At 37.3% G+C, this 72,089-nt stretch overlaps 1 protein-coding gene across 1 annotated transcript; it reads right to left on the minus strand.

The window, feature by feature from the left end:
• Window positions 1-10,563: 10,563 nt before the first annotated feature.
• LOC131837257 (keratin, type I cytoskeletal 18-like) lies at window positions 10,564-40,061 on the minus strand. The gene is made up of 2 exons (XM_059183435.1): window positions 39,756-40,061; window positions 10,564-11,297 (listed from the first exon to the last, which is right to left on the minus strand). The coding sequence occupies exons 1-2, from the start codon at window positions 40,059-40,061 to the stop codon at window positions 10,566-10,568; spliced, it is 1,038 nt and encodes a 345-aa protein (XP_059039418.1). The 3' UTR covers window positions 10,564-10,565.
• Window positions 40,062-72,089: the final 32,028 nt, after the last annotated feature.

A 72,089-nucleotide genomic window follows, 5' to 3' on the forward strand; every position in this document is an offset into this window, starting at 1 on the left:
AGATAGACATTTGAGAACCAAGAAAGTTAATTACTTACTGAAAGAAACAAACAAAACCAGCAACTCCCAGAACAAATAGAATTAAGAGTCACTGCAATGAATTATCTAGTGTCTGGCTTTCAACCAAAAATTACTGGACATGCAAATAAACCAATAAACATGACTCATAAGCAAAAGGGGAAAAAAGGAATCCACATTCTGGATACAATAGACAAAAACTTCAGAGAAATTATTATAAATTAAGTATGCTCCAAATTTAAAGGAAAATTTGTCCAAGGAATTAAAGGAAAATGTGCTAATAATAAGTGAGCACTTAGATATTTCAAGAGAAAATAAGAGAATTTCTTTAAAAACAAGTAGGAATTCTAAAACTGAAAATATAATAACGAAAGGTAAAAATTCACTAGATCAGTTAAACAATAGGACTGAGATGACAGAAAAAAAAGTATATCTGAACTTGAAGATATATCAAAAATTATCCAATTTGATGTATAGAGGGAAAAAATTAGAAAAAAAAAAAAAAAGAACAGTCATCTAAAACAGAAGCTACTTCTTTCATAGGATCCCTCAAAGTGAAAATCTTTAGCTAGAATCAATATTTATTTAGCTAAATGTTTACCCAGAGGAAGAAGAAATGAGTGAAATATTCATTACCAATATTAGGAACCTAAAAGGGGACATCAATACACAGCCTATGGTTATTAAGAAGAGAAGGGAATATTACAAATACTTCAGGCCAAAAAATCCTTTACTTTATATGAAAACAACAAAATCTTTGAAGGACAAAAATTATGAATATTAACTCAACAAAAATGGATAATTTGAATATTACTATATTAGTTAAATAAATAAAATTAGTTATTTAAAATCCTCCCTAAAAAATATAGGTTCAGATAGCTTCACTAGTGAATTCTGTCATTTAGAGAAGAAATTATGCCAATATTGATCAAACTTTCACAAAAATAAGGAAGAAATATTTCTGAATGTTATGGAGATATTACATTGACATATAATATATATAATAGTGTTATAATATTACATACATTACATTGGTAGCCAGTCATACAAAGACATCATATGAAAACTACAGAATGATATACTTTATGAGCATAGATATGAAAATCCTTAACAAAATATTAGCCAATCAAATTCAGCAATATATACAAAAGAGAATGCATCAGGTTAAAGAGATGTTTATCCCAGGATGCCAGTTTGTTTCAAATTCTAAAATTGATCAATGTAATCCATCATATCAGAAGATACTCACCCAAGAATTACTTTCTCTCTCATACTTCAACTCATTTTATTTTCAATTTTCTATGTAATTGTACTTCTTTTATAAGAGGGATCAGAGATCAAGAGGGATTCGGTAATTGACCAAATGTCACATATCATATAAAAGGGAATAAGAATTTTAGCTCAGTGCTGCCAAACCCTTTCTTTTCACTGTGGACTCTATCTCCTGCTGCTGACCTGTAATAATATAAAAAATATACATGGACAGATGAGAAGGTCTTGAGAGTCCCTTTAATAAATTGTTAGTGCTGTCTCCATTAGTACCTTTGCCAACATCCTTTATATTCTGGGAAATAAACACTTAATCCAAAGTAGTATCTTCCATACTGCTGGAACCATAATAACTGCTTTGTTTCCCTCACAAAGCACCAGATGCCCAGACACCAGTCTCGATAATAGTTTTGTAACCTGTGAATATGAAACATTAAATACACAAAAGTTTTCTGTGTTCCATTTGGTTAAGAAAAAACTGTCACCCCATCTGAGGTACAAGGAAAAATGCATAGGCAAAGGGTTTGAGTCCTGCCTCAGACGATGATTTCTTTTTTTCCACAAGTAAAAGCAGCATGGCAGCTCCAATGAGTTTGTACCTGTAATTGAAACCTGTAACATGAGATAATAAAATGTCTCCTGTATATTAATATCCATACATGGTCTTGCATTGAACCTACAAGATCTTTTGAAGCACTTAACTAAATATGTCATGAAGCAAAAAAAAAAAAAAATCCTGTGTGAGAGCATTTGAGACCTGATAGTAAATTCTATGGGAATTCAGATAAAGTTCATTCTTTAGAAATGCTTTTAAAAGACCTTTTTAAAAGGTATTCACATTGAAATGCACAAATTCTTCTTTAATATTTAAAAAAAGTTGTTAACACAGGGCTTTCAGATATAGACATCCAGACTCTAAATAACATCACCCCATTCTCTGGAACGCATTTCAAGTCTATTCTCAATTTTTTTCCTGGATTCCACATGGACCTTCAAACTTTCTTCCAGCAATATCATTATGTAGTTAATATCAAGAAAAATAAGCCACTATAACTATCAAGTCTGTTTATAAGATCAGATACATTCAATTGAATAATAAAATACACACACACACACAGAATGTGTATGTGTGTGTGTGTGTGTGTGTGTGTGTGTGTGTTTCCTTTACTGGAACTTCCTACTGCTGGATTTTTGTGTCCCTGTGCTTTCATATTAGAATCTTTTTCTTCCTCCTTAACGACTAGTGTATTGTTATGCTTAGAAAGGATGCCCATGTATAGATCTAACAGTGATGAAGTTCAACACAGTGGGATAAGACATAAAGGAAGACCTTGTATGGGTAAAGTTGTCTCAAGTCTGAGAACTGATACCTAAATTAGTTGATTAGAAATATAGTTGGATGCTTAAAGAACCATCTGGATTTCTTGTTTAAAAATGTGGGTTCTTGCTTCTGTGCACAAATGAATTCTATATTTTTTAGAAGAACCTATATTTTTAAGAAATATTCCCTATGGGGTGCCTGGGTGGCTCAGAGGGTTAAAGCCTCTGCTTTCAGCTCAGGTCATGATCTCAGGGTCCTGGGATCGAGCCTGCATTGGGCTCTCTGCTCAGCAGGGCGCCTGCTTCTTCCTCTCTCTCCGCCTGTCTCTCTGTCTACTTGTGATCTCTGTCAAATAAATAAATAAAATCTAAAAAAAAAAAAAAAAGAAAGAAATATTCCCGATGATTTGGATACATATAGTCTGATGATCTTTGGCACCAGACTATAACTTGGAGAAGGGTTCAGCCTTTTAGAATGGTTAGACTTTCCTAGGGTGTTCTTAGAAAGACTATAATTGCTGGCCACAAGGCAGCAACTAATTAAAAGATATGGTCCTGTGGATAGTACATGTCAGGATACAGAACCTTCTAGAAACAAATCTTAGGAGGACAGTTTAGTATTACTCAGGCTATGAATTACCAAAGGAACCACAACTATTAGGTACTCTGTCCTCATCTCCAAACAAGGCCTTCTTAAAAACAAAAACTAAAATAAAAAAAAAAACCTACCCTTTCCTGTTTACACAACTCTCCATTCTTAACTGATTATACTCTGCAAGTCTTTTACTCTCAGAAAACTTCTCCAAAAGCCCAATACAATCACATACTGTAATTCTTTAAAAACCAGCTCAAGAATTATCTATTATAACCTTCTTTAAACATAGTATGGCAGTTGATTAGGATGTATTCAGGTGTCTTAAACTGAAAGTTACAGAAACCCAAACTCGACAAGCTCAAACAACGAAGATAGGAAAGATGCCAAGCAAACCAGAACAAAAGACTGGGAGTTAAAAAAAAAAAAAAAAGAAGATACTGATCTGGCTTCCTTCAGCTTGGATATTCTATCACCACCAAATAGGGAAAGGGAGGACATTTCTGAGGAAAAATTTTTTTTTAATTTTTTGTGCTTATAATAAATTCATAAAGATATGAAGTAGAATGTCCTTATCTATATCAGTCTCTATCATTTATTTTTTTAAAGATTTATTTATTTATTTGAAAGAGAGAGACAGAAAGAGCATGGGAAGAAGAGGCAGAGAGAGAGGGAGAGAAAATCCCAAGGGGGCTCCACACTCAGTGCAGAGTACAAGGCAGGGCTTAATCTTATGACCCTGAAATCTCCTGAGATAACAACCTGAGCCAAAACCAAGAGTTGGATGCTTAACTACATCACCCAGGCACATACAAGCTCTATCATTTCTTCCCATAGTTATCATAATCTTTGTTACACTAATCTCATCTCATAACACTGATTCCTTCATTCATTTTTTTTCTAGTTTGTGTTAATGTGTGGCTTGAGATAAAAAAAAAAAAAACAGGTTCTGTGTGTACCACATAGCCCCAGATCTGTAATGAATGAAGAGAGTATGTGGGGTCAGACTGGCTCATCTCAAGTGCAACATTTTCCCATTCAGTTAATGGTGAGGTTGAGTCTAGTACTTACCAGCTCCTCAGATGCCACATCACATCAGTGCAGAAAGCCTCCATCTGGTCTGAGCTGTGCTGTCATATTTCATGTAAGACATTCCATTCTATTCTGCAAATATTCCAATAAAGGTGTCAGACTCAGTTAGGGAAATCAAGTATAAGCATAGATCATCAATGCAAATATAAAATCAAATCAGTGTTAGATCTTCAATACATTAAACTCCTGTCAAGTCTAATTACAGCTCCCTCCAATATCCTTTCATTGGAGAACACTTGGTATTATGGGAAAGGTAACAAGAATCTTGGTGCAGACGTTGCAATTCCCAAGGACAAATGGTTAAGACTTTTATCAGTGCTTATATGAAATGGTAGCATCTGCTTCCTAAGCAAATCCACTAACTTATTTAAGACCTTCTTTAATATTTAGAAGTGTTTTGTTTTTCAAAACTATCAGAGTATACATTTTAATGTGAGCTAAGCAAAATATTAGAAATGACTATCCAAGGGACTACTAGTGTGGTTCTATTCTTCTATTCTTCAAACATATCAAACCAAGAACTATATTTTAGTTTTATCATTTTTTAAAAACTTCCTGGTACAGTAGTTTTATCTTTGATCACTAGTAGTCTTAAACTTTTTCTAGTCAGTTTGACTATTTCCAATCTTGGCATGAGAGATGTTTAGCTTTTTTCTTCTTTCTCTTCTTTTATTTAAGCCAACTTACTGATACAGAACCTTATTAGTGATGTATCAACACTAGAAAATCTTAGCTTATACGAGCAAGTTGTTAAATACTTAATAATTCTTTTAAGACAGTTTTAAAACCATAGGTAGCTAAAATTGGCTATGGTCAGAGTATTTACACAAGGGAAATTGACAAGGACAATAAATCAAAACTCTTTTTCCCCCCTAGACAGCTGGTTTATAAGCAAATTAATGGCTATAGTAGAAAATTATAATATCAACCACAACCACATTATCTTCTCATCTTTAGGAAGCTGTCCCATTAATAGCTTCTATTGAGAGAAGTCTCTGTAGGTACTTCTCTAAGCCCTGGAGGGCAAGTTCTGTTTTATATAATATTACCTCCTCCTCTCCAAAGCTTCAGACACTTGCACCACCATAGCTGGTACCAAAGTTAAGTACAATCAATATTTCAACAGCACAATAACTTATATGGTGGTATAATATGAAAAGATTCTTAGACTCTGTGATCGTAAATAAGTAGATGAACCAAATTCTCTTTTGTTTTGTCATAGGCAAAAAAAATTTACATAGTAGAAGGAAAAGAATTGGACTTAAGCCATACAGACAAATGGAGAATAAAGAAATGATATAATGATGAATCATAGCTTTACAGAGCCAAAGAAAAGAAAAAGAAAAAGAAGAGAAGGGAAGGGAAGCAAAGCAAAGAGAAGAAAAAAGACAAGAGAAGAAAAAGTTTCACATCTAAAGAGAGACCTGTGCTCACCTACCTTGGATTCAGAACCAATTTCTAACACATGACATTATGAGACCTGCTGCCATTTCTGAGATTCCAAACTCCCTTAATGCCATCTGTATCCTTACTAATAGCCCTCAGGATGTTCATTCACTTTTATGGGTATTTCTCCCTTGCAACCTCCAATTAACAAAAAACCTACTCATAATCTATACTACTTACTGGGTAATAGATTACAGATTACCCAATAAGGATAATAGATTAGAGATTTTTTATTTATAGCTCTAGAAACTGGGCCTTAAGCTTATAGTTCTCCCAACTCTACCACCAGTGGCTGGATATCCTGCCTAGTAACCCAATTCCCTGAAATTTGGGTGCCCCAGTCCTATACCTTTCAATGATAAAAATGGGATTTGCCCAGGATGGTGGAGGAGTGGGGGACCCCCTTTCAACCAGTCCCCTGAATTTATGTAGAAATCTACCAAGCCACTCTGAAAAATCCACAAAATCAGTCTGAGGTGTAAGATTGTATACCCCTGGATCTCTATGGGGGCAGAGGATCATCAGTCAAGAGGTACAACATAGGGAGTTGTGATTGCACAATAGATATCTGAGAATAAACAGAAGGGGGAAGGAGCCACCAGAAGCTAGCGATTGGAAAGTAACAGCGTCCTGCGCCTGAGGACCAGCAATAGCTTGGAGATGAGAGGCAGTGGGATGGGAAGGGACTATTAACAGTACTCAAACAGAACACAGGGGCTTAAGGGGTAAATGCTGAAACTGGGTGTCCACAGATGGACCTGAGCCTGCGGTCCTGGGACCAGTCACAGCAGCCACCAGCTTCTGAGAGGACCTAGAGCAAACTTGAGCCTGTGGTCCTGGGGTTGGTGGTGGTCGCTGCCTCTGCCAATGGCCATTCCTGAAAGGACCTGGCTTGGACTTGTGTCTACAGGCACAGGAATAGCAGCCACAGTGATGGGGCTTGCCCCGACTGGGATTGCCTGTGGTTTTGATGGCACAGGCATGCAGAGACATGTAGAGTCCAGGGTCCAGAGCTGAGAGGATTGCTGGGGGCATGTACCACCTGTGGGAGGCAGTGTTTTTCAGTGGTACTTACAGAAGGGGAGACCTGTGTGTTCAGGAGGATTCAGAGAGGAGCAGACTGTGGCTTCTCTCTAAGGTGGAGGTCTGGGTGCAGACAGTTTACTCTGCTCTGACCCTCCAAAAAGGCTCAAAAATCTGCCAGAGATCAAAAGCCTCCAGAGAACAAAAACCAAAACACTGATTTCCATGGAGCCCAGCCCCTGGATAGGGGACAGGACAAATCCGCCCAAGCAAGATTGACCACAAAACAATGTGGCAGGTCCCTCCCCCAGAAGACAAGCTGAAAGAACAAGAGGACAACAACTGCAGGTCCTCATAAAACTGTAAAAACCCAGCACCAGGGGAAAACAGTTTATTAAGCTCCTGGTGTTGCTGCAGGGCCTGTGTATTTCTTAGATACAACTTTTCTCTCTTTCTCTCTCTTTTTAAAATTCTTTCTCATTTTTCTTCTGTTTTTTTGGTTTACCTAGTTATCATTTCAACTAGATGTTTAATATAACATATTTCATAGTAAATTTTTAACCCAAATCTTTCACACATGTACTTTATATAGATAGATAGATAGATAGATAGATAGATATAGATATAACCTTCAATGTAATGCAAAACTCCCTTAATTTCCCTGTATATCTGGGAAGTAGAGTTCTCTAACAAAAAGAACAAGAAGGAAGAACTGAAATAACTTTCCTCACCCATATCAAGGGATTATAGCCACCTTCCCATACGCCCCCCTCCTTTTTATTTAGGATTCCTTTTTGTTTGTTTCCAGGAAGAACTGAAATACCCTTCCTCGTCCACATCAAGGTATTATAGCCACCTTCCCATAAGCCCCCCCCTTTTTATTTTGGATTACTTTTTATTTGTTTTTGTGGGTTTTTTGGGTCAGTCTTTTTTTTGTTTGTGTTTGTACTTTATAAATCTTACTCTTAGGTTGCATTTAGCTGTTTTTTGTTTTTGTTTTGTTTGGGTTTTTTTTTTAGTTTGTTTGTTTGTTTGTTTGTTTGTTTTTGGTGGTGACTTCCAATTGCTCTCAATCTTCCCAGGGTGCACCTTGCCTGAATTGTGGTTGATAGTTTTGGCTGTACAACCCCTCAAGCACAACTCGACAGACTGACTAGGAAGAGGAAATCTCAACCAAAAAAAGACCCAGAGACAGAGGCCTCTCCCACAGATCTAATAGATATGGATATAAGCAAGATGTCAGAAGTAGGCTTCAGGGTAGTAGGTATGAAGACTGTAGTCAGGCTGGAGAAAATTATTAATGGCAACACGGATTCCCTAAGGGCAGATATGAGAGCTGATCTGGCAGAACTCAAAAATGCTATCAGTGAGATCCAATCTAATCCAGATACTCTAACAGCTAGGGTAAACAGGCAGAAGAATGAATTAATGATCTAAAAGACAAACTGATAGAAAAGAAGGAACAGGAGGAAGCCTTTAACAAAAACTTAAAATCCGTGAAAACAGAATTAGAGAAATAAATGATGCTATGAAACTTTCCAATGTCAGCATTATTGGGAACCCTGAGAGGGTGGAGAGAGGGAGAGAGGACTAGAAGATATATTTGAGCAAATTGTAGCCAAGAACTTCCTTAATCTGGGGGAAGGAAACAAGCATCCCTATCCTATAGGCAGAGAGGACCCCTCCCAAGATCAAGGAGACCAGACCAATGCCCTGGCATGTTTATAGTAAAACTTGCAAATCTTAGAAACAAGAAAACCATTTTAAGGACAATTAGGTGGAAGAAATTCCTTATGTACAGAGGAAGGAACATCAGAATGAGGTCAAATCTATCCATAGGGACCTGACAAGCCAGGAAGGTCTGGCAAGACATATTCAGTGTACTAAATAAGAAAACCATGCAGCCAAGAATTCTTTATCTGGCAAGGCTGTCATTCAGAAATGATGGAGTGATAAAGAGCTTCCAGGACTGGCAGAGACTAAAAGAATATGTGACCACTAAGCCAGCCCTGAGAGAAATATTGGAGGGGGGGAATTCTATAAAAGGAGAAAGACCCCAGAGTGATATAGAAAAGAAATATACAATATATAGACAATATATAGAAACAAGAACTTCATAAGCAACATGGTGAAAATAAAATCTTATCTTTCAATAATCACTCTCAAGGTGAATGGCCTAAATGCTCCAATAAAATGGCACAGGGTTGCAGATTGGATAAAATGACAAGACCCATCCATATGTTGTCTACAAGAGACCCATTTGGGATCTAAGGATACATGCAGACTGAAAGTGAAGGGATGGAGAAGCAACTTTCATGCCAATGGACCTCAAAGGAAAGCTGGGGTAGCAATTATCATATCAGACAAATTAGATTTTAAGCTAAAGACTGTCATTAGATATACATAAGGACACTATATAATTCTTAAAGGGTCTGTCCAACAAGAAGATCTAACAATTGTAAATATCTATGACACCAACAGGGAAGCAACCAACTACATAAGACAACTGTTAGCCAAAATAAAGAGATATATTGATAATAATATGTTAACTGTAAGAGACCTCAACACCCCTCTCTCAGCAATAGGTAGATAATCTAAGCAGAAAATCAACAAAGAAGAGCTTTGAATGACACACTGGACCAGATGGAATTCATAGATATATACAGAACATTCCACACTAAAACAGAATGGTCACTCTGTTTTTGAACAGAATACTCATTCTGTTCTCAGATGCACATGGAAATTTCTCCAGAATAGACCACATACTGGTCACAAATTGGGTCTCAGCCAATACCAAAAGATTGAGATTATTCCCTGAATATTCTCAGACTACAGTGCTTTTAAAATTGGAACTCAATCACAAGAAAATGTATGGGAGAAATTCAAACACTTGGAAGCTAAAGACCATCCTGCTAAAGAATGTTTGGGTCAACCAGTAAATCAAAGAATTTAAAAGATTCATGGAAACCAGTGAGAATAAATACATATCTGTCCAAAACCTATGGCATATGGCAAAGGTGGTCCTAAGGGGGAAATACATAGCCTTACTCAAAAAATTAGAAAAATTCCAAATACATAAACTAGTTTTACACCTTAAAGATCTGTAGAATCAACAACAAATTAAACCTAACCCACATATGAGAAGAGAAATAATTAAGATTAGAGCAGAGATCAGTAAATTAGAAACCAGAAATACAGTAGAACACATCAATGAAACTAGAAGCTGGTTCTTTGAGAGAATTAATAGGATCAATAAACCACTGTCCAGACCCAAATTAATAAAATTATGAATAAAAGGGGAGAGATCAGGTCTAACACCAAAGAAATAAAAACAATTATCGGAAATTATCAACAGATATATGCCAATAAATTAAGCCATCTGGAAGAAATGGATGCTTTTTCTGGAAAACTATAAACTACCAAGACGGAAACAGGAAGAAATTGACAACTTGAATAGACCAAAACCAGTAACAAGATTGAAGCAGTGACCAAAAATCCCCCCCCCCAAAAAAAAAAACCCCACAAGAATCCAGGGTCTGATGGATTCCCTGGGAATAACACCAAACTTTCAAAGAAGAAATAATACCTATTCTCCTGACGCTCTTTCAAAAAATAGAAACAGAAGGAAAACTTCCAGATTCTATGAAGCCAGCACTACCTTGATCCCAAAACCAGGCAAGGGGCCATGAGAAAGGACAATTTCAGACCAATATTCCTGATGAATATGAATGCCAAAATTCTTTTTTTTTTTTTGACCTTCGAACTTTTTATTGGCCTCCTGCTCCCCAAAGTGTACCCTGCTCCCTCAACGCCTCAGAACTTTGGTGTCATTGGTCTCAGAAACGACCTTGCCGTCCACAATCTTGCGGGTAGTGGTTTTCTGGATGGTTTGCATGGAGCTGCTGCTGTCCAGGGCGTCACTGAGATTGAAGTCCTCCCCATCTTCCAGCAGGCGACGGTAGGTAGCGATCTCAGCCTCCAGCTTGACCTTGACATTCAACAGGGCTTCATACTCCTGGGCCTGGCGCTGCCCCTCTGCCCGGGTCTGGGACAGTTCAGACTCCAGGTGCAGCAGAACCCCGTTGAGCTGCTCCATCTGCATGGCGTAGCGGGTTTCAACCTCCCTGAGGCTGTTCTCTAAGCTGGCCTTCAGGTTTCTCATCGAATCCAGGTTGATCTCCAAGGACTGGGCGGTACGTCTCAGCTCCCTGAGGGTCATCTCAGCCTCTCCTATTTCTGAGGTCTGTGTGGTAATCACTGTGGTGCTTTCCTCAATCTGCTGGGACCAGTATTTGTCCAGCTCCTCTCGGTTCTTCCGAGCCAGCTCATCATACTGGGCCCGGATGTCTGCCATGATCTTACTGAGGTCCTGAGACTTGGGGGCATCCAACTCCACAGTCAACCCGGAGTTGGCAATTTGGTTCTGTAGACCCTTTACTTCCTCCTCATGGTTCTTCTTCATAAAGAGCAACTCCTCCTTGAGAGCCTCAATCTCTTTCTCCAGCTGCAGCCTAGTGACATTGGTGTCATCGATGACCTTTATGTGGAAAACCCAAAAGACTCCACCCCCAAATTACTAAATCTCATACAGCAATTCAGTAATGTGGCATGATGCAAAATCAATGCACAAAAATCACTTGATTTCTTATATAGAAACAATTTAACTGTGGGAAGAGAAATTAGAGAATCGATTCCATTTACAGTAGCGCCAAAAACCATAAGATATACCTTGGAAAAAACCTAAGGTAAAAGATCTATACTCTAGGAACCACAGAGCACTCATGAAAGAAATAACGAAGACAGAAAAAAATGGAAAAAACATTCCATGCTTATGGATTGGAAGAATAAACATTATTAAAATGTCTATGCTTCCCAAAGAAATCTATGCTTTCAATGCCATACCAATCAAAATACCAACAGCATTTTTCAAAATGCTGGAACAAATAATCCTAAAATTTATATGGAACCAGAAAAGACCCCAAATCACCAAGGAAATGTTGAAAAAAGGAAAACAAAGCTATAGTACCACGTTGCCTGATTTCAAGCTGTATTTCAAAGCTGTGATTACTAAGACAGCATGGTACTGGCATCAAAACAAACACAAAGACCAATGGAACAGAACAGAGTCCAGATACGTACCCTCAGCTCTTTGGTCAAATACTCTTCGACAAAGTCGGAAAAAATATCCAATGGAAAAAAGACAGCCTCTTCAATAAATGGTGCTGGAAAAATTGGAAAGCTATAGAAAGAATGAAACTCAACCATTCCTTTCCATCATACACAAAGATAAATTCTGAAAGGATGAAAGATCTCAATATGAGTTAGGAATCCATCAAAAAAACCTAGAGAAGAACATAGGCAGTACTTTTTTGACATTGGCCACAGCAATTTCTTTCAAGATACATCTCCAAAGGCAAGGGAAAGAAAAGCAAAAATGAACTTTTGGTACTTCATCAAGATAAAAAGCTTCTGCATAGCAAAAGAAACAGTCAACAAAAAACAAAGAGGCACCCCACAGAATGGGAGAAGATCTTTGTAAATCACACTACAGGCAAAGGGCTGATATCAAAAATCTATAAGGAAGTTCTCAAACTCAACACCCAAAAAAATAATCAAGTCAAAAAATGGACAGAAGACATGAACAGGCAGTTCTCAAAAGAAGACATACAAGTGGCTAATAGACACATGAAAAAATGTTCATCGTCATTAGCCATCAGGGAAATTCAAATCAAAACCACATTGAAATATCACCGTACACCAGTTAGAATGGCAAAAATTGACAAGGCAAGAAATAACAAATGTTGGAGAGGATGTGAAGAAAGGGGAACCCTCTTACACTTTTGGTGGGAATGCAAGTTGGTACAGCCACTTTGGAAAACAATGTGGAGGTGGACTCTGAGAAACAAACTGAGGGTTTTGGAGAGGAGAGGGCTGGGGAGTTTGGTGAACCTGGTGATGGGTAATATGGAGGGCACATATTGCATGGAGCATTGGGTGTGGTGCATAAACAATGAATTTTGGAACACTGAAAAGAAATTAAATTAAATTAAATTAAAATTAAAATAGAGCTACCCTATGACCCAGCAATTGCACTACTAGGTATTTACCCCAAAGATACAGGTGTAATGAAAAAAAGGGCCACATGCACTCCAATGTTTATAGCAGCAATAGCCACAATAACTAAACTGTAGCAAGAGCCAAGAGGCCCTTCAACAGATGGATGAATAAAGAAGATGTGGTCCATATACACAATGGAATATTACTCAGTCATCAGAAGGGATGAATACCCAACTTTTGCATCAATATGAATGGGATTGGAGGAGATTATGCTAAGTGAAATAAGTCAAGCAGAGAAGGTCGATTACCATATGGTTTCACTTATTTGTGGAACATAAGGAATAGCATGGAGAATGTTAGGAGAAGGAAGGGAAAAATGAAGGAGGGAGAACAGGACAGGGAGATGAACCATGAGGGACTATGGACTCTGGGAAACAAACTGAGGGTTTTAGAAGGGAGGGGAATGGGGGCATGGGTGAGCCGGGGGGATGGGTGAGTCTGACAATGGGTATTAAGGAGGCATGGATTGCATGGAGCACTGTGTGCTATATGCAAACAATTGATCATGGAATATTACATCAAAAACTAATGACATACTGTACAGTGACTAACATAACATAATAAAAAATAAATTAATTAAAACAATTTTTTAAATGATAAAAATGTCTAGCACCTAGTGTGAAATGTCCTATGCCAACTGGCTTTTCTATATGATCCTCAGTGATCATTTGCTTCATGTTTGCATTTTAAGATTCTTTAGACTGAATGACTTTAACATCTATGCATGCATTTCATAAGGTTCAAGAAATTATTTCAAAAATGTTACATACATGCTGAATGTAAGCATTTCTGAGGCAGATATTTCCAGAACTTTCAAAAGATTCTCAGGGGCATTTATGACCTTGCAAAAAGTTTGAGTAATTGCCATGGATTTTATTTTTTTTTTAGACTTTGTATTCATTAAGGTAAAGCTAAGTGCTTTATCAAGTAGTGTCCACAAGGGATTGCTTATTGTCCATGTAACAGTATGGGACAAATGAGCAGATTGTCCGGGAAGACTTTAAGCCACCATCCTAAAGTACAAGTTGATGGAAGCTTTGCCATCTTCAACACATGTCTTCCAGTGTTTCCCTATACCTTATCTCTAGTTCAATCAGGCATCATGAGAACAAATAAGGAAGACTGCATGTGGAAGATCCTAAACCAAGGTCTGTCAGTGGTATATGTATTGTCATATATTATGGTCCAGAACTTAGTTATATGTCATATGAGTTTTGGAAACCTAACTCCTAATCTAACTTGAGCAACTGTATTTATGCTTTCCTTCACTTTTACATTTAGATGGTTCATCCAATTTAATCAACTTTATGGAATCAATTCACTGTATTCTCTACAATAAAAGACCCATTGACCTTGGTGAATGTTTCCTTTGTCAGACTTTGTCAAGTTATATTGACATGTTTCAATTCCTAATCTATACACTCAATCTCACCTGCTCACAGTCATTGAGACTCCTAAAATATATAAATCACCTCAACTTGTTCTACTTAACTCAAAACTTGGTTAATATCACATCTACTCCTATATAGTAATAGTCACAGCTCCCACTAAATTTTAACTTTAAATACTCTGAAATAAATTATCAGTGATTGGGTTATTATGAACCCAAGTCAATGAACTGTGGAGCAGACACTTTCATCATGCTCATGGTTGACTTATGGAAGTTTCATATAAAGAACAACAGCAAATTCCCACACCCTTCTTTATCCTACTCAATAAAGTATGCAACAGACCTTTCATCTCCATAGTGGCCCACAAGATGGCATATAACTCTTGGCTTGTATCCGTCAAATTCATGAGTTCAAAAGAAGAGTAGAATTATAAAGTATTAGGCATCTGAGCTATGCCTTACATAGAAAAGAGTATTATTATAAATGAATATCTGGGACATAACCCTTCTGAATTTTTAAAATCACAAGTATTTGAGGTTTATTCATTTTCACACAAATGCCATGTGAATTGCATATGAGCTGGATTTATTGAAATGAAGAGCAGATCAATAGTAATCTACTTGGTAAAATACTCTGGCAACAACTTTAAATCTAGTTGACGTTGTTGTGAGAAAAGCAACAGTGGTAACATTTCATTTCTTTTTAAATACTGCTTACCTGAGGCCTCTCACAAGTTTGGATTGGCTTTCTCCCAGCCCAATCACATACAGCAGATGGATTTGAAACATTGATTCCCAAAGTGGCTAAAGTCTAACCTGGGATAACAGAATGGGATTCATCAGTAAATTTCACCATTAACCATGTTCATTTGCTAATAACCAGGATTAGAAATGTGGTCTCAACATCAGAATCAGAATATTTAAACTGAAAAACCATGTAATCTAACTGCATCTCTTGAAGTGAGTTAAAGGGAATGGTTCAAAGCCAAAGAGTGAACAGTGGAATCAAGATTATAACACAGTGGTCTTTCCACCTTGTCACTTGAGCCTCTTTTCAAAAGACTATATACTTGAATAATTTTGGGTTCTGTGAAATTGTTATAGAGTGCAGATTGGGTTTATTGTAAAGTGTGCATTAGTCTCTGTTCTCCTAGATAACTCACGGGTCAGGACTGCATGGCAGAAAACAACCAGTGTTTGACTACGAATACAAACCACTACCTAAGCCATAATGGCAGTTATTTTCGCATGCAAACATTTTTCTTTTTTTAATCACCAAAAGGAGAAAAGGGATTCTGCTGTTTAACAAGCTTGCTTGCTTGCTTGCTTGCTTCCCTTCTTTTCCTTTTTGGGGAATTGGGAAAGAAAAGGGCACAACATGGCTCATTTCTCTGGGCTCTAATGTCCCCTTTGAACTCAACAGGGTAAAAATGAAATTATTTACTGAAAGTTTCCCTGAGGCTAAAAAACTGGCATTTCTTCCAAATCCAGCCTTTTATGGCTGCAAAAATTAGCACAAACAACATCCATATTCATTAGCTGCCTAGAGTATGAGCACATATGATAAGGCTTTAAGGCAATCTCACCACAGAGGTCAGAAAATGTAAAGAAAGAGAAAAAAAAATAAAGTGTGGAGGGTTCAAAGGGTCTCTTTAATGTGCATCAGGCAGTTTTACGTAATGCAAGTCACTATAGGAATTTGCTATTTAGCAGTGATGGGTCATGCATGAGCTGGGCTTCTCCTGATCCCCTGTTGGGCTGGCAGCATGTGCTCGGTACCAGTCAGCTGCCAACATGTGAAGGATGCTAACAGATTTCCCTATAATGAGCTCAGTGGACTGGAGCACTAGTTAAAGGAGAAGGTCAAAGATTCATGTTTATTTAGCTTCCTTCAATACGTCCATGTCTTCCTCAGATTTGCAAGAAACTAGCTCTATCTTGCTTGCTACAGTTTCATGCTAAATTAGCCTACTTGTCAAATGGATCAAGGTAAAAAGGTCATAGCAGCTAAAAAAAAAATACAAAATAGAGAGAACAACATAGAGAAAATTCTACCAGCGACATACATTAGCACAAGTCCCAATTTTTCAGCCTTTAATGAAGTGAGGATGAGCCTTAAGGATATTATACTCTGAGAAAGTGAACATTATATTAAGACTAAAATATTCCCCAAAGGCATAACTTCAATGTTCAGCCTACAAGCACATCATGCCCTTAAGCATCATTATTCTTCACAAGTAAATAACGTGAGATGAGCTCATGGACATTTCCAAGTGGAAACGTTTTTGTTGAACTAAAAGCTCACCCAAGATACAAAAAGGAACAGACACAATGTTAAAAATCTGAATGAATATAACATAGCAGGGTGAATTTTTCCTAATCCAGTGTTAAATTATTAATGTCCTGCCTCAAATACATTTTCTCAACAGCCCTGCCCCCATCATTGTATGTACAAATAATTTTTTGTCTAAAAGGTCACTACAGAATTCCCCTCTCTTGATGCACCTTTCTTTTGATACTATACTATATATGGCTTTTCCTATAACAGTCAGAGTCTTGGAAGACAGAGAATAGTAACCAAATTGTCCAAGAGACCTAATATATTTACGAAGATGTGAGAAAGATTAATGAACCCAGAAAAGGGTGTTAAGGAGCCAGAGATTAGTAAAAGTGAGGTATCGCTAGCACTCAAATGAACAAAACAGCAAAGGAAGCGAAGAACATTATAAGAGCATTAGCATGGAGAGTTCAGGAAATGGAGAAGGAGTTATTGTACAAAAACTGTAGTTACAGGAGGAACAACATCTCCAAAAAGCACACTCCAGATCATGAGGGAGAAGGAAGAAAAAGCCCCAATCTTTCTCACCTCTCACCTTCTAATTTCCTACTGGTGACTCAGTTTGGCCACGCCCAGCTAAAAGCCGAAAGACAAGATGACTCGGGACCTAGGGTCAACCTCTGGGTGAAGTCAGCAGGGCAAACAAGGGAAGGGAGTGGGTGGATTTGGGAAGGACAGTAGCAAAGAGGATAAATATTTGGCTTATCTTCCTTGTAGGACCCTTGAGGTCCAACTGTGTTTTCTTGTCTTTGGGTGTTCAGCATTTAGCAGTGTTGAATGAATGGCACTTGCTCAACAACCACTGAACAAGACTTTGATTTTATGTCAATTTCATTCTTCTACTCTACCCTTGTGATCAATGCTAACTTGTTCAACTTGTGGTGCATCCGTCAGACAAGGGGGATACCTTACAGGACCTTGAGCCTTAGGCTCATGTCATCTTACGGTTTAGCCCTGTGTTGATCCACTTTCTCTTTAAAGCAGCTTCCCTACTTTTAGTATCAAAGTATCCAGTGGCTGGTACATGCACGGTCCTGCAACATTCCTGTAATTCTCAGCATTCTGTAGTGAGACTTGGAATAGAGTAGAATATCAGTGACTCACATAGCTCACTGAAAACTTTTCTCTAAACATGTAATATTGTTTATATAGCATAGAAACAGTCATCACTTTTCTCACCCTAAAATAAAGATCCTCACTGCATGACTCTTCCCTATGTGATGGGTTAAGGTGACACAAAACTCTTTTCCTTCTTGTCCCTCCTTTCTCAGTGGTATCGTGATTTTTGTAATTAAATCATCTTTTGGAGGTTGAGCTGCAGATTCATTCAGCTTTCCAAATTGTGACCCATTAGAAGGTAGTAAAATCAATTAAGTTGACTGTGACCTGCATTCTTTAATGGATAAAGCCAGAGGAGATAGAAATGAATATAATAGAATAAAATAGGCAAAATAGAGGGCATTGCAAAACATAAGGTAGCTGTGGTCTTTATGAACCACATGTATGTGTCTGTGTGTGTACATGTGTATTGTGTTGTGGAATGTATTTCACAATGCTGTATCTTTATATGTTATGATAAAAAGATGTTTGAAAACCACCATGCTATCTGGGTATTTGTTTCAGAATCATTCATGTCACGAAGGGGTCATTCCTGAAATGGAAACCTCACTAATATATGCTGTTTGGATTTTTTTTTTCTTTCCTTATTTTACATACCTACATTCAGTTTATACATAATTAATTCAATTAATTACACTTCCTGCTGCTAATGATGCCTTTTCTTAACGTGCCATCATCAGTATTTAAGATTTTCTATAATTCCCCCTATATATGTTGAAGGTAGAGTTTTTTTTTAAGAAATTTTACATATTTATTAATTTTTGAGAGAAAGAGAGAGAGTGAATGGGGGAAGGGGCAGAGGGAGAGGGAGTAGGGGAGAATGTCAAGCAGGCTCTGCACTGAGTGTGGAGCCTGGTACGGGCCTCAGTCTCACAACCCTGAGATCATAACCTGAACCGTAATCAAGAATTGAATGATCACCCTTCCTCTCTCTCTGCCTGCCTCTCCGTCTACTTGTGATTTCTCTCTGTCAAATAAATAAGTAAAATCGTAAAAAAAAAAAAAAAAAATTGGGGCGCCTGGGTGGCTCAGTGGGTTAAGCCGCTGCCTTCGGCTCAGGTCATGATCTCAGGGTACTGGGATCGAGTCCCACATCGGGCTCTCTGCTCAGCAGGGAGCCTGCTTCCTTTCCTGTCTCTCTGCCTGCCTCTCTGTCTACTTGTGATTTCTCTCTGTCAAATAAATAAGTAAAATCTTAAAAAAAAAAAAAAAAAGAATTGAATGATCAACTGACTGAACCACCCAAGTGCCATCATTGAAGGTAGTTTTTAAATTTTCAGTTGTGTTGCCTCAGTCTCTTTAAACGTTAAGAGAATTTCTGTTTCCAACCTCAGTTTTGTATTCTGCTTTCTTCCCCTGCAGCTATATTTCTGGAAAGTAAGATGGAAGGGAATGGAGATGACCTCTCATAAACCACAGAAGATGACTTTGTAATAACGAAGAAACTAAATGGATTGCCCAAATTCCACCTTTCCTTCTCTAAAAGTATTGTGAGCCCAAGATCATTGGTTGTGGCTGCTAATCGTACAGAAATTTATATGTAAAACTGCCTATGTCAAATAAATACAAAAGCATTAGAAATTACATTTGTGTTTCTAGATAAATGGGCAAGTTACTCAGATTCTTAACTATGAAATCAAGTATTATAACACTTTTGAAATCGAGTATGTAACACTTGATTTTTTTATTTCAACATTATGAAATCAAGTATGTAACACTGTTACTGTTTATTGCTTAAAAATCAATACTCAAGAGATAAATGATGGTGGGAAAGGAGAAGTTGCTTTATTCAGGAAGTTGGCAACCTGGGAAATTGGTGGACTAATGTCTCAAAGACCATCTGTCTTTTCCAGGCAAACTATAAGGTTTTAAAGGGTAAAGAATGCAGGGCTCCTGGATGGCTCAATGGGTTAAGCCTCTGCCTTCGGCTCAGGTCATGGTCCCAGGGTCCTGGGACTGAGTCCCACATCGGGCTCTCAACAGAGAGCCTGCTTCCCCCTCTCTTGCTGCCTCTCTGCCGACTTGTGATCTCTCTCTGTTCAATAATAAATAAAATCTTTAAAAATGGTGGGGTGAAGAATGGGAAATGGTGGGAGAAGCAGGTGTTCAGTCTGAACAGACTTGCTGGCATCAGGGCAGCTGTTTTCAAATGTGGGAAGGCCTTCCCTTATCTTCTGGAAAATTCTGACCCTTCACTTCTCAAGGCCAGAAATCTGCAAAATCTCCAGTAAAGTAGGTTGGTTCTGCTACAAACGAAGGGACTTAGGTCAGGAAGCAAGGATTGCATAAGCTTAAGCCAATTTAACCCTTAAGACTGGTTGGAGTGCTATTACAATACCTACAATTGAATTAATTAATATAAATAATAAATTGCTTAGTGCAAACCTAGCTCAGAGTAGTACTAACAAATAAATGGTATGAATCATTGACAGAATCCACACTACATTTAGATTTGAATTAATTTTGGAACTTACACCTGAGGTTAGACTCGTCCGGATCTGCAGATTAAGTCATAAGCCTAGATCTGAAAATCACTTTGTAAAAGTCATCCCTGCAATCATGTCCCTTCTCTCTCTCTCTCTCTCTCTCTTTTTTTTTTTTTAAAGATTTTATTTATTTATGTGAGTGAAAGGGAGAGAGTGAGCAAGAGCAAGAGAGAGAGAAGGAGCTGGGAGAGGGAAGGACAGAGAGGAAAAAGCAGACTGCTCGCTGAGCAGAAAGCCGGACATGGGGCTTGATCCAGGGACTTCCTAACCTGAGCTGAAGGCAGATGCTTACCTGATTGAGCCATCCAGACACCCCTCATGTCACTTCTTTTTAAAACCAAGTTCTTCATCCTGTATCCATGAGTATGAGGGCTATGAGATATAACTCTCTGATCTCCAGTGACAGGAAGTCGTCGACGTATAGCCCTGGCTGTTAACCTCTGACTGCCATTAAGATTTTCTTACAAAGTTCATACACACAACAGGCTGCTCCCAGTCAAGGACTTGGGAGACCAAGGCATATCTGTCAAGGACAGGGATACTAAGGCTTTCTGTTTCTAGAAGATGAGGGATTCTTCTGATGGATAACCATTTGAAGGAACCCCAACAGGCTGATAAACCCTCTTAGAACCACGTCACAGTCCAAGATGGTTACACCCAACCTTCCTTCCTCCTGTCTTTCCCTCAGCTGAGACAGATCTGCATTGTGGTCTTATAGTGCCCTCAGTTTCCTCCAGTTCTTTTCCCTTTGTTATTCACAAACCTCACCCCTAATAAGTCTCTATCTCTGGAGAGTCCAGATTGCTAACATAATAACCCATAATTTGTGTGTAACATTTTGTGTGTGGGAATATATGTCCTTTTTTCATAATAAGAATATCTATCAGTTTCATCAACTTTTTAAATGGGTCTGTGACCCAAAAATATTAAAAACTACTGCCTCTTCAAATTCTGTTCAAATGATATAATATCACCTCTAGTACCCCAAAGCTAAAATAGTGCTTAAGAAAGACCGGTATAGAATGCACCATAGGCTTAAAGGTTCTTGTGACATCATTTTGATATTTCTATTCTTCTATATTTGATATTTCTATTTTATTTTATTTTATTTTTTATTTATATTATTTATTTTTTTATTTTATAGTTCTATCTTCATTTTGATATTCCTATTCTTCTATATTTGACATAATATTTGATATTTCTATTCTTATTTGCAACATATGTGAAATTATATTATTTATACTATTGATACCTGTTTTTGCCTTGACCTCCTTCGACTGAAACAGCCTATCTTTTTACATGTTCTGCTAACCCATAGCCATTTGATTCTTACTTTATATCTCTGAACATAAATTTTCTTCCCCAAGTTACTGCTTTATATGACATGTGACCTACACTTTAGTATTCACACTCTTAATATTCTGAATCTATCAAATGTGGTGTTTGAAAAGCATTGGCTTAGAAAAACTAAAACTTAATTATGAAAACTCTTTAACACTTTGGAGACCTTTGAAAGTGATTCTTTGAGTTGCATTGGAAAAATCATTAAAATTTGAAGTCAATTAAAATTAACTTTTTACAAGTCAGAGAATATGCAAAGTGTCCAAAATTTTAAGTTGTAAAAACTCTAAGTGAACATTTTGCATTTTTAATGCTACTAGAATCCCAAAGGATTGGAATTCACAAAACAGAGACTTGCATTCAATTATAGTAAGCCTTCTATTTTAGAACTCATGCTAATAATCACCAATGAGAAGGCAGGACTGACTTCAAAACTAATCCTTTTTCTTCAATTCTTACTCTTGCAATGATGCCTGATGATGTACAAATGCTTAATTTTTAAATTTTGTTTACTTTTTCCAGCTTTATTGGGAAAAACTCATTTATTTATACATTTATATTTATATAAGGGACATACAACATTGTGTAAGTTTAAGGTGTACAACGTGTTGATTTGATATGCTTATTTATTACAAAATGATTACTACTATAGCGTAGCTAACACTTCTACCCCTTCACATAATTATCATTTCCTTTTTGTGATAAGAACATTTAAAAGCTACTCTCTCAGCATCATTCGAGTATTTAACACAGGCATTTTTTTTTTTCAAATTAGTCAAACCAGAACCAACAAAGAGCAAACAATAGGTTACTCATTTCTTCTACCCCAAGCCAATACCTTTGACAACCACCAATCTATTCTCTGTATCTAGGAGCTTGGTTTTTGGTTTGTTTTTTAGATTACATATATAAATAAGATCATATGGCATTTATCTTTCTCTGACTTATTTCACTTAGCATAATGCTTTAAGTTCTATCCTTATTGCAACAAATCACAGGATTTCATTCTTTTTTACAACTGAATAAAATTCCATTAATATGGGTGTATATACATATATATACATGTATGTGTATATTATATGTATATATTATATATATACATATATAATATTTATCCAATTATCCATTAATGACACTTATGTTGTTTCTGTATCTTGGCTACTGTAAATAATGCTGCAATGAACACAGGGTGCATATATCTTTTAAAATTAGTATTTTTGTTTTCTTTGGCTAAACACCCAAAAGTAGAATTGTTGGGTTATATGGTACTTCTATTTTTAATTTTGGAGAACTCTCATTCTGTTTTTCCTCAGGGACTGCACCAATTTATAGCCCCATCAAGAGTGCACAAAGTTTGCCTCTCCTCTGCATCCTTGGCAACACTTATTATTTCCTCTTTTTCTGATAATAGCTATTTCAAAGAATATCTCATCATGGATTGACTAGCATTTCCTTGATTAATGATGTTGAGATTCTTTTCATGTACCTGTTAACAATCTGTATGTCTTCTCTGGGAAAAAAAAAAAATCTATCCAGATGTTCTGCCCATTTTTTAATTGGGTTGTTTATATTTTGCTGTTGAGTAGTGTAAATTCTTTATTTTAGATATTAGCCCTTAATCAGATATACGATCTGCAAATATTTCCTCTCATTTAGTAGGTTGCCTTTTCATTTGGTTAATATTTTTTTTTTCCTGCACTGAGACTTTTCTAGTTTGATGTAGTCCTTATAATACAGTATTATTACCTATAATCAACATGCTCTACATTAGATCCCCAGAACTTATTAATCTTATAACTTTGTCTGTACCCTTTGACCAATATTGATGATTTATATTTTAATGCGTGTGTTTAAGCACATAGTCTTTAATCTTACCTTTTGAGTCAAACAGGTAACTTATTCATCTCTTCCCATTTACTCTATTTAAGCACAGTTTGGGCTCCTGTGATTGCTTGTAAACCCAATCAATATCTGGCTCCTTAAGATTCTATGATCAAAGTCCTGAGACACCATGCTAATCTTTTATCTATAAACAGACCCTGGTCATTTTGTCTCTCTAATTGCTGAGAGAACTTCAGTGCAGCTTGGCATTACACTTTCCATCAGGCCTGGTTTGGGGCTCCCCTCTCACAGATTTAATCACACTGCTGCCAATTGTGTTAACCTGACACAATTGTTCCTTTTAAAATAAATTCCTCTAATTTACAAGGGAAAGCACCTTGTAGTGCTGTAGCTTCTGTCTGGAAGTGTTCTTCCTTTAAAATCAGTCTCCCTCAGCTCTCAGTTCTAAACTATACAATCTGCTGAGAATAGAAGTAATAGATAACCCTTCTGTTTGAGAAGGTAGTCTAAGAACAAGAACTAGACTCTCATCTCAATAGCCATGTTAAGCCTACTTATTTCTCCCATTTGGCCCCCGTGTTATGGCATGGAGGGGATAAAAGCAGTTTTATAGATACTTGTTTTTAGTTAATGCTTTTAAAATTAAATGTAACAAGAGTGTGAGTTGTTACTAGCAAATGTCCAAAGGTTGAGAGGTGAAGAAAGAAGTGGTATGATTATCATAGTCAATGGTGAATTCAAATATGACAGCAAAAGCAAACACAGCTCCTACCTTTGTCAAGGGAAAAGAACTGCTGAAGTAACAACCACCAAATAACCATGCTCCAGAAACACTGATGACCCAGACTTATTTTCCTATTAGGAGATAACACAAGTGTTTGGGAAAGTTTAATTTACTTTCTTTGTGATGGGGCATGGCAAACATAAGATACCTAACATCATTTCACACACTGTAATTACTTACATAATATTAGATTCTCCTTCTTCAGTTTTCCTCATCCTTCTCTCTACTCCCTCCAAAGTAACTTGAAAGTCATAAACCAGATGAGGTCAGGGATCTTGCCTAATTTTGTTCACCAGTGTGTCTCCAGTGCATAAATTCATATATGTATTAGTTAAGGAAAGGATGTGCACCAGTCATCTCTACTGAGTGTTTGCTCTTTTTGCTTTGTCCTAAGCCTGGATGAGGTGAGGGTCATGGTGCATTTGACAATGTCCTTTCCCATAAAAAGTTTACAATTTAGTGGCAGAAATAGGGATATACAAACATAGCTACTATGCGATGTTAAATTACTATAATAACAGAGAAATGTAGTATGCAAAATAAATCTGAAGTCTTCCTATTAAAGAAAGAAGATATTGAATCCAGAGATCCCTCTGAACTACAAAAAGATTCCATTGAACTTAAAGACCAAGCATGAAACACTAATTGCTTTGTTTTTCTTGTTGTACATCTGTGTAAGAGATACAGACAAGAGAGAAAACCATTCTGATGTTTCCATGTCTGAGCATCAGTTCAAGAAATATCAAGGCTAAAAAGTCAAAATGAGGGTGGTCATAGAAGACAGCAAGAAAAGGACAAAAGTGAATGCAGAGAAACTTGAGTACTTGGGTGTGAAACTCCGGCCTGAAGGAAGAAAACCAGGAGTCTTCAAGCTTTGGAATAGATGCTTATTTTCAGATGAGAAGGGATTTTGGCTTGGCTTGAATCAATAAATGAAATAACATATAGCTGAATAAATGGCATTAAAAAATGATCAAAATTGATAGTTCACACCAAATTTCAGCTTTTGCAAAAAATTCAAAAAGCGAGAGCATTGTGTCTTATATCAGTCTCTAAAAATTTGCAAATGTCATTTCTCAGTAAATAGTTGCTGAGTGAACATGAATTGATGAAACATGATAAAAGAGATAATTCACATAGGTTATAGCTTTCCCATGTAAGTTCAAGGATAATACCATGGATTCATAGGATAAGCATGGATTTTGAAACAATACATTTCTGGATCTGAAACTTGAATATATCTTTTACTACATGTGTAACCTTGGAAAATTTCACTTAAGCTCATGAGATTCAGTTTCCTCATTTTTGAAACTTGGATGGTAGAGTAATCACGGGATTGTTACAAGGATTAAGTGAAATTATATACACATATATAATTTTTATATTTATATATATACACATTTATACATATATAATATGTATACATATATGTATATAATGTATATAAAGCTTTTGTATGTGTTTCATACACATTAATTAAATATTGGATATTGTTGCATACTGTAATTTAAAATTTTTATTTTAGCTGCCTCTTTAAACCTTCAATTAGAAAATAAGCAAAACAGGTATAAAACGTTAGAGGTGTGGGGCGCCTGGGTGGCTCAGTGGGTTAAGCCGCTGCCTTCGGCTCAGGTCATGATCTCAGGGTGCTGGGATCGAGTCCCGTATCGGGCTCTCTGCTCAGCAGGGAGCCTGCTTCCTCCTCTCTCTCTCTGCCTGCCTCTCTGCCTACTTGTGATCTCTCTCTGTCAAATAAATAAATAAAATCTTTAAAAAAAAAAAAAAAAAACGTTAGAGGTGTAAGTAAGAAAAGAAGAGCACCTGGAAAATGATCTGGAAATGATGTTAATAAGATAAATAGAAACTTTTCATATGGTAATGAGGAGTAAGGGGCAGGATTTGAATGCAGGGGTCTTCGTTGCAATTTGATGGAATTCACTTTACATTATGGAGATGTCAGTGGAAGCACCTAAATTAAATCACTCCAAACTGGGGAGTATGGGTTGACTTTCCTATCATCCAAACTGGTCTTCAGGGTCCCTTCTAACCAAATCAGCTAAGTCAAAAGCTACTTTTGCCTTTTTTTTTTTCCTTGGGATTCGCAAAGATAGTCAACACCATGGTCAGCACTAGATTGATTGTGATCTATGGGAAGTCATGTAGTTTGATGTTCAGAATCCCCAGCTGCTTCTCAAGGTCAAGCAGACCTTGTCTGAATGAGGTATTTAGTCCTGAGAACATGCTGCCAGTCCTGAAATTTTCTTGAAGACCGAGGTAGAGCATTTCCCTTGAGGACATTTGCATGGTTTGCTCGTATAGTCTGTCAGGAAAAATCACCTGAAAATGATGATCACCTATGCTTAATTTACCCCATTACTGAAAGGAAAATGTGTTCTGGTGCTGCAGTAGACTTACTGCAGGATAAATATGCTTTCAGGCACCTTCCAGTATATAATATTGAAAAACTGTAATAAGTTTTTCTGAAAAGATTGGCAATAAGATGTGGAGTGGAAATTTTAATTAAAAATTGCACATTTTGGGGGCACCGGGGTTGCTCAATGGGTTAAGCCTCTGCTTTCGGCTCAGGTCATGATCCCAGGGTCCTGGGATCGAGTCCCACATTGGACTCTCTGCTTAGTGGGGAGCCTGCTTCCCTTCTTCTCTCTCTACCTGCCTCTCTGCCTACTTGTGATCTCTGTCTGTCAAATAAATAAATAAATAAATAAATAAATAAATAAATGATTCCACATTTTGAAAAACAAAGTTTTCACTGAGAAGAGTCCCTTGACAAATACTACACTTCAATAGAAGCACTTTCCTTTGAGTTTCTGCAAATATTATTGCTCATCTATGTCTATTTCTATCATCTTAATAATAGTCACATATTGTCTCTTAATTGTACTTTATTTCATTTTCACTTTCTTGGAATTTACTAATACAGATGGCTTGATCTCTCAGAGGTCATACAAGAAACATTTACTAAGTCCCTACTATATGTAGGAAGTACCATAATACTCTAGAATATAGCAGGATGTAGTAACAGAAAGTGCCCACTCTAAAAACCAGAGACCTTGAACTTAAAATCAGCTTCTATAGTCACAGCCTTATAACCTGTAGCTGTTTTACTTCAGCTCCCTAAACCTTGGTTTCCTTATATGCATACTGGTGGTTTATGAACAGAGTCATTTGGAGAGTTCAGTAAAGTAATATTCAGAGCCCAGACACTTCCTAACACAGAACTCAATAAATGCAAGCCCCTCCCTAAGCCCTATGTGTCAGGTGCTGGAGAACTACATGATAAATGTGTCATACTCCCAGGGGCAGGGATAACAATTATATTTATAACTCAAAACTGCGCTAGCATATTAATCATTCTAAAGGCAACCTGGCTTTCGTAGGCTCCGAGATTCTACCAAGAAGCACTAAACAAGACCTGATATTTCCAGAGCTATATTATATCTCATTGGGGATAGTTTCTAAAGAAAGGTAAGGAATCTTGGCACCAGTAAATCTAAATACATTCATAGATTTGTCTTCAGCTTGTTTTATGTGTACTCTTCGATATAAAGCACTTTATAGTTTATAAATGAGCACAGTTAATTCACATACCCCAAGGTGGTTTTGATTTGCTTGCATTTAAAAAGGAACACTCTATCAAATGATGGAGTTTATCTTTTTAATAATTAGGAAGAGTTCTATTAAATCCACCAAGTCCATTCTTTCAACTTAAAGGTTGCAATCGCTATTCAAAAAAAATGTTTTTTAATTACCTGCTTAACCCCTCTCAATTCTACTATGATTTATAACTGATTGTAATTTGCCTCCTTCTGGGCCATTCTTGGCCTGATACCCACAGCTCTGCATGCTTCCTTTCCTGTCTTAACTGTCTTCTCAAAATTAGAAATTTGTTAACAACTTACTCTTCACTTGTTTCTCAAAGTCCTTCTGGTGAAAATAATGATATACATTTGACATCCCAAAGTTGCAGGAGGATTATGCTATTTTGCATACTTTTTTAATTGCAAACATATTGGATTATCAGTAAATACTATTGGCTGAGAAGTTTCTGTTACGTTACTTTAAGAGTTAGAATCAAGAAGTGACATATGCTCCCTTACCATACACTTGTTGGATTACAACTCTTAGAATCCTGTGGCTCCAGCGTGAACATGGACTGAATGGGGAGGAGAGGAGTGTATGAAGGTATCCAGGCCACCATTGTGGTTTCATATCTAAGAAAACACTACAGACAAGTCATGGGTATCCAAGGTCTCTGTCCCATTCAGTTCTACCTGGCTCCATTTTCACTCCTGGTTTTACTCTTTCTTAAATTTGGAAATTCCATAGGCAACTTCTTTATTCATTTTCTGAAATACAACTATTATCCTTGTGTCTGGATAAATTCTCTGGGGAAATTACCTTAAGCCCCTTGGTCTTTTCCTGAGAAAGATGAGATTACACTACCCTTTCTTCTAGCTCTCAAGGCAGTAATGGATTTGTAAGCCCCCAGGAAAATGTTATTCTTCTATAGGGCAGTAACAATGACTAAGATGGTTGATAAAACATTGCAGACACGGACGGTGAGTGAGTACCGTAGCAGAGAAACTGGGGATCGGATTCTGGAGTCAGCCTTCCTGGAACCGAATCCCAGATTTACTACTTTCTAGCTGTGGAAACATGAGGGAGGGAGGTACTCAAAAATCCCTGAGCTTCTTTCTCATCTGTAATAGATGGATAACGGTTCCTATCTCATAGGGGTTATTAGATGAGTAAAATAAATAACCTGTTGTATTGCGATTTGAAGCATAATCAGAGCCAGTAAACATTTGTAAATTATTGTTAGAGAAAGATACCTTGATTTAATTTTGACTGGATTATAACAGAAACCAGATCACCCAAGGAATAGAACTCACAGTAAAAACATCCCATGAGACATGGGTCTGTGCAGAACCAAACTAATATGTCTCGTTAGAGAAAAACACATCTTTTGTATTTTAAGGCTAGCATGCAGATCTCTCAGGATTAAAGAAAAAGAAAGAAGCAAGAGTAAAGTAACACAAAGCTAACATGATCTGTCATGGTAGAGGCTTCCTCTGATGCAAGCATCAAGCTGTAATCAGAAAGCTAAATGAGCAGTGTTGTTGGAAGGAATGGGAAGAAATGATGAGCACTCACTAAGGGAAACTCCTGCTATGGGCTGTTGAAAATTCATCTTTGAGAAAATGAAGCAAAAAAAAGTAAAGAAAGAAAGGAAAGAAAAAGATTATGCCAAGTCTTTTTAATTGATGAATAATTTATGGATGATCAGCAGGAACATCCATCCAAGCAGCTGATTAAATGCAAAGTGTTTTGATAAGCAGAGCTACCACCACAGGCCTCCTAGGAAAAGGAAGTATTCGCAGCAATCAATGCCAGTCTATATATTGGTGCGTGTTGCCCAGTTTCTTTCTAGCAGCCTATTTCCCCACACCATCCACCTTTATCACTGGCAGGAAAAGTTACCTCCTCTGTGAGTTTCATTCTCCTGTCAAAATGATGGAGGTTAAATGTGGATAAGAAAGGCAATTAAAATAGATCTGTCACAAGTATGCTATCCCAGTGTGCCATCCTGATTTCCTTCTCCAGTGTGAACTGCTACCGAAGGATGATAATTGAAATTTGTCAGTGTTGACAGCTGATGACTAATATGGAGATTTTCATTACATATCCCTCCTGGAATGAAAAAGAGATGAGTGCATATTAAATTCCAGATGGAGGCTTCCACATGACAGAAAAATGCAGACACCACTCAAGCCAGTCGTGTAATGGCTATTTGAGAGAACCCTAAGACCCTCTGAAATTAATCTGTACGGAAACAGAGATGGCATCTTCTGACTGTGTAGTCATTTTCAATATTACTGTTATCCTCACAGCCCATTCATGTTAATATCACCTGGAAACCCAAACCACTAACCTTTGGCAGAGTCAGTTTGAAAAGGGTGTAGAACTTCTGCTACTCCCTCGAGTTTGAAAATGTTGTGATTTTAAAATATAGAAACCAGGAGTCTTTTCTGTTATTCTGTGTTATTCTTTGTTTTGTATGTGATTTTCCTATTTATTAGAGTCACTAAAAGAAAAATCTCATTAATTATATAATTCTTCCAAAAGATACCAAGAAGTCACCTTTAGTTAAAATTTTGCCAAGTTTTGTTATTGATCAAGAATGAATATTCATGGGGTGCCTGGGTGGCTCAGTGGGTTAAGCCTCTGCCTTCAGCTCAGGTCATAATCTCAGGGTCCTGGGATTGAGCCCCACGTCCGGCTCTCTGCTCTGCAGGGAGCCTGCTTTCTTCCTCTTCTCTCTCTCTGCCTGCCCCTCTGCCTACTTGTGATCTCTGTCTGTCAAATAAATAAATAAAATCTTTAAAAAAAAAAGAATGAATATTCATTTAAATGGTTTTCAGGTATGTGATACAGGAAGCAAAATTGCTCTAAGACTATGGTGTAATGTTGCAGTTAATTATTATTGCATAACAAACTACCCCAAAATCAGTGGATGAAAATGACCTGTTGACACACACACATCTGTGTGTTAGGAATTTGGGCAGGGCTCAGATGGGTAATTTTTCAGTTCTATGTGAGTCCGATTGAGTTACTTCTATAGTAACCAGCTGGCAGATGGCCTGGTCTGGAGCATCAAACATGGTTTTACCTGTAGTTCTGGTTATATTAACTATATTTTCTTATTTTCTGTATTCCTGATGCTCTGGAGGCATCTGGCCCCTCACTGACCTGGGAGAGATTGTCCCTCCAAAGGCTAGCCAATGCTTAGAGATAGCAAACTGCTCCCTGCAAGATAACACTTCATGTGCAACCAAAGTCTGTATCCCCCACCAGTAAATGGGGAAATCCCATTTTTTGGATTTTCATAGAACCAATACACTCAGAACCAATATTCTCCTGTCTTAATCACCTCACAGCCAGGTACCAGGCAAGTTGAGTCAACTCTTATACCCAACGTCCACTGAGATTACTCAAATTAACTAATTTCTCTGCTTTTCTTACATCTCCCATTCCTTTTTGGAAAAGAAGAAAGAGGAGTCGGAGAGAGAGAAAAACACGAAGAAGAAGAAGAAGAGGAAGCAGCAGCAGCAGCAGCAGCAGCAGCAGGAGGAGGAGGAGAAAAAGAAGGAGAGGAAGAAGAAGAGGAGAGTGAAGAAGAGGGGGAGGAAAAGGGGGAGAAATAAAGGAGGAGAAGAAAGTAAGATAATAAAATAAAATAAACGTAAAGCAAATAAATAAATGTGCTTTCCCCTCATTCCTCTTTACCGACCCCAGTGCTTCCCCTTGCGACCCTGCATGGCGGGGCAGACGCCCTCCTCTCAGGAACTGAGTGACAAACTATCTTTTCAAAGATTGTTTATTTATTTATTTGACACACAGAGAGAGAGAGATCACAAGTAGGCAGAGAGGCAGGCAGAGAGAGAGGAGGAAGCAGGCTTCCTGCTGAGCAGAGAGCCCAATGTGATGCGGGGCTCGATCCCAGGACCCTGAGATCATGACCTGAGCCGAAAGCAGAGGCTTAACCCACTGAGCCACCCAGGCATCCCTGACGAACAATCTTTTCAATGGCAGTCAACGTCTGATCCTTTGGCCTCACTGTACTTGAATAATAATAAGACCCACACTGAAATTTAAAAACAAAAAATGAAAAAAATCCCTAATGCCTTGGCATAGATGACTGGAAGGCTGGGTTCTGCTGAAACTATCATGTGAAATACCTACATGTGATCTCAAAGTAGTCAGTTTTGTTGGTTTTTTGGTTTTTTTTTTTTTTTTTAAGATTTATTTATTTATTTGGGAGAGAGAGAGTATCAGCCGGGAGCGAGGCACAGGGAGAAGGAGAGAGAAAATCCGGATCGGACTCCCTGCTGAGCACAGAGTCCAATATGGGGCTCAGTCCCAAGACCCTGTTGCTTAGCCAGTTGAGCTACCCAGGTGCCCCAAAGTGGTCAGACTTCTTATTCAGTAGCTCCAGGTACCCAGAAAGAGTGTTCCAAGAGTTCTAGACAGAAGCTCTAAGGCTTCTTAATGACCTTGTTATATTCTCTAAACTGGTTAGTCAGTAGGTAAGCTCAGACTCCATGAGATGAATTAGGCTCCATCTCTCAAAAAGCAGGGTAATAAAGAATTTGCAACCATTTTTTTTAAGAGTTTGTAACCATCTTTAATCTTCTATAAACAAGTTTACTTCAGTCGAGCCTTTACAGATCCCTAACTGAAGATCAGTGCTGATGCTAATTCTAAAGGAATTCTAAGGAAAATTGTTTCCTAATTTTGTGATCTCCTGGGGATTAGACAGCTTTGTCTAAGGGTGCTACCTAGGATTTCTGCATGATTTCAGGCTGAGTTGTATCTGATTAGTATAGTTACTAGTGCAAAAGGAAGAAATGAAAACAGCAGTGGCTGCAGGGCACCCCTTCAGGAATAAGTTCTGTCACATGCCTGTGGTAAGAGCGACACAAATAAATATTCTCCTGATTTCATGGAGGGAGGCATGACATTATGATGATTATAAAGATCTAGGAGATAGAAATAGATGTGTGCAAATGCCCCTAATGAGGCATTAGTGTTGGAATTATATCCCATTTGTTTTCCAAACCACATGCTTTCTAAACATGTATTTGCATTTGGGTATAATGAGTATAATTTGCTCTTACTGACCAAAATTACTTTATACGTGAAAATGCTGAAGCTTTAAAGTGAATAACTCGGCTGATCAATCACCAGCATGCTAATGACCTCCAATTTAACCAGGAGTGCTTTCCTCCTCGCCCCCCTCAGACCAGGCAGCTAAGACCTGACCCCCATGCCAAGAGAGCATTTAGAGTTCTTGGGTTCACTCAATCTCCAGTGGAAATGTTGTCACCACCAAAGAAGAAGGGGAAAAAATGCTAAAGAAGACATGTTTTACTCTCCTCCGCCTCAACCGTGACAAAAGGGCATTTATGTGCCACAAAGCATTTTTTAAAATACTGTGCCTATTTATTTTGTATCAACATGTGGTAAAATATGAATATACCCAGAACCTAATTACCGAAAGAATATTACACAAGCAACTTCCTTACATTTCACCAAAAAGAGCCATCATACGGCTGGACCACATTCAAAAGTCATTGCTTTCCTATCACCAGACAATTGTGCTATTTTACATAATCAGTATTCAGGGGATGGTATTTTGCTAATAGGCAAAATCCTACAATGACAATTTAAATGGTTTGAAACATGCACAAGATAATTTAGAGCCACATCGCTGCCAATTGCTAAACAAGTACAGCAGGAATGTGGGCTCTCTATGCATCCTGAGTGCTGTTGGGGGAACAGGCTGTCCTGTTTGATCAAGGAAGCTTTGCTCACATCAAGCCAGGAGCTCAAGCCAGCTAATATCATCATTTCAGACTCTTACTCGGGGAGATTAAGTGTCTTCACTGGATAACTCCATTGCTCACTATGGGCAGGAACATAGAACAGGCAGATGATTTTTACTGGTTAAGAGTGCAAACTCAGGGGGTGCCTGGGTGGCTCAGTGGGTTAAGCCTCTGCCTTTGGCTCAGGTCATGATCTCAGGGTCCTGGAATTGAGCCCCGCATCGGGCTCTCTGCTCAGCAGGGAGTCTGCTTTCTTTCCTTTCTCTCTGCCTACCTCTCTGCCTGCTTCCGATCTGTCTGTCAAAATAATAAATAAAATCTTTGAGAAAAAAAAAAAAAAAGAGTGCAAACTCAGGCTACTTAAAAAAAAAAAAAAATAGTGATATAGTGATCTTGGTTTGAGTCCCGGCTCTGCTGCTAACCAGTTCTATGAGCTTGGATAAGTAAGTTGGTCTCTTTTGCACTAATTCTTTCAAAACAGAACTTACCTCCTAGAGCTGTGAAGGTTATTGAAATATTACATGTAAAACAGCACAAAAATCTGACAAATAACAAGTGTTCCATAAAACTTAACATCTGCTGTTTAAAATGGAAAATTAATATAATTTGGAAATGATAAGCCCCACATGAATGGGTTTAGGCTGTCAATGAATCTCCAGAAAATGTGACAGAATTCTGAATTTTTCTGGGAAGTGTTTTCATGGCTTTCATCAAAGTCTCAAATAGGCTTTAACAAGAACAAAAGGTAATAATCACTATCGTATATATTTTCCAGTATAGAAAAGTTACGTTTATGAACCTTGAACAAATATTCTTGACATTTTACTAAGTTTCAGGCACCACGCTAAGTTCTGAGGCTGTGAGGAGTCTAAGTGCCTCCTCTTAGGGAGGCGGGTGTGAAAGGATGGAGAACAGATATTGGTGACTAATCCACCAATATATGTGAAATGTGATAAGTACTATGAAAATGAAGACCAGGGCACATAAAGTAGGGAAAAGTAGTCCAGATCATTTTTAGACAGTTGTGCACAAACCTAAGAGTTGAATAAATTCAGCTCTTGATGGACAAGGGCTCAGTGTCCTCACACTTGACCAAGGGGGAATATAGCTGGTGGCTGCCCACCTGGGCCATGTGGCTGGAACTGAGTGTTCTTGGTCTTAACTGCTGTACCCCATTCCCTGCCCCAACCCTGCCGCCAAAGGACTTCACCCTGCCAGGAGTTGCAAGACTCACAATCCACAAAATTTCACCCACCCTGTATACCTTGTGCCTCAAATTCCACTCAGTCATTAGACAAATATTTACTCAGCCCTATTATGTGTGAAGTTACTTTTCTGGGCACCTTGAGATACGGAGACAAACAAGATAACTGAACGCGATTACAAGTGAATGCTACTGAAAGCAAATTTGAAGTGCTGAGACATATTAGTTAGGGAAAGGTCACCTCGTCTGGGGAGACTTGCCTGAGGGAAGAAACAGTCTGTTGGCCTTTTTCAAGCTCATTGTATTGGTTTCTTATGGCTGCCATAACATATTACCACAAATTTAGTGCCTTAAACAATCTGCTCTCCTTTGTTCTCTGTGTATTAGCTTCCTGATGCACCTTCAGTAAAGTACCACAAACCTGGCAGTTGAAAACAACAGTTAGTCATTTTCTCACAGTTCTGGAGGCCAGAAATCTGGAATAAGTTTCGCCATGCTAAAATCAAGGTGTCAGCAGAGCTATGCTCCCTCCAAATGCCCTAGGAGAGAGCTCAGTCCTTGCTTCTTTTAACTTCTGGTGGCTGATGGCATTCCTTGGCTTGTGGCTGCATCCCTGCAATCTCTGCCTCTCTGCTCACATTGCCTTTTGTCTGTCTCTAATTTCCCTGTTTCTCTCTCATAAGAATACATGTGATTGCATGTATGGAATAACCCAGAATAATCCCATTTTGAAATCCTTAACTTAATCCCATATGCAAAGCCCTTATTTGTCAGACCAAGTACCATTCACAGATTCCAGGCATTAGGTCCTGGATATCTCTGGGAGAGAAGGAGAAGGGCTTTAATCAGCCAACCACACTCAATTATTTTATTTTGGTATTGGTATTTGGTATTTGGTACATGCAAAGATTCCTATTTTGAATGAGAAAAATTTAGCATACACTTTACTCAGGATTTTGGAAAAATAATATAGGCAGTCACTGACAAAGAACAGGGGATCTTATCCAGATCAGTTGGGTGGGGTGGAGATCCGAGGCATTCATTAGTTACCCTAAGCCATAGTTTCATTATTTTGAGACACAAGCCACCTCCAGGGGATTATGTTGTTATATTTGAAATATAAGAGATAGGACTTGCATAGCACTATCTCCACAATAGATATTAGCTACCATTATTGAATTTTTCCATAAAACATCACAAAGTAAGATTCTGTTCTATATCTGCATTTCAGGTCCATTCTGAGCACTAAATGATTGAAAGTTCCCAGTTAAGTCCATTTTTCTCTCACTAATTTGAGTTGTGAGTATTAGCATGAACTACTTTTCTCCTCACAGTCTAAAAAATAATTTCCCATTGTCTATTTCCCTTTTTAGTTCGTCTTTCTCTCCTTTATTCTCCCCAGCTGACACATTATGTCCTAGCTTTGTCCCAAGAACTGCATACTCGAGTTTCCAGTTTGCCTTACACCCAAAGGGTTGAATGAGAATGCAACCTAATTACGTGTTTGTTTGCTGAATAATATTTATATACCTATTTATCAAACGTTACAAAATTTTCATGAGTGAAATCAATTATTTAGAGCCTAAAAGAGACCAGAATTTATCTTTCTACCTTCTATATTAACAAGTAAGAAAAAATCTCCCTAACTCTCAGACACTTGCTTAAAAAAAAAAAAGTTTAGAATAATTTATTAAACATTGTGTGTGTGTGTGTGTGTGTGTGTGTGTGTGTGTGTAGGCCTTTAAGTTGGCACAGGTCCATCTCATCTCTTATAATAACCAATCCTGTATTTGCATTTATGTTTGACAAAAAACAATCCATCATTTAGCCATAACAGACATTGCTAGTCAATCACTGATGCATTCTCCTTAGCTGAGATTTGGTTTTAGAGCCTTTTTGAATGGGACACCCTGGAGTTACCAATTTGTCAGAGCTGACAGCTGAAGGGAAACTCTTTACCATCCCTGGATAACTCAACCATCTTGACTTCACTCTGCATCAGAAATGTGGTCATAATTTACTCAGGTCAATGCCATGGGCAGTACATTCACATCTCATGGTAATTACACAGGAACTTATGTTTTTAAATATACTTTTATTAAAAATATAACCCTACGTGCTACTTTATTCAGCAAGTCATTTTTCTTGATTAACTTTTAAGGGTAATAATAGCCCAAAATCACAGAAAGGAAAAAGTCATGTTCTATGTTCCCTTTGGCATACATGTTTTTTTTCTTCCTTTATACTCTGGAACTTTCTCTTTTTCTCCCAGAACAACAACAACAACAACAAGATAATAATAAATATGCATTATTTTAAAATAATATGTAGCATTTAAAATATTCTGCTCAACAGTTTGAGATGTTAGAAGTCTAACAAAAAATGAAAATGTGTTTTGAAGTTCTTTATAGTCATGAATTAATGATATTGTTTATCTCATCACCACAAGAAATCCAATAGATCTTGAGGTGAAAGACAAAGCTCTCCTATGGGAAGGCAGATGACTGACACCTCAGAAGAGTATAGGAAATTAAAAACTTCCCAGATGAAAATGGCAATTTGTTTTAAAACTTCAATGTTAATTCCCTTCCGAATGAGTCACAAGAAAGTGACTGAAGGCTGAAAGTGACAAAAACTGAAATATTATATGTAAAACACAAACCAAAATCACTTTTCTAAACAGTAACAATATACCTGAGACCATTCCTTCCTTTAACTGTGATTTGTGATTCCTTTGGAGAAGGTCATGTTGGGTCTATGGTCAAAGGAGAGAGACCGATATAAAGCAAAGGTCAAGCAAAGCTTTATTTCACACCAAGCATCGAGAAACAAACCGACCCTTCGGGGTTGCACCTCTTACAGAGAGGGCAACCTCTCTCTGCCTTACAGACTAGCCTTTAAGGACAAAGGCCATGTGGTTGGGCATGGCCATGCACAGGTGGCCAATGAGATTGTAACACACAAAGAAAGCTACATAGTCATGCTAGGTCACACATAAGTGACCAATTCAATCAATTGAATTAGTTTACCCTATAGTAGATGTTTGAACTAGCCTATCACCTTGGTCAGAATTGGCACCCAAAGGCCCCCAAAAGGCAGGGCCCATACTCCTTGGTAGCTAGGGAGACAGATGCACCCCCACTGATTGGATACATCCACCTGGCCTGACCCCCCCTGTATTTGGGCTTTGTTACCTGGGACAGGTTTCTGGGACTTGTTTTTAAGTAAGTCTCCTGGGGGGAAGAGGGGCAGAGACAGTTTAAGTTTTACTGCATAAACAACAAAATTACTGTTTAACCGGATGGCATTGCTCTGGCTAAATAGGCCCTTACAGTCATTGAAAGGACATGTCCTGTGAGCTAGACCAGGGCAATGGGAGGCTCCTCACCCCATCCCCCACCCTTAGAAGGAACACTCGGTGGTTCTCACAGTGGGAGGCATTTTCCAGGATGCAGCCTTGAAAGAGCTATGTGTTGTTGAGACCATCTGGACCAACTATGTGACAATCAGGTAATGCCTTCATATAAACTTTTAAGATTCTGGAAGGCAGGTGAGATCTATTGTTTTGCAGCTGCTCCAAACAAGCCTCATAAAAATTCAAACATTGGTAAGTTCCCTTGATTATTAAACCTGCCATCCAGGAACCGGAAGTGGCCAGCCCCTTTCTTTCAATTTGCACTCTGTGTAGGGGGGCCAGTTATGAACAAAAGGCTTTGCAATCAAACAGCTCTGAGCTCAAATTCTGTCCCCATATCCAATTAACAGGTAATCTTAAACAAGTCTCTGTGTTTCTCTGAGCTCGGTTCTGCTCATTTGGAAGAGGGAAAATGTGGCATTGTTAAATTAGTCTTTACCCCAGAGCTGTCAGATAAAATACAAGACACCTAAATTTGAATTTTAGGTGATCAGATAATTTTTTTAATGCTTCATACTTACACTAAAAGATTATTTGGTGTTTATCTGAAATTCAAGTGTATCTGGACATCCTGTATTTTTATTTGCTAAATCTGGCAAACTTATTTTTTCTTACTATTGTCTTTCTCAGCAACCTGCAGTTTTCCTTCACAGTGATTGCATTGCAGTTCTGTTTATTTATTTAACATATCCCTGTTCCACTGGACTGTAAAGCTCCAATGGGTAGGATCTAGTTATTTATTTCTCTTCTACAAACCCAGCAAGTACTATGTCCAGCACAAACAGTGATAAAAACAATCTGAAACAGTAGAATTAATGAATGCATAGATATTGCCATATAGGGAGACATGACTTTGAGTCCCAAAATTTATAAATTGCAATGTTATTTATTATTATTTATCTCTAAAATTAGCGCTTGGACTATACAATCCCCACAGACTACCTTGAAATGAAACTTCTTTGTTGATGTGCTTTATAATAAAACAACTGAACTGCTCAGTAGGGCTCTCAGTGTAATGATTTCTAAAATTCTGAAATACTTCGATAGGGGGTGCCTGAGTGGCTCAGTGGGTTAAACCTCTGCCTTCAGTCAGGTCATGATCTCAGGGTCCTGGGATCAAGCCCCATGTCGAGCTTTCTGCTCATCAGGGAGTCTGCTTCCCCTCTCTCTCTCTCTCTGCCTGCCTCTCTGTCTACTTATGATCTCTGCCAATAAATAAATAAAATCTTATAAAAAGAGAGAGAGAGAGATGAAATACTTCGACATAACCGTAATGAGAGATAGGGTTATTTGGCCGACTACCATATCCTAGATACTTTAATTATATGACCTCTTGTCCTTGGATAGCCTTTCATTGTAAGGCTATCCAAGAAAATTAAATCCATTTTGCAGAAAGAAAATTAAAATTCAAACATTTGTCCCAGATCACAGAGAGAGGGAAGTGGCTCTGGATTGTTCTAGTCAACCTCCATTTAACCCTATAAAGCTCATATGAAATTTTCTCAGATTCCCTTCAAGCTAAGGTTCTAGATGTGAGTTAGCCTCTACTCACTACATATTCTCCGACAAAATTTGGGCAATAGCAGGGAGGCAGAGGTGAACTTCTTGTGGCTCGTGGCTTTTGTTGCTGGCAAGCAAGACCATGAAAAGGTAAAGCTTTACCTCCATAGCAGCCCAGTATCATTGCCCAGTCTCTGGGGTGGTGAGAAGCAGCTTCTATGGCAGTGCCCAAAGAGGCTGCTTGCTTCCAGCAGAGCTCCGGAGCAGCATCAAAGGTGATGCTATCTTGGGGAAGCAGCTCCCTAGAGCTCTTGGAGTCACTCCAGGGATGTAGCCTACGACCTGTTTCTCCAGCCATTCCAATGATTTTATAAGCATCTACCTTCTCAATTACACCCCCCTGTGCTTTAGATACTAATGGTAGATTCTGTTTCCTGCACTGAATCCTGATGGATACAGTAAGCCATCAACAGAACTCAGATTTGATTCCAGGTTTATTTGGTTCTAACTTCTGCTTTTTCCACCAGGCCCTGCTATACGTAATTTTTACTTTGAAAGGAAAATGTTTTAAAATGTTTATTTTTTAAAAAGATAATATATTCTTTACTTCTATAAGGGTTAATGGAAAATCCTATTGTATAGACAGGTTCTAAAAAGAAGGACTGTAATAAAGAATCTGACTCCGTTTCTTGATTGCTGACAGCTTTTTTTTTTTTTTAAGATTTTACTTTTTTTTTTTTTTTTTGACAGAGAGAGAGAGATCGATCATAAGATCATAAGTAGGCAGAGAGGCAGGCAGAGAGAGGGGGATAAGCAGGCTCCCCACTGAGCAGAGAGCCCAACATGGGGCTCGATCCCAAGACCCTGAGATCATGACCTGAGCCAAAGGCAGAGGCTTAACCCACTGAGCCACCCAGATGCCCCTTGCTGATAGCTTTTAAGCCTCCCCTCTTCCTTCTCCTCTGGCCCCATCAAGCGAAGCTGGTGCTAAAGCTGAGGCATTCCCTCTTTGGTTCTGGTGGGAAGTTCAAACCACTAGCGAGAGCCCTTACTCTGGCCCTACCTTTCTAATTACCGTGAAAAATCAGACTCCTCTCCTCTGCTTTGTCTCTCAGCCATTTTGGACCAGCTCGGGGTCCTGTCCGGAACTCTTCAGAAAGTCCCATTATGTTGGTAATAAACATTTTCATACCATCTTGGTGTATATGTGGCATTGTCATCCTGCCACCCAACACAAATTTTGGATGGGGTCCACCCTGTTTTCACAAAGCGACCACAACAACGGCTCTCCGTGTTTCTCTTAGTTCAAATTGCTATAACAAATTACCACATACTGGGTGGCTACAACAGGGAAGTTTATTCCTCACAGTTGCAGAGGCTGGGAAGTACAAGATCAAGGTGCTGGCTAATCTTGTGTCTGGTGAAGACCCTCTTCCTGGTTTGCAGATGGACGCCTACTTATTGCATTTTTACGTGAGAGAGAGAAAAGTCGACTCTCTCGGGTCTCCTCTTATAAGGGCACTAATTCTGTTCACGATGACTCCACCCTCACGACCTAATCACCTCCCAGAGGCCCCACCTCCAAATACCGTCACACCGGGGGTTAGGACTTCCACATACGGATTTCAGAAGGGAGGGTACACAAACATTCAGCCCACGCAGTGTTACAGCACTCCTAGAAATAATTTAAGGAGAAAATGAAAAAGAAACCAAGAAAAAAGAAAAAAGCAAGACTATCCGCTCTAACTGGAGGTAAAGCTGACTCACAGATAAAATTTCTTGTGGACAAAACGGCTTTATTTGAAGAACCCTTGCCTACGAACATATTATGTGAAATATCTATGCATTAAAAACTTTTATGTGAAATCCAATTGTGATTCACTCTAATAGCTTCAATAGAAATGCAATTATTTCCCACATCCAAGCATTTTCAGAAACAGCCATTGTGTTAAAGAGCAGTTTTAATACACAAGCAATATGAGGTTGTTAAATATTTTAACTACTGAGTGAGTGACTAAGAATTAATATTTCAGGATTAAAATTCATCGATTATTGAATTTCTGCTATCTAGTCAGTATAAATCAATGATTAATGTGATTTCCATGGAACATCTTTTAGTTAAGAACTTGATAAATAGAGCAGCCTAAACGGGGCAAAAATACCACTTAGTGTTTCAAAGAAGATATCTTGAAAGAAGATAGCAACTCTCCATCCGAGTGCTCTTTATGTTTCAACAAAATGAAACAAAATGACACAATTTTAGATGTAGGTAGATCTTGAGCCTTAACTACAAAAGAGGAAATGATTCATGTAAGTTAGGAGTCCGGTGGCCTATGGGGGTTAGGGCTGATACTGTATGGGCACCAGATTTTACAACAAAGAGCTCAATACACTTACCCCATGAATATGTCCATAGGAGTTCTAATGGGTAGCAAACAGTCATGATGCTAGAAAACAAATTTTTGGAATCTTTTAATTTAATGTCTATTAGATAGCTCCATTTCTCCTAGTGAAAAAACAAACAAACAAACAAAAGATGCTCATATACGCTCATCAGTTTGTACACAGGATTGCCACTAGCTATATAGCACCTTTGTGCCAATGGAAAAAGGCATTCCCTCTGGGTGGATGTAGCAGGATGCAAATGAGCCTTATTGTCCGCTCCCAGGGGCCCCCTCCATGGGTGTCTCTGTGCGCTGTACAAAGTGCCTCTTATCCCAGTGCATATGTGCTCACTCTTTCCCCAAATCTTACCCCCCCTCCTTCCCACTCCCCATCTTTCCTGCATCATTTTTAGTTTAGTATAGCAGTGTTTGGGTTTTCAGTTTTAGCTTTTGTTCCACACGCCGTGAGAGGCAATATGCAGTGGGGACTGGTAGCATGGGCTCCAGAACCAGACGTACTAGGTTTGACTCCTATCCCTGCCGTTTACTAGGTGTGAACTTTGTCAATTTTCTCAACCTTGCCCAGCACTTTCTCTTTCTTTTTTTTCCTTTTCATTTATTTATTTTTTAATATTTTTTTGTTATTCATTTTTGTGAAGGAGAGAGAGAGTATGAGCAGATGGGAGGGGTAGAGGGAGAGGGAAAAGCAGACTCCTCACTGAGCAGGGAGCCCCACGTGGGGCTTGATTCCAACCCCGGGATCATGACCAAAGCAGAAGGCAAACACTTAACCAACTGAGCCACCCAGGTGCCTCCGGCCCTGTTTTCTTAATTACAAAATAGTGATAATGTTATCACTCTTCTTATGGAGTGTTGTGAAGAGTTAATACAGGTAAAACATTTTAAACAGGCCCCGCTGCACAGTAATATCTACAGAAATGCTTCCTAATCCTGAATTGCCTGTGGAAGTCCCAGTAACAAATCAGGTAGGATGTTTACTCTATGACATGTGGACATAGCAAACACATTACTAAGAACTTTGTGATTTAAGAGTCTGTTCCTGTACTGGCCAGAAGGCAGGGAAACAATCCAGAATGCAGGGATGCAATAAGACCATGAACCCTAATGTTCAAAGGGCCATAGGAGGCTGGGAAGGCAAGAGGCTGTTCCATAGAGGAGGAAGGGGTGTCCTTCCTCCTTGAAACACAGGTTTCAAAATTGTGGGGCTTTGTGAAGAAGTTCAATACTTGTGAGTCAGATGGAGAATAGGTTCCTGTAGTCAGCAGAATAATGCAGCCCTTCTCCCTACAAAAGGTCCACATCCTACTCCCAGACCTGTAAGTGTGTTACTTTTCATGGCAGAAGGAACTTGCAGTGTTGATTAGGTTAAATATTTTGAGATGGGGAGATGAACCTGTGTGATCTGCGTTGTCCAAATATAATCACAAGAGTTCTTCTTATAAGTGAAAGAGGGAAACAGAGAAGTTGGAGTTGCCATGCTGCTGGATTTGAAGATGGAAGAAGAGTTGAGAAACTGGAAGAAGTAAGGAAACATATTCATCTCAAGAGCCCACACAGAAAGAATGCAACCTTTCAATAACTTGATTTTTGCCTCATGAGGTATATATTGGAGTTCTGACCTATTGAACTGTAAGATAATACCTCTGTGATGTTTTAAGTCAATAATTTGTTACAGCAGCAATAGTAAATGAGTAGAGCTTTCCAGTGCTTCTATACCCTGTGACTTTTTTCTGTTTTACCAAGAAACACAGTTAGGTACCATCACTATATATGGCTACCATGAAGATGCGACAAAATCAAGATGCCAGGCTTTGTGAAGGCCATCAATATTTGCCCGCCCAGCACTTCCTTCATGGATACATATCTAATTTTTGGTCCCCTCCTCCTAAACAATCCAAGAAAAAATTTTGTCTCATTTTCAAAGTTTGGTTGAGATTTACAAATATGTGTTTTCTGTGAGGTATCTGAATTCTTAGGATATTTTTCTCATACTTTAGAAGAAAAGCTCTGCTTCCTACTAGTAGAAGAAGAAGAATACATAGTTTGAAATCAAGGAATTCTTCTCTTAACTCTGTAGTTAGTCATTCAAGGACAAGGTTATCCGGAATAAATTGCCCTTACCTCATACCAGGTGTCTGTGATGACGGGTTCACATGGTGTTGATGGTTTTGAAATCATCAACTTTCTTCCCATCTCTCTGTTAATCTTGCCTCAATAGTTAAGTGAACTAAATTAATCTCATCTCAGTTCTCATCCCAACTTAGCAAGATGTTTGGTACTGAGGATACGTTTTCACTGTCCCCTTCCCCTTCATGTATAGGTTTGTCTTTACCCAATTTCCTCATCTCTGAGCTACACAGAAGGTGAGTGATCAATGGTTATCGCCTTCTGCTCTAGCCAAGCATTTCCTGACCTGCACTTCATCGATTTCTGAAACATAAGGCTCTTTCAAAGAAGGAGTAAAGAGATTAAGCATATGTGAAGGAAGATAACTTGGCCCTGAGAAGTGCACACAGAGGTCTTCACTCCAGAGGAGAAAACCCAGGTTTTCTATCTTATAACATAGTGAACATTAGCTACTGCATGATGATTTCATTCAATTCAATCCAACAAACATTGATTGAGACCTTACTCTGGGCAAAGAATAATAATTAAGTCACACATGGCATTAGGGAAACTGCTGACATTTGTGTTGATGATAGATACTAAAGAATTAACACAATTAGAAGGGAAAACCTAAAAAAAAATTGCCGTGGTGGTATAAGAGTAATACTAATTACAGTAATTTATGGGAACTGCTTATCACTAATGCCTAATTATTATGCAGCAAAATCATGAGTATGCATGCCATTAAATGTGTGTTATGAGGGGCTTTGGTGTGTGTTGTATTAGATTCGATTAAAACAATGAAATATAAACATGCATGCTCAGTCCTCATAATGTGTTACCATGCAGTAATTTGTCATCTGCTCCCAATTTTTAAAAATTAGAGAAAAGTGCTTAGCCCATGAATAATATAACTTGGTTCTTTTATACCAGGGAAACTATAAATTGATTAGTGCACTTGATTTCCTAAATGACTTCCCTATTATTACCATCAAGCATTGTAGTATATTTTGTTTTTTCCTCCCAGGCTTTCTTATAAATAATTTTAATTTTTCTTTTACAGCATTCTATTCTAGAATAAATGCAACTCTGAGATGTTCATTATCTTGATAGTCCTCAGAGAGAATGAGTCAGATAGAATGAGAGTGACCAGCTCTGTGTGGTCTGACCAGTCCATCTAGCTGTTTGCAGATTACTTATCAATCCAGACAAGAAAGAAGCTCAGGTCCCAATTACTTCAAGTTCAGTTAAAATAACAGAGTAAGACAGTATTAGTGTTAACCTGGTTAACATGGACAAGGTCACATTTATGTGCCAACCTGAAAATTCAATGAAACCTTCTGCCATAAAAGGATTTAGAAATAAAGGACAGCCCCCAATGTCACAAGACTGTCTTCTGTCTCAATGTATTCATTCTTTCAACCAAAAATTGTTAAAGATCTGTTACATGTCAAGCACTGTGCTACACACTGGAAAGACAGACATTTATGAGACTGAATCCCCCACCCCCAAGGAAACTCATAGTCTTGTAGTAGCAGTTTCTTTGAGGTCTACAGAACTATAGTATCAAAGATGCTGGAGCTTCTTCTGTGTCCATGACCCTAGTTGTATAAATGAGAAAGGAAGTATGAGTCATTAACTTCCTAAGGCCATAAAAGAAAGTAAATCCAGATACATTACAACCGGATGAATAGATGCCTGCCCCAGCTTTTCATCCCATCTCCATTCTTTTAAAACCATGCCCAACCTCAGGGGCCAGAAGGAAACTGTTCTGTGCCTCCATTAGCTTTCTTTTCTGTTCTGCAAGCTGCCCTCATGCTTACAGGTCTTCCTGGGGCCACTTCCATCCATCCTCAGGTAGGCCTTTGGTTTTGCTACATAACAACAGAGTATTCACAACCTTGTACCATGAAGACATACTTAAAATTTGTGTTTACATTTCCTCAACCATAAAATGATGATAATAATGTGCACATATGTATCACATATAATCAAATAATATAAATGACTTAAGCCAGTGTTTTACATCTGTGAGTGTGTTAGGATTTTAGTAAGTATCTGTATGCTGCAGGAATGAAACCCAAGCAAACCTAAAACTTGGGCCTACTGATAGATGCTTCTGATAAATTGACCTTTGACTCACCCAAGAAACTCGGAAAATTTCTGTCATAATCACCAATGGGCGGACTGCAGATGTGTGAACTGAGACTTTAAAAGAGTTTAGAGGATCTACAAATCTGTAAAAAAGATCAACAAAAATGGCAAATGGGTCTTACGGTCTTCATTTTCTGCATCAGTTGTGCAGTTGCTATATTCCCTGCCATGAAATGAGGCTTTACAAACTTAAATGTATTAGAAGCTTTTCATCAATCACATTACTGTGTTGTAACAAATATGCATCTAGTATCGTCTACCACCTCTCCCTGAAAATGGCATTATACCTGCTTTTCTTCCTCTCAATTTTTTAGGAAAGATAAATAATCTTTTTTTCAAGTCTAAAACGTTGGCTTGTTTTTAATCTCAATCCTTTCTCTTCAGAATGTTAGTGTCTTGTAGCTTTATTCTTTTCTTCTCTGTTGGATCCTTACTATCAGGCTACAGATTCTTCATCATCATTTAATATTTTCAACTTTATATGCATCATGAAATGCCCAGTTGGTGATTTCTAACTTGCAAGCAAGAACCACCTCTTCTAGGAAGATATTTTTTATTCCCAAATTGACAGTAATCCTTGAGATAGTATATCAACCCCCCTAAAACTTTTGTAAGGCTCTTCAACCACAGATAACTATCAAAATATAGCAGGAAGTTTCCAGGGTAGTTGAGCTTCCTTAATAAGGGGTGTATGGTTATTGACCATGATAATTGCAAATAGTGGGTATTCAATGAAATTGTGGTTTTGATTTGATAATGACAGCCCCTCCAAAGGTTTTCCATTTCCCCCAACTAAACTGACCCACTCTTTTGGGTCTTCAGAAAAGACAAAGACAAACTCCAATATTTATTTCCATCTGAAGGAAAAAAATCTTTGTTTCGCCTTTGTGCTCCTTTCCACCATCAATACTTCACTCTGACACAAGGTAAGTGCAGTCATAATTTGTGCCCTTTTCTGTACATATGTTTTATTTCAATTAAAACTTCATCAAAGTATAAAAGTACCAAAACATCAAAGTGCAAATCAAAAACCAAATTTAGAACACGAATTATCAAGATTTAAGATGGGACCTTGGCTATATATTTTTTTCATTATGTTCAGTTAGCCACTGTATAATACATAATTGGTTTTTTGAGGAAAATATACAGCTGTAAATGCTTTTATTTTTAAGGAAGAAAGAATAAACTAAACATTTCTGTAAGAGGTTCTGAAAAGAATACCAAACAAAATAATCTAGCAAAAAGAAGGAAGGAGTTTATAAAATATTGGCATATGGATAAATGAATTAGGAGACTACAAACAGGATAGCCAAAATATTTATCTCAAATTGATTTCCTTAAAAAAGCAAAAACACAGATAACCCATTTTCTGGCCTAATGAAGATAAAAGAGAGGAAACGCAGAAACAATAACAACAAAAAATTAGATATCAGGAATGATTTTAAGAGATAAGATGAGTATTTTAAATCACACACAATATATATGTGTATTTATAAGGGAATTATTTACAATGACAGAAATATGGAAGCAATTTAAATTTCCACTAAGAGGGTATTGACCATATAATGTTCCATTTTTAATGCAATAACTTTTATTCAATATTATGCAAATATTGAACAGATTTACATAGATACAGGTTTTTTTTTTTTAAATTTGTCCACAAGACTTTTATAAGTGTTATACAGCAAAATGTTAGCTTTTTATCTATGGGCAGTGGTATTATCTGTGAAATACTACCACTTAATGAGATTATTACTATATTATTATATATTTAATTGAATTGAATTGAATTTAACTATTTAATGAAATAACATGTTTATTTTTTACAGTCAACAATTTCATTCCAGTATTTTTTATGTGTCAGACTCACTGCCAAGTAGATAAAGAAAAAAGAAAAATCCCTGCTTTCATTTTAGTGATTATCTGCTTTTTGAATCAGACATTAATCACACCACCACATAAACTAACTTTAATGCATGGAAGAGCTATTTATAGTGTCATTTGGGAACATATAAGAAGTACCTAATAATCTAACATACAGCTAATGCTCAATTCATGTGTGTGTTGTTTTTTCTTCCTCTCTTTTGGATATCCAACCTACTGCTCTTTTCAGGAGTTAAATTTCTTCTCAAAGGTATCCTGAATAGGCATATTACAGCTTCCTAAAGTAATTATAAAAAATAATAAAACCAGGGAATAATAAAACCGATTTCAACTCAAGACACTGGGGTAATCTGGCCCATTGTTTGTCAATAACATCCAGTCTCTAAATCCCAACCAAGTAGGCTTGCTAAAATTCCCAGCTCAGGAGAATGAGTAATAAGGTACCTGTTCCTGGTACCTCATTATCAGTCAAAAATAGGTCAAAGCACCAGGCTAGTGAAAATGCAAATATGGCTTCCAAATCTGTGTCACAGTCTGTTTTATGCTGTTCCTGACCACTCACAGGTCCCTCACTTACTTGGACCAATGTCATCACAAAGGTGTGTGTAGGCCCATTGGTCATATGTAGGATCGCTGAGGGGAGTGTGTATATGCCATAGCACTTTTCGTGATACTTCATAATTCCCTTCATAGTAGTTAGCATTATGTGGAATTATATAAGCCTTAGGTTTGCTCCTGTGATTATTTGACCATTCCTTAGTCACTTTGTTTTAACTGTCTGCATATTATGTTTCATAATTGATTTTTTTTTCTTGTTTCCTCTACAGCTGAGGGTAAGAAAGAATAGGGAGATAAGAAGACAGTGGATTCTAGCAGGGAACTCTCTATGTTTACTTCTTTGTGAAGTCCTGGAAAAAAGAAAAAGATCCCCAAGAGTAAGGAGATTATACAGCTACTTTAGATTGTGGGGTCAGGAATACCTAAGGGGTGACATTTTAGCTAAATGTCCATTAGAAGCCATTCATACACCCCCTGAGAAAGCCAGTTCCTGGCAGCAGAAATAATGCATGGAAAGATCCAATGGTGGTGAATGGACTCGATTTGTTATAGGAACCTAAGAAGGACCACAGAAAATGGGAATTTAGAGAGTGAAGGGAAAATTGATATTAAGTGAGTTCAAAGAAATTGTCAGTAGATAGATCATATCGGGTTTTATAAAGCTGGGAAAGAAATTCATTGTTTACTTTGTGCTAAATACAATGAAAAATCCTACACTATTTTTCATCAAGAGAATGTTGTCGTCCTATATTTCCAAGAATCACTTTTGCTGCAAAGAATGATTCACGGAAGGGTCAAAGTAGTAGGGAGGAAACCAGTCAAGAGATTCTTGTATTTGTCAGGAACAGAGGAGATGGTTTTGAGCCGCCAGGGTGGCAGTAGCAGAAATGGAGACAAGCAGATGGTTTGGGATATGTTTTGTAAGAAAAGTCGGCAATATTTATGAATGACTTTGAGATGGCAGATATAGATAGAAATAGATTTAAAAAATAACACCTAGATTTCAGTCTCTGAATCTGGATGCCACTGGAGCTGTTTGAAGAAGGGTAGAAAAAGAAGGAAAGAAGGAGTTGGTTTGGATGGACAAACCATGAGTTCATTTTTAGTTTGAAATGCCTGGCAGGAATCCAAATGATGACATCAAAACCTGAGTTGGTTTGAAATATATGGAATTAAGATTATAGTTTGTGTTTAAAGGGCTAGGAAATATGTTGCCTCTTTGAAGAAATTTCTCATGTTTTTGTTCTAGTCTATTACTTTGTATTTTATTGCTTAATCCCAGAGAACAGAAGTATCTTCTCTCTTACTCTCATGGATTAAAGAGATCCTTTATTGGGAGAACCTGGGTGGCTTAGCTGGTTAAATGTTCAGCTCTTGGTTTCAGTTCAGGTCTTGATCCCACAGTCCTGAGATGGGGCCCCTGTCAGGCTTGAAGCTCGGCGAGGAGCCTGCTTGCCCTTCTCCCTCTGCTCCTCCCTCCCCCATAAGTAAATAAAATCTTTTTAAAGAGAGAGAGAGAGAGAGAAATCCTTTATTCCAGCCCCCTAATAGAAACATGAGACCATAATCTCCATAATCACTACACATTATGAACCTTAAAAACTTGTTCTTGACTGATAAGGTTTTCATGTTGAAATACCTAAATGGTAACAACCAGTAAGATATATATACACTCACACATATGTATGTATACATATATATGATATATATACACACATACATATACATGAACATATACATATACATATATGTGTTCTTTTTTTGAAATGGCATATTCAAAGTGCTCATTCATGGTGAGTCGCTGAGAGCAATTGCTTCATAAATAGGAACATGGCTATTTTAGTCCAACTTAAAATATAAAGACATTAGGAACTTATATTTGTAGCTGGCCTCCCTCTTCTGCATGATCATGGTCAAGTTATTACAACATCCCAGTTTCTTCTACCATAAAATGAAAATCCCCAACAAGATCATCTCCAGGTCCCTTCCATTCACAAAATTAAATGTAAGAGAAATCCACAATTCTCTCAGCACCAGGCACCCTTAAATGTGCCTCATAAATAATAATAATAATGTTTCACAGAGTGTATGGCATGAAGTAAGGATTGTTTGCAAAATGCAATTTAAACAGATCGCATTTTATGGCTTGCCATTTACCGTAGTAGTAAATAGCAAATAGGCAGTTGTGCCTATGTGTATTTGCTGATCTGTCAGACATTGGAAATAAGGCCAGTGCATTATCCCCTTATAAACCAGAGCACGCATTCATTCTCTGGGAGAGGCATTAAGTTTTTATTGAAAACGACAAACCACTGCCGCTGGGGTGAACCACAGAGGGGGCTCCTCCATTATCATTTAACATATGCATACGCGGTTTTCATAGTGAGTGCTAGGGTTTTCTTAGCCTTGTTCAGCCATGTGCTGGAGTTGGCATCCCCATCTATTTCAATGATTTTAAAGACTACCATTTTCTCATCACATTTTATCTACCCACGTCGGACTTCACCAGCTCTAATTATGTGACTTCCTTCTTCCTGATTCTTTTACCTGCATGTCTCAAATATGATTTGGTTCCACAGTTTCTCCAACGTTCTTGCCAGGCCCCAGGTGGCTCTTTCTTCACAGCTAAAATCTGCTAATGCTCTTAAGATAATGTCCTTCACCCTTGGAAATAGAAAAAGAAGAGCAATGATCACTGATTCTCAGTATGAAATCCCTAGACATTGTATGCCTTCTTTCTTTTAAATGCCTTACATCCTTTTATTTTTTAATGAGGTAAAAAGCACCTGGGTCTCAGTCTTAGCTCTCTTAGAGATGCTTGAAATCATCAAAATTCTATGTGATTTCTGTAGTTACAGATCTATTACAGATCTGTCGGGGTTTCTACTGTATCCTCATCTATTTTATTCTAGTAATGAGTTTATGATTGGTACAGCGCATTGTAACTCAGTTGCTGCATTACACGTTGCTTGAAAATGAGAGACACTTATCTGAGCTACATTACAGAAATTGGAGAAAAATTCATTCAGAGTCTTCATACAGATCAGAAATTAATAGGATGTAAAGATTAAGTCTGACCTGGTACAGAGGTTTTACAATTTAGGAGCAGCTGATCAGATGACTGAATTATTTGCTAATATTTTAATCTGTACCTTAGAAGCACCATTTACAGTTCAAAGGATACAACTGGTTAATTCTGACAATATTCTGTTCAATAAATCTCCAGAACAGTGTAGAATTTAATGTAGTTCCCAACCAAATTTTCGTATGTCCTGTATAGAATGAAACATGTAGTGTTTAGGTTCAGGGGAATTAGAAAATTCTGGTTGGTAGATGGTTCTCTTTGTTTTTGAGTGAAAATGATAAGGCACTTTCTCCTCAGATATTTGTAGAATAGTATGGGTACAAAACTCTCCCAAGGTCACATCTACACCTTGAAGGTTACTTTGTAGTCAAGCACCATTTTACAAGATTGTATTGTATAACTTACTGTCTCACAATAAAATGGAGATTGATGGGGGAGAAAAGTGCCTTTTAATAGGAACTAAATCCAGAAGCTGATTCCACAAACATAGTGTATAATCACATAAACTCAATTTTGGATTATTCAGAGTAACATCTGAATAAAACCAACTGTTCCTCTTTTCCAGAACGGTTTGGGTTACCCAATATTATTAACACATCAGAGTCAGCATGGTTAACACAGAATTTAGAGCAAAATTTAAATCACAATCATGGTTCACCACAAGAACATAGATAAACGAGAAGCTTCCTTCCTTTTTTCTATTTAAGGATCCACTGAATCTAGTTCACGCAAGAAGTTCCGTTCAAGGCCTGTGGTCTGTGCCATTACAGGCCAAGGGTCACCTCTTCCCCTCTTTGATTACAAACCAAGCACAATGTTACACTTCTGTTGTGACTTTCCCAGTAATGGGAAGTGCGGCATTGATTGTCTTACATGGAGAAAGTCTTATATTTTAATATACAGTGCGTTTTTGAAATGCTGCTTAATGGTTGCAAGTCTAACAGAAAAACAATAACCTTGCAGATTTTGAAGTAAGGTTCTATTTACAGGAAAATAGAACTTTTTACAAATTCTTTATTGAAAATATGCAGGCTTATTGATGTTGTTGCTATTGTTTTTCTTAGGTTATCCAATCTCTAGAATTATTTCATATGTTAACAACCTGAATTTTCATTTGCTATGGACCACGCAAATTAATTTTATGTATTTTGGAAAGCTAACTTTTTTAGCTAAACTGGGTTGACATTGAGTGCAAGGAGAAATTAGTTCTAATATTTGGAAGAAGATATTAAGACTGAAAAAATTGCAAGGGATTGAGTGTGGATTAAGGCTGGAGATGGGAGGCTCTTTTTTTGTTTTGTTTTTTGCATAGTCCACAGATAACAAAATGTAATCAGAGGAAAGAGAATGGCAATCTTCTTCAAACAAAGGGTTCTCTGGTGAGCTCTAATCCTATCAAGAGATAGGCAGAACTATGAACTTCCCTTTGCATTTCGATCACTAGGATGATGTTTTGATACAAATCCGTGTGACTGATCAAGTCACCTGAGGTCTCAAGCTTCAGTTTCATAAAGCTGGGAATAATAAATCATTGCTGGGAGACAGTGCTCCATGGTCTTTCATATTTCTACATGTCTTGTGAATCAAGATCCTGACAACATTTTGTTCAAAATGAGCTTTTCAAAAATGTTTGCATAGAAAACAACCTTGGAAAATAACATAGAGCCAGCCTTTTACTGTCCGGAATAACAATCATAATGTCTTCCTCCAGGGCAAAAATTTGGCAGGTTTGCTTAGAGCTCCTTTCAAAGATTGAGCTTTCCTAAGCTTGGGATTTCTGTTCTCTAATATTAACCAAGAGTTACTTGGCCCTCCTTGCTCTGCCCTGCAGAAATCTAGGCTTACAGAACCAGTGTAAATGCTGACGCTGGCTTTTGCTGTGTCTGTAGTAAGTAGTTCACTGTCTCTGATCCAGGATTCTGTATCTTTTACCATCAATCTGTGTTATGCTAACTTGTTAGCTGGCAAATGGAATAAAATCTCAGTCCCTTCATACTTCCTGACATATATTTCATACGGTGGTTGTGGGAATCAAATTACACAATGCATTTATAAACTTTAGCTCTGCGTTTGGGAAAAAAAAGCTTTCAAAAATTTTAGCTATAATATTACTCAGACTAGTTTAATAACATCTCCTATACATTTATCATTAAGCCTCACCTTTAAAAACTGGATTCAATTATAATTTTCTAGGATTCCATATCATTTAGCTTTTTATTTTTTTTCATAATTGAATTAAATTTAATGAACATTAAAATGGATTAAAAGTTTCACTCTTAATATGCTTAATATTTTCATCTTTTTAGCACTTTCAATTTTCTACTCATTTCAAAAGACAAGACATTATGAAATTAAATAGCCAAATAATTGCACAAACACTGTTATACAAAGATATTAATAATGCCAAAATCAAACAGTTGGCAGACATTCCAAGCCTGAGAAAGTGGCAAATATTTGCCAACCAATGTCTGAAAGCATATTCAGTATGAAGAGGGTCCTTGAGGAATGGGATTGATTATTTTAAGGCTCTATGCCACCTGTGGATAGGATAGAAATTTAGTCTCAAAATTTCAGGGGCACCTGAGTGGCTCGGTCAGATGAGCATCTGACCCTTGATTCCTGCAGAGGTCATGATCTCAGGGTTGTGAGATCAAACCCTGTCTCAGGCTCTACACTCAGTGCGGAGTCTGCTTGGGATTCTTTCTCTCTGTCTGCTCCTCCCTCTGCTCACATGCTCTCTCTCACGCGCGCTCTCTCTCAAATAAATAAATAAATAAATAAATAAATATCTTTTAAAAAGTAATAAAATACAAACTCAAAATTTCATACATCGACTCACTTTTCCAGCTACGAATCTATATCTTTCATTTTATAAGCTTTTCCTATGTCTACCTGTGGCCAAACCACCAAGCAGGAAAATGAAAGAAGTCAGTCAAGCTAAAATTAATACAAAAACAAATGATCAAGCAAACAATTAACATTAAAAATAAAGATTTATTAATGATACCAATTTTCTGAGATTTGGGTTTGTAGTATGTAAGTAACTTTTTTTCAGTTTAAACTATGTATAAATGCTTCACAGATGAGGGAAATAGACATGCGAATTTAAGTGTGGTATCCAAAGCACCAGCAAGGATTAAATTACGCTCAGTGTATCTGTGTGTATATTTGAAAAAGAGGTATAAGTACAAGCATGTGTATTTATGAAAATGAAGGAATTTTGTAACAGTAAAGATTGCCCCCACATACACTAACCAAAACAAAATTAATCTAGAGCAATTTTCGTATGTTAATTTATTTGGCAATCTATAAATGGATCCAAAATGTAAAGTCAGCCAAGTATTAATGAAGAACCAGAGACTATTTTCCACAAAGTCTTTTTTATTACTGTAAAGTTAACACTGACAGCTCTAAAAAATAATTGGAAAGGCATGTACTGGAGTTAAAGTAAAAGAATAATAAATTTGGGTATATAGATGTATGACAGACCATTTAAATATCCTTGAAGCAGAATTAATTCACAATCTGCTAAAATATTATAATCATTGTTGTAGTGTACATTTAAAATACTTAAAATATTTCTCTCTGTTTTAAAATGTAGATTTTAGGGGCACCTGGGTGGAACAGTCGGTTAGGCGGCTGACTCCTGATTTTGGCTCAGGTCCTAACTTCGGGCTGTAAGATGGGACCCCATGTTGTGCTCTGCTCAGCCAAGAGTCTGGCTAAGATGTTCTCCCCCTCTCCTTGTGCCCCTACCCCACTCCCTCTCTCAAATAAATAAATAAATCTTAAAAATAAAATGTAGATTTTATTATCATTCAGGTATGGCAGGCCAACAGATCAGAGGATAACTATTGAATGGATAGTTGGTTGTACTTACAGATCCCAAAAGGAGGGGGCATGATACTTCACGGTCGAGCCACACAGGGAAGTGGCAGTGCTAGTAAGGAGGCAGAAGAAATAAGGGAAAATGTTGGCGTTTATTGTAGTTTCTGGGAAGAAACAGCAAAACAGGCTAAGCAGGCTCAGAATTGCCTAATTTTAATAATTTCAGTAGGCTCTGGGGCAGAAGGGCTGTCCCTAACTGCCTGGTATATGTGTATTTATAGTTAAATGGTATTAATATAGGTATTCTTCAGTATCCAAGTAAAAGCCTCACAAAACAAATAAAATGAATAATGAAAGCAGAGTGCCTTATGGGAGATAAAGTTTGTTACCAAAATTAAAGGTTTATTCCACATCAACAAAAAGTTCCCTAACCATTAATATGAACATAAGTTTTTAAAATGACATAAGGAATATTACATTCTTAATATGTGACTATATTCAAGCTTTTAGCTAGAAGTAATTATATACAAGTACACTTCCTGTTTTGTGTGTTGTTCACACAAAAAAGACAATTTAAAACTTTTATTCAAAGTTACATGAAATTCTCTCACCACGGCTAGGTATCTAACTGTTCCTTAACAAAGTTGACAATTAGGTTGCTATTATCTTCTTCACATTACTTGAGTTTTCAAAGTAAGAGAAGTGTAGAGACTAAGAGAAGGGAAGACATTAAAATACATAGCTGACCCTTGAGCACTGCTAGGGTTAGAAGTATCGACCCCCCTCCACAGTTGGAAAACCTGCACATAACTTTTGACTCCCCCAAAACTTAGCTAATAATAACCTACTATTGACTTAAAGCCTTACCTGTAACAGAAATAGTCAATTAACACTATTTTGTATGTCATATATATTATTTACTGTATTCTTACAATGAAGTAAGCTAGAGAAAAAATGTTATTAAGAAAGTCATAAGAAAAAGAAAATACATTTATAATAATATACCATAAAAAATCCTCATATAAGAGGACCTGTGCAGTTCAAACAGATACTGTTCAAAGGTCGACTGTATAACAATAGTGAAGATAATTTTAAAACTCCAAATAGAAATTATCAACATGTTGCATTAAATTTTATTTCAAAGAATGTATGTGTATATTCTAGACTAGAGTAAAATAATGGTCCAAAATCAAATTATGAAGTATCCATATTTATCTTTAAAAACTTATCTTAAACAATCATAATTCAAAAGTCAGTTGGAGCTTCAAAACTACAAGGAAAATATATAGTAGGAAAATTCAGCCCATTAAGATTAAGAAAGATTGAAGAATTCCTTAAGTATTTACAAACTCAGGCTTAAAGACCCGCATAACAAGACTACTCTTTTACTAACACTGTTCATCTTTAGAATCTCTTGCAGTGTGATCTAGTTAATAAGCATAAACAAATCCTGCTGTGTCATGCAAGGCTCTCAAATGGGCTTTCTGTGGTTGGAGCCTAATTAAATCCAAATGTATTTGTTTCTCCTTTATAACAAATTAGCAACAATTATTTAAACCATATAAAATTTTAGGGAGCATGTCATCTCAACAATTTTAAAATCCCATGAAATTTGGGGGGTTTAAGATTTGTTTCCTAAAACTACCTGAATACCTTATTCTTCTCCCTAAGTTTTCCTAACTAACTTCTGTTACCTTGACAGTTGATAACCTAAACTTTTTATTTGACTTATGTAGAAGGGAAGTTAGAGAAGTTACAGCTCACACAGAGATTTCAATCTACAGCAAATAAAAAATGTTATGAGATATATATATTTTTAAATTTTGGTTAGAAAATATTCAATGACTATTACAACTCCCAATTAATGATCTGGCCCAAATATTAAATAAATAACCATCTTGAGGGGGAAACGGTTTACTTAGTTTATCCTTTTTTTTTTTTTTTTTTCTTTTCGAGAGTCTGCTCATGTTTCCCTAGGCTACCTTTTTTATTTGTTTATTTTGAATTTTATTCAATATCTCTCTAAGCTTCTGTTTTCTCAGTCAACGATCTGATACAATAAGTAGATTACAGTGAGAAAATGTCTGTCCCAGAGAGATAGGAAAATTGTCTAGCAGAATGTTAACAAATCCTAGTTCCAAGCATAGCCACTGTAGGCATTGGTCTAAATTAACGACTTAGAAAAGTGGGAAGAAATTATAAATGAGAGGACAGACTGGGATTTCAATATGCCCTTTCCCATCTCTGTGATTACTAGTAGAACCTTTGCCTTTCCCCAGAATCGTTGGATGATATTTCTGATGTGATTGTATTCAAGTGGCCAAGGCATTGTAGGCAGAAATACTAATCAAGAAAACTAATCAAGAAATACTAATCAATGGTTCTTGTTCTTTCTTTTATTGATGTGTTGTATCACATTGACTGATTTGCGGATGTTGAACCAACCTTGCAGCCCTGGAATAAATCCCACTTGGTCGTGGTGAATAATCCTTTTAATGTACTGTTGAATCCTATTGGCTAGTATTTTGTTGAGTATTTTCGCATCTGTGTTCATCAAGGATATCGGTCTATAGCTCTCTTTTTTGGTGGGATCCTTGTCTGGTTTTGGGATCAAGGTGATGCTGGCCTCATAAAATGAGTTTGGAAGTTTTCCTTCCATTTCTATTTTTTGGAACAGTTTCAGGAGAATAGGAATTAGTTCTTCTTTAAATGTTTGGTAGAATTCCCCCGGGAAGCCGTCTGGCCCTGGGCTTTTGTTTGTTTGGAGATTTTTAATGACTGTTTCAATCTCCTTACTGGTTATGGGTCTGTTCAGGCTTTCTATTTCTTCCTGGCTCAGTTGTGGTAGTTTATATGTTTCTAGGAATGCATCCATTTCTTCCAGATTGTCAAATTTATTGCCGTAGAGTTGCTCATAGTATGTTCTTATAATAGTTTGTATTTCTTTGGTGTTAGTTGTGATCTCTCCTCTTTCATTCATGATTTTATTTATTTGGGTCCTTTCTCTTTTCTTTTTGATAAGTCGGGCCAGGGGTTTATCAATTTTATTAATTCTTTCAAAGAACCAGCTCCTAGTTTCGTTGATTTGTTCTATTGTTTTTTTGGTTTCTATTTCATTGATTTCTGCTCTGATCTTTATGATTTCTCTTCTCCTGCTGGGCTTAGGGTTTCTTTCTTGTTCTTTCTCCAGCTCCTTTAGGTGTAGGGTTAGGTTGTGTACCTGAGACCTTTCTTGTTTCTTGAGAAAGGCTTGTAGCGCTATATATTTTCCTCTCAGGACTGCCTTTGCTGTGTCCCACAGATTTTGAACCGTTGTATTTTCATTATCATTTGTTTCCATGATTTTTTTCAATTCTTCTTTAATTTCCCGGTTGACCCATTCATTCTTTAGAAGGATACTGTTTAGTCTCCATGTATCTAGATGTCCATCAACAGATGAATGGATCAAGAAGATGTGGTATATATACACAATGGAATACTATGCAGCCATCAAAAGAAATGAAATCTTGCCATTTGCAACAACGTGGATGGAACTAGAGCGTATCATGCTTAGCGAAATAAGTCAAGCAGAGAAAGACAACTATCATATGATCTCCCTGATATGAGGAAGTGGTGATACAACATGGAGGCTTAAGTGGGTAGAAGAAGAATAAATGAAACAAGATGGGATTGGGAGGGAGACAAACCATAAGTGACTCTTAATCTCACAAAACAAACTGAGGGTTGCCGGGGGGAGGGGGTTTGGGAGAAGGGGGTGGGATTATGGACATTGGGGAGGGTATGTGATTTGGTGAGTGCTGTGAAGTGTGTAAACCTGGTGATTCACAGACCTGTACCCCTGGGGATAAAAATATATGTTTATCAAAAATAAAAAATTAAAAAAAAAAGAAAAGAAATACTAATCAAGAAAAAAGGAGATCCAAAAAAATCATCAACATAAAAAAATCATTACCAATGCCATCTTTGTTCCATGTTCTAAACAAGGGGGAAAAAAAAACCATTTTGCATATGAAGGAGCTTAACAAGTCTTACTCTTCCCTTACAAACGTATACCAATGACTAGGTAGTGAATTCTTTGTTCTCTACACAGGACTTCATTCCCAAAGAAATCAAGAAAGGATCTCAGAATACTTTTGCTATTTATTCCACCAAAATGTTGCTTCTGGCCTCACTAGTCATTTTAGCTAGGAAAAGCATTTGATGATATTTAGTATAGTGATTCTGGCTTCAGTAAAGAAAAAATCTAAAGCTCATACTTTACAGGGGTTTCTTCAAGGACCACCTTGCTCCCTCATCCTCGATCTTGGGGCTTTATAATTTTTGCTTAATCCAGGAAAACTCTATGTCAGAGCACAAGTTGAAACTAGCAAGGACCTCCAGTTTGACTCCAGTATCAGTTCCTTGCCCCTCTAACAGGAGTTCAGTTGTTTGGGGGCACCTGGGTGGCTCAGTGGGTTAAGCATCTGCCTTCAGATCAGGTCATGATCCCAGGGTCCTGGGATAGAGCCCCGCATCAGGCTCTCTGCTCAATGGGGAGCCTGCTTCCTCCTCTCTCTGCCTGCCTCTCTGCCTACTTGTGATCTCTGTCTGTCAAATAAATAAATAAAATCTTAAAAAAAAAAAAAAAGGAATTCAGTTGTTTTTTGTTTTTTGTGCTTTTGTTTGTTTCTTGAGATAGGAATTTCATTTTAGGGAAACAATAAAGTGCTTTTATTATGTTTCCATATTGTGATTCATATTTCTCCCTTTCTCAAAGGATTTCAAAAATTCAGTCAAATTTTCCTTTATGGTAGAGCTGTCCTGGCTGCTGAAATGGAAACTAAAGAAGTTTTGTACAATATATAAATTGAAAAGAATTTCTTTTTTGTTTTGTTTTGCCAGATAGATAGGTTTTATTTTTTTAATTTTTTTCAGATAGATAGGTTTTAATCCTCACTCTGCAAAATGTTGCCTGTGGTATCCTAGAAAAGTTATTATATCTAGAAGACTTTATTTTCTCATGTGTGAAATGGAATAATAATAATTAGATTACAGTGACTGGAATTAAATGAGATGATGGAAACATAGTGCTTATCAGATCTCTAACCATACTGAGTACTCATAAAACACTGTAGCTGTTTTTATTGTCAGTGGTTGTGGTTCTGTCATAAGAGCTGATTCTTATTTCTCAAGAGATACAAATTCACTTATAAAGATAGGACAAAAAATAAAAAAAATTTAATCAAAAATTAGTTTGTCAGACTATGTGTTTAGATAAATTCAAATAGAAAGAGAATATACGGATCCAGTGATGGTCATAGATGGAATGAAGGATCAAACTGAACTTTGAAGGGCAAATGGCCCACTTATTTGGTCAAGCAGATGGGACTATAGGAAACAAAGTTGCAGCAAAGGCTTTAAAGTTAAGATCGAGAAATACTAAAAGAATTTTAATTTTTTTAAAGACAAATAAAACTTATGGATAACTTGAATGTGAAGCTATTGAGTGAAGACTTTGAGTCACAAAGACTTTGAGACAATGAGTAGTCACTTGAGAATATATATATAGGTATTATATGAGTGTGTGTGTGTGTGTGTGTGAATAGTCACTTGAGAATGTATATATATTAAAGCTCTATCTCTATCTACCTACCTATCTATCTATCATCTTTATGTGTGTATATATTTAACCATGAAAGCAACCATATGGGATCGGCATTTTAGAAAGGTAATTCTAAAACCTTGTGTAGAAAGAAATAAAAGAGAGAATGAAGAAAGAAAGAATGACATGAGTTGAGGACTATTTGGAAGAGGACGGAAGCTGTGGGAATAGGAAACAAAGAACTAGATGCACAAGATGCTTCAAAGGATGGATCAGCATAAATTAATGCAATAAATATCTAAAATTAAAAGACTGAATATTTCCACTGAGGTTTCTTCTTTTATATTTTCATTCACATAACTCTGGCTCCTCACCCTTACTTGGCCTGTCTCTTTGGAGAAGAAAGAGAATAATAAACCACCTCATCATTTATGTCTCAAGTCTATATCCGCATCCTTGGCTCTCAAAATATAAAGGCCACATTTATAAATCAAGGGAGAAAGAAAACATAGTAAAGTGTGGGTATAAGTGCTTTTCAACTTGAGTTGAATCAATGATAAGATGTAGTAGTTCTGTCATAAACAGTTATAAAAACAGAAGGTTTGAAGGTGAGAATAGTTCACTGTTCAACCACCATATCTGGGACAGCAGACCCATTAGCCTTCTAATCCTATAAAATAATTAATGCATTTAATATAACTCTTTCCAGAAATGGGCTCGAAATATATGACCCAGCTTATAAGACAGAGTGACAATGAACTTATTAGAATTTTGATATTCCCATTTATAATTTTGATAAAAAGCAAACATTTCATTAGCAGAAAAGCCATTTCTTCAAATAAAGTTTCACATGAAAGCTTTGCTAAAACAAGCAAGGCTGTTCTAGTGAAATCAGAAAGATGATTTCAAAGTCCTGATAATAATCCTACCCTATTACAACTATAGGAATAGACCACAGTCTCTGCAGGACACAGTTTGAAACCCACTGCCTCAATAGATTGGAGGTATAGGTTGTTGAGCCAATATTTATAACAGGGTTGAGGATGAGATTCTAAAATGAAAAATCCCCCTTACCAAATCAATTTTATGGTTAAAATATGAATGTAGAATCACTTTTATAAATAGTCTGAGCTCACCAGGGTAATGCACAAAAAGGTCAGGTGCAACACACACAAAAAAGAAAATCACTCACCTTTTCACTTGAACAGTGAACAGTCAGTTTAAATCATTTTTAAATCTGCATTTGGTTTGGGCTCATATACATGCAGCATCCTGTAAACTACCTACTGTTCGTTCACATAATGATAGGTTAGCAAATATGCTTCCCATATTCAAGGCTAGGTAAGAAAGAACAGTAAGAGGGGCACCTGGGTGGCTCAGCTGGTTGAGCTTAGGACTTGGTATCAGCTCAAGTCATGATCTCAGGGTTATGGGATTGAACCCTGTGTCAGGCTCTGCACTGGGCTTGGAGTCTGCTTGAGATTCTTTCTCTTCCCCTCTCTCTGCTGCCCCCTCCTCCATTAAGAAACATAAAAGAGAGACAGAATGGTAAGAAAGACAAATGAGGAAGATGAGAAAAAATAAGAGAGAGTAACATTTCATAGAAACATGCTGTTTAAATAATGATTTTCAATGCATAATTTTACACAATCTTTTTAGCACACTCAGGGAGTAAACAACATTATTATTTCCATTTTATAGGCAAAGAACCTGAAAACTAAGAGAGGAAATAAACTTTCTAAACTTAGAGAGAAAATAAAATTTGCCCATGATCACATGAATAGAAAGTGACAAGACCATGCCTCACTCAGAGCTTCATTCTGAGTTCTGAAGAGAAGAAAAAAATGAGAAAGGCACCTAAAGCATGCAAAAAAGAAAGACACCTAAAGCATGCTTCACGAAATAAAAGATTCATAAATGAGACATCATTAAAATTAAACTCTTCAGATCTGTGGAAGACTATTAAGAGAATAAAAAGGAAAGGGACTTACAGAAAACATTCGCCAAACAAATGATCAGATAAAAGATTAATATCCAAAATCTACAAAGAATTCCTACAACTCACCCATAATAAAACCAGCCAACCCAATTTAAAAATATCCAAAAGATCTGAACAGGCACCTCACCAAAAAAGATACACAGATGGCATATGAAAATATCCTCAATATCGTGTTATTAGGGAATTGCTAATTAAAACAATGAAATACCACTACACACCTATTAGAATGGCTCAAATTCAAAACACTAACAACCCTAAATGTGGATAAGGATGTAAAACAACAGGAAATAACATTCATTATTGATGAAAACACTAAATTGTACAGTCACTTTGAAGATAGTTTGGAAGTTCCTTGCAAAGTTAAGCATAGGTTTACCATAAAATTCAGTAATCACACTCTTTGGTATTTACCCATATTAAGTGAAAACATTTGTCCACACATGGATGTTCATAAAAGCTTTATTCAAATTGGCCAAACTTGAAATTACCCTTGGGGCGCCTGGGTGGCTCAGTGGGTTAAGCCGCTGCCTTCGGCTCAGGTCGTGATCTCAGGGTCCTGGGATCGAGTCCCACATCGGGCTCTCTGCTCAGTAGGGAGCCTGCTTCCCACCCTCCTCTCTCTCTGCCTGCCTCTCTGCCTACTTAAATCTTAAAAAAAAAAAAAAACTTGAAATTACCCAAAATATCCTCCAATTAGTGAATGGATAAACTGAATACTGTTGACCCTTCAGCAACACAGGTTTGAACTGCATAGGTCCATTTATATGTGGAATTTTTTCAATAAATACACTACAGTACTATAACTGTATTTTCTCATTCTTATGATTTTCTTTTTTTTAAGATTTTATTTATTTATTTGAAAGAGAAAGATAGCGAGAGAAAGCACAAGCATGGAAGAGAGGGAGAAACAGTCTTCTAGGGCTCCGTCCCTGGACCCCGAGATCAAAACACAGCCGAAGACAGCTGCTTAACCAACTGAACCATGCAGGCGCCCCTCTTATGATTTTCTTAACAAAATTTTCTTTTCTCTAGCTTACTTTAATACTACAGTATATAATACATATAACATATAAAATATAAAATTTGTGTTGACCATTTACATTATTGGTGAGGCTATTAGCAGTTAAGTTCTGGGGGAGTCAAAAATTATATATGGATTTTTGACTGGCAGGGAAGGATGTTGGCTCTCCAACTCCCATGCTGCTCAAGGGCCAACTGTACATTCATGCAATGGGATATTATTCTGCAACAAAATGGAATGAACTATCAAGTCACAAAAAGAAATGAAGGAGTATCAAATTGGCAAAGTGAAAAGAAGCCAATCTGAAAGGGCTATATTCTGTATGACTCCAAACACAAAACATTTTGAAAAAGAGAGTAAAAAGTTGTTGCTGCCAGAATTTCTAGGAGTGAGACAGGGAGGGATGAGTAGGTGGAGAATTTCGGAGCAATGAAAGTATTCTGTATGATACTGTAATGATGGCTGCATGGTCTCATACATTTATCATAGTTCATAAGATGTACATAGTCTTATACATTATCATAGCCCATAGGATGTACAACACCAAGAGTGAACTTTAGTGTAAACTATGTGCTTTGTTTAGCTGATGAAAAGAAAAAAAAGAGAGAAAAGAAAGAGAGAATAAGAAGGAAAAAAAAGGAAGTTGGAACAAATCCAAAGAAACAATGGCTAAAGGCATTCATGCTGACCACATATATTTCTTGGCATTAGCTTAGTGACTCTCATTATATTTGCTCAATTAACTATTGTCATGTAATACATTTTTTCATATTTCCCCTTTCCTGTTCATAAATCTTTATACTGAGTCTTCTGCAAATTAATATTAACCCACCTCTGAGTCAACCCTTGTGTCAACAAATCAGATGATGAAGCAGATTATTCTTTATTATAAGGACTTAACGATCTCCCACTTAATTAACTTACATTTTTCATAAATAATGATTTATCTATTAGCTCTCCCTTAAAAAGGACAATATACACACAGACTCAAGAGGCATATATACATACACAACATAAACACACACACATACACACAAATGCATACACTGGACAAGAACCAGTCTTTTACTTTTTATTATAAAACCCTGACTAAACATGACAGCAAAGTCTCTAGGGAACTTTACCCAAGCAACAGGAAAAGCATGAAAATCCTAAAATTTCAAAATATATAAATTAGGAAGAAACAGATGGCAAGTCAATAATCATGACATGATTATCACAAACATGTCGAAAAATAAATTGAAAATCTGAGTAAGGAAAGATGGCATTCTGGGGAATTTTCAAATAAGCACCTAGCCCTTGAACTTAATTCTGTTTCATGGGACTCCAAATAATTAAATAAACAATAAATGGCTTGGGGAGAATTAAGGGAAAGACAAGATTTCACACAACCTATCCAGAGAATGGAGGAGGAAGAGAGAGTTAAGGATGAAGGTGAGAGATTAATATTGTCTTATTTTTATTGCAAACATCGACAGGAAGATAATGAATTCTCGGCCTGGCTCCTGAGATGCAGGTTACCTCCATCCAGGCGAAGGAGGCATGAATAATTAATAATCCACTTCAAAGTTCACAACCTCCATCTCCTCCCCAAGGTAGTCATCAAGAGAGGCAACAGCCAGCTAATGGGAAGATTGCTTAGTACATCTCATGCAAATTGAAGTTCCTCTGCCTCGAGGTTTTCTGTCCTTTGCCAGCTCCGGAAGCAGCTGGTTCCCCGAACTCCAGTAGAGAACATTTAGTCCCTCTCAAACACAAATCAGCCACCCGATCCTAGCTTCTTTAAAGGTTCAAAGCATCACAGGGGTCTGGCCATCAATCAGTGATGGTATTTTTTTTCCCTCCGTCTCACTGTATAGGAATGTATTTCTGCTAGGGAACCAAGTCTTTCACCCAAACTACAGAGCTCTGTATACTTAAGGACCCAGTTTATTTTTCAACTAAATCCAAGCAAGATAGTCATTGTTTTTTTAGGGGGAAATATCTTAAAAACCAGCTTTCTTCCCTCATGACCAAGCAAATATCAGGTTAAGTACATTTGCTGATTTTGATATATCTTCAAGTTTTTCTATCAAATCTAACAGCATAGTTTCAAACTTGGGTGTTCATAGAAGTAGTTTTAGAAAATTTATTAAAAATGGGGGCTCCTGGACCCCATCCCTGGAAGTTCTGAATAAGTAAGTCTTAAGTGGGGCTGAAAAATCTATATGATTACTATTGTATCATGACTATCTGTATCATTACCATTACTACATGATAGTGATACGGAAAGTCTTCAACTAGATCTTAAGGAACACCGAGGAACACACAATTGACACACATTTAGCATCCATGGAACAAATACTTTCAGTTTTGAGTTTTTTTTTTTTATCAAACCTCAACTGCAAATGTTACATGTGACATATTTATGACACCAGGTTGAAACACATGCACAGTATAAGCAAAAGCGACTTGCTTCAGCTACTACGTTGCACATCTCAAGATGGCTTTGTTCTGTCTGCTTATTCTTTTTGAAATGATCCTCACAAAATTGCTTCCCCTCCCTTCCCCCAAAAAAGGAGAAAAAAAAAACTTCCCTGGAAAATCGTGATTAAATGAAGGAGAAAACTTTAGGGATTGTTGGAAATGTAGAAATGCATAACAACAAGACAGAAGAACAATCCAGAGCAATCATGATGAACCCTTGGAAGGAAGTACCTCTATAACATTCTCAGCATTTGTCGGTGATAAATAAGAGAATAAGGAAACTTGCACATATACACGTACCCATACACACCCATATACGTTCATACACACTCATATTCACACCCCCCAAAAAAGATAATATAAACAAGTCAGTCTCTTGGAACACCTAAGTTTCTCTTCTACAAAGTAAGTTGATTGGATTAAATTCTCTGCAGCACAAATATCTATGACTACATTTGCCAAAAATTTTGCTGACCTTCACTATGGTGTCTGTCATAGCGTTATTCATTTTACCTTAATACTAAAATATGAACATTTTTTAAAAATTTCTGACTTACTTCCCCTTAAAGTCTTCCTTTTCTTTTTGTGTTTCTAAACTGCTCCTCCATATTTACATAGGGCTCACTTATGGTATCTGTGAGAAAACGTCTTCTCTAGTTATATTAGTTAGGCTTCCAAAAGTAAACAGTTGGAAGACTTAAAGAGGGTATCTTGAAGAGAGTTGAATAAACCAAACTATTTTAAAAGTGAGCGCATTTGTAAGGAAATCTTAAAGGGTGGTGCCGTACTCTGGACAAGTACCTGCAGGGGAGCTGTCAGTCTCTCTAGCACTGAAGGGGCAGGCTGTGGGCAGGGGAACAAGACCTGCTGCCAGGACCTGTACCTTTTGGTGGGGGTACAGGCAACCAACCCATGGCAACTCTGCAGAAAGGAGGTCAAGGAACTAAATTCCCCATCGCATTTTCCTCCTTCCTCTCACCCACCAGCGAGTGCTTTCCAACACCCAAACCAAATCAGAAGTCAGAGGGTGAGAGAGACCTTTGATAAAATCCATAAAGATTAGCTTCCTGGCACACAGGGCAGGGTGATAACGCGTAAAGAATGATTCTAGAAGGAAAAGGATAAACTTCCAGCACAATTCCCCGTATTTCGTCCATAGAAATCAACGGCAACACAACGTGAGATTTCTTCAAATTCCCACTGGCTTAGCAATTCTCCTGCTCACCTGCAAACCTGTTGAAGTTTAGAGTTAAAATTCATTTCGTCTTATGAATGCTATTTATCTTGTGTCATATCACCTCAGAATCAGGACTTGGCTGCTTTCCCTTGATTTCCACAAAACAGTCCTTGCATGAGTCCTGTGTGCATAAAGCTGACTTTACTAAATGGTTGGAGAAGTAGGGAGGTAGAGATCACAACAATGCAACAAATGTTGAATGTCCATGTTCTCCAAAGACTCTCACTCCTTCCCGCTCCTTTAGGCTCCAGTTTCTTTCTTATGGTTTTTGGACCCTTTTCCCACTGATGATCAAATCCTAAATAAAGATCCATCTTAAAAAGTCATTGAAGGCATCTTAGAAATCACGTAGTCCTCAAGCCCCCACCTCTCACCAAACCCTATGCATCTCACTTGCTCTTTCTTTCCCCTTTCCACATTGTCCTATAATTTCTTTAATTACCATCTCACTGATCTTCTAGACTTCAGAGGCTCTTTTGAGGATTGAGTCATTATCACATCTGGATCTCCAGGGTCTGCCATCATTTTTAATGAAGTAGGCCCTCAATGCCTTTTGAATAAATGTGTGACCGACCGCCCAGAATATGACATCCCCCGTGCCCATGCGTATCTAGGTACACACACACACACACACACCCCTTTCATCATATATAAGTTTATAAAGACTAGGCTCTGAGAAAAATAACATGCCTCGGAACCCCAAAACAAGAATGCAGATATCCTCCCTTCTCAGATTAATATTCCCCACAATATTCTGCTACTCCAGCTGTTTACATGTTATTGTGTTCAATGAATTTTCTTATCCTAGCTCTGCTATAAAACATCTCTACAGGTTTTTTTTAATCAACAAATTACATTTAAGAGGAACAAGTTATAGAAAGAAATTCACTGTTGATAGGAAAGTTTCCTGCACCAATATCCTAGCATTTTCAATATATGTAAGTTCACTGTATTTATAATATTAATTTATTTAAAATGCTGAGTAGGATCAATCCTTGGAATCAGCACTAAACAAGAAGAGGAAAGAAATTAACATGCAGTGATGGCTATTTTGACCTCAAAGGACAGTTTATCTCTAACATTCAGCCTAACACCCTGTACCCAAAGCTTTCTCTAGTTAAGCAGATGAAAACAAAAGCAGAAACAAAATAAAACAAAACAAAAAACCCAGTGCTTGCTGATGGTATATTTTGTTTTCCTATGAAAAGCTATGAAGGAAATTTTTTAAATATTTCAAAACATCCCACTGCAAATCTGTTAACTTTTGGTAAGAGATTATTTTGTTGTTCTTTCATCAGAGAATGCTGCTTAAGATTTCATTATCACTGATCATCTTTCCATGACTCATTAATTAGTTTCACATCCAAAACTAATGGAATATTTTTGCTCAACTATTCATGCTGCTAAAAACCTGACAAAGTGAAAACACAGTATCACCTTCTAGAAGTCTCTGTGCCTCTGCACGGACTTCATTCCCAGGTACCCGCTAGGATCTACCAATTGTGGAAAGAGAAACTTGCCCGCTTTGCGACATCCTGAATAGCCTTTGCCCCCCATACCACATTCTGCAAATGGTTCCGCGACCCAGAGTTTCCATTGGCTACTCTTTTTAATGACTTCTATGGACAAATTAAGGCAATATTTTTATGATATAGCCATTCCAGAAATGCATTTTTCAAATAACCAACTGATTTGTCTGTACAAGTGTTCCACTGGTTTATATTTGATAGTATAAAAACAGATTTTTTTAACTACTTTGTTTTGTCACATCTGTTAACTTGTTTCTTCCTTTGATCTCAATCTTATATGAGAAGAAATGATTCAAATAGAGTAGGTTTGTTTCCATACTTACTAATCATAATCTCCTAGATGGGAGGCAGGCAACTGGCATGTTTTAAAGAACTTCTGATAATTGTGATGATTAGATAGGTTTCAGAGGACTCCATGATGCCCAAGAATGGATCCAGGTAGAAACTGAAATTACATTTAAAAGTTTGGCCTAAAAGTAATCAATTTGCTAAAAGAGATGTTTTCTAAATCTAACTGTCCTTTGGGCCTGGAATACAAAGATTTGTTTCCAAATTTTAAGTCCTCTTTTAGAGAACTGAGAGCTTTGAGGGGATGTCCTCAGGGAAATTCTCTGTAGAGAAGAGATTCCTTTTCTTGTGTTGTTTTCAATTTATGCCTCAGATCTGGGCATGTTTACGAGGTCCAACTCAGATGTTGGCTTATTAAACTCAGGCTTTCTATGATAAGAGCCTAATTCATGTGAGTTGGACCAAACATAACATAAAACAGCTTTCCATTCAGGTAGGCACAGAGATCATGAAGAATTTGAAAAACTCCTATTAATCCCCCCAAATTCATATAAAACAAGCCACACTGCAATATTTCTATTAGCCCATATTTTTAGGAGTATATGATATAATTCATGGCAGGTGAATTTTTGGCTAAGTCAATAACTACCCTTCAAGTAAAAACAGGAAAGGAACACAAGAACATGGTTAGTCACCAGAGCCCTCTTGTTCTTTCTGATGATTGCCCTGTAATTGGTCATCCCATGTCTCATGGGAACTTCTGAAAGAATAAATATCAAAAATATTTGTCCAATGAATGAATGCATGCATGAATGAATTGATAAGGCACAAAATTATATAAAGCATTAAATGTAAAGACATATGGTTACCAAATCAGACTTCTGTTCGCATTGGCAACAACAGCAGGGAACTCATCATATATGGAGAGCTTCCTATATGTCAGGCACTTACATCGTTGCTCTTAGGAATGAACATTCACCACAACAATCCCTTGAGGTAAGTCCTGTTATTATGCCTATTTTATAAATGAAGACACTGAGGCTTAGTAACATTTCAAAGGTCATGCAGCATCAAAATAGCCAGATGAGAATTCAGAACAAAATCTATCAAATTATAGAGCTGAGTTCTTAACCTCTGTAGAGTTTCTATCCTTATCATTGTTTCAGGCTTCCCAGTTAGATTTTTGGAGGCAGAGAAAAAGTGACAGAAAGGAAGAACTTGAACTGTTTGGGTGATGGGATGCAGATTATAAAAAAATCTGCGTAAGCACTTGCATTGTCAACTTAGGTAAATACATAAAACAATTAGATTATATGGTATGGAAGCAAACCATAATTTGTGTGTACATTTTCTATGCAACATGTTACTCTGTTAGTTTCAGTCCAATTTTGAATTATATTTTTTTCCAGTTTCCTCAGTTATGGTTACAATCAATAAAAATAATAGTTACAATTTTTAACAAATGCACAGATTCCACAGGGGTTTACACTTTAATATTGTTAAATAAGATGAAAAAAATACCTTGAGATCACAGCCCAAGAATCTTCACAGTCACATGGTGATATGACTTGGTAGCGTGGGTTATCCCTACTCCTTGCAGTGGGGACATCTGTGGTTACAAATAAATTATTTCTAGGCAATAAAGGAACTTTAATCACTTGTCTTAGTGCTATCCTATTAGGTCTGTATTCTAATAGCTTCATCCTAATATTTTCATTCACTATTTATTTCCTTGATGGATACTCACTTTATTTATCCACAAATAATTGAACTAGGTAGTTTCCTAGTAGAAAAAAATCCCTACCCAGAGTTCAACTAAATTAACTTTGAATATTATCTAACCAACTGAGTTTCTGTTCCTCAGCTATAAAACAAAATGGATTTAACAAATTTAAAAAAGAAGGAGTATAATAAAAATATCTGTCCAACTATCTTCTCTATTTTCAAGTGTTTACATCAACACTATAGGAAGATAATGTGAAACCGTTAGCTGTTGTGTTAAAGAGATACAGACACTCTCAGGTAGAGAAAGACTTCTATTAACTATTTTACAAAATTTTAGGGGACTGGGTGATAAAACACTCCTGTTTTTCCTGGAATTATTTTCCCCCATTACCCATAGCCAAGCAACACCAAACAGTAATTTAGGTCACTACGAGGTGATGTGAAATAAGCATGTGCAACAGTGTCTGCAGTCGGCCATGATCCTAAAATGCATTTTCTTCCTTGTCTAACTCTTAATTTT

The sequence above is a fragment of the Mustela lutreola genome, chromosome 7 (genome assembly GCF_030435805.1).
Source record: "Mustela lutreola isolate mMusLut2 chromosome 7, mMusLut2.pri, whole genome shotgun sequence".
In the NCBI taxonomy this organism is placed as follows: domain Eukaryota; kingdom Metazoa; phylum Chordata; class Mammalia; order Carnivora; family Mustelidae; genus Mustela; species Mustela lutreola.

Coding starts and splice junctions, on each gene's coding strand:
- LOC131837257 (XM_059183435.1), bottom strand. CDS start 40,061: ATGGCTGGAGAAACAGGTCGTAGGCTACATCCCTGGAGTGACTCCAAG. Junction 11,298..39,755: donor ATTTTGTCGGAGAATATGTA/GTGAGTAGAGGC, acceptor TTCCACATAAAG/GTCATCGATGACACCAATGT.